This window comes from Nelumbo nucifera, chromosome 1 (assembly GCF_055504915.1).
Source record: "Nelumbo nucifera cultivar China Antique chromosome 1, China Antique-T2T, whole genome shotgun sequence".
Taxonomy (NCBI): Eukaryota; Viridiplantae; Streptophyta; class Magnoliopsida; order Proteales; family Nelumbonaceae; genus Nelumbo; species Nelumbo nucifera.
The window spans coordinates 206,869,251-206,941,339 of NC_142649.1; the positions used below are offsets into that span (position 1 = coordinate 206,869,251).

A 72,089-nucleotide genomic window follows, 5' to 3' on the forward strand; every position below is an offset into this window, starting at 1 on the left:
CTCTAAATTGGTTTAACACTTAATATCATTAATTATCAAAATAACATAGAAATTAAAATTTATAATGTTTTAAATATTTATATATATATATATAAGCATTCTCTATGATTATGATTACGATTTTCAGAGTAATCACTAGACCTCTCTTCTTTTAACCTTCAATTGGTCAAACATAACGTACCCTGTAAGCTATGTCATGTTATCTCTCTATTCATATATCATAAATGTGGTTGTTCTGGTATTGGATAAACTAGTGTAGACTTGACACCACGGTTGACCGTTGACCTCGTCAGATGTTATGACCTCTCGACCATCACCTATTCAACTCATTCACTGGTTTTACCAGCCTCATTCCAACATAAATGACTCGTGGGTCTCATCGTTTGAAGAAACTTTGGGTTGGGTAGTTGGATTCACATCTTCTGGATTGGATAATTTGGATTCCTTCAACCGTAATACACCTCCCCCTTCCTTCTCCTACTGCTGTGTTTGGTTTGAAAGAAAAGTTTTCCATACCTTTCGCTATCCTTTCTTTCAAACCAAACACAATTTAAATGTAAACTCCAAGAATCCAAATCCCGCAGTTTTAGTTGATCTGTTTCAAATGGATTAATATTTAATATGGGCTTAGCTTTAGGCCATGAGATCCAATACAAGAATCTGTTATTCAAAGCTAATCTACCTCTACCTATTAATTGCTCCTTGAAAATACCCTTGACCCTTCTCATTATCTGTATTTTTGGGGTACAACGTTGTGGACTGGACCCGGTCTTTAGACCCATCGTTAACGGCACGTAATGTGCACCACGTGTCATATAGATGGCCTTCCTAGTTTCTATATTTATTAATGTGTCCTTTTCTTCATTAATTATTTAAATCTAAACATATTTATTATATGGGAAAGGTTCTTTTCCTTTTTTTTATAAAAAAGAAATTGAAATGAGAAATGTGCGAAATATTTGAAAATTTAATCTTCTTGTTTTTTTTCGCTTCAAATTTAATCTTCTTCTTTGAAAAGCTAAAGAGTAAAGACATCGCTTCTTCCAGATTCCATGCAATCAAGGTATAAATGTATAATCCCTTGCCACTTGTGGGATTTATTCGTTTCCAGCCGTTGGATTGGTGCCAAATGGGGCAGATTCCATGTGATGTTGACAACGGCTTCCCTATTGGAATAAAAAGTAAGGATTATGTCAACTGATCGATCTCACGGGTAGCATTTCGTCAGTTTGATTTTTGTAACAAATAAGTATTAACGAGATGGGTATATACGACATGGCTTGTCTATAACCTGTTCAAAGAATGGGCCATGTTGTGCGGGCACATTGGTCGAGCCGGGATGTGTTTTCTACCTTTGGGTTAATATGGGGTCAGCCCGACATAGCCTATGGGCTATGGCCCGAGCTTGTGCGGGTCCATGTCGTGCCTGCTGGGTTTAGGCCTGGGCCGAATTGGGTTAGACTGTTTTTTTACATATATTTTGATTTTTTTTTTTATTTTTTGTTAAATAAAACTAAAATACTATATAAAATATAATTCTAATAAAGAAATGAAAAAATACTTAACAAAATATAAAATGGACAACAAATTAGAAAAAATAGGAATTTCATTTCACTTAAATTTGAAACTTGAACAATACAATGATAAAAAATACTTAATAAAATAGAATAAAATATAAAAAATATAATACAATTACAAATTAAAAATAGAAAATCACACTATTGAAAAAATAACAAATAATTTAAATAAAATTGAATAACAAAATTTACAATAATTTTAAAAAATGCTACAAAATTATCGAGTATACAAAAAAAAATAATGTCTTCATCAATTATTGAGTATACAGAAATAAAATTGAATCATCAATTATTTAGCCAATCTTTGAAGCAGATACACATATTCAGACTTTCATCGTTCATGCAACTTTTCTTGTCTTCCAGTACCCTATACCTACACTAAAACAAGACTCCGATGAAATTGTAGACACCAGAGGGGTTAGTAAATCATGTGACATGGCGGCAAAGGACTGGATAATTTTTGTCATGTGCACTCCACCAAGTTAAAATATCAAAATCATTCATTCCTTATGAGTTGAAGGAATCACTTAAAATTAAAAATATATATATATATTTGCTTGTAAATAAAAATTAAGTTCAGCAAATGGATTTGTTGATGAGGTGGCAGCATATTTATGTCTTGATGAAGGAAGATTTGGCCCGACCTCGCAAATCACGCCACGTGGCAAAAAACAAGTAGCTTGGCACATAAAACAGCGTACCGAGGGTACAAACACCAAAGGGAAGAGACCAGCGGTCCGTACTCCCTACAAGGTGCCCGAACTCCCTACTTAGAGTTCGAACTCCCTACAAGGTGCCTGAACTCCCTACTTAGAGCTCGAACTCCCTACGAGGAGCCCGAACTCCCTACAAGGTGCCCGAACTCCCTACTTAGAACTCGAACTCCCTACGAGGAGCCCGAACTCCCTACAAGGTGCCCGAACTCCCTACTTAGAGCTCGAACTCCCTACGAGGAGCCCGAACTCTCCCTTTGGCCCCGAGTCACACAAAGCAGAGACCCGAACTGGCCCGTCTTATGACAGTTCGGGACCCCCCCTTATCCGAACTCAAGACTTCGCCTCACGCACCGCTCCAGGCACTTCGCTTTCAGAGCATTGAACTGGACGAACCACACCGTACCTGTCACCGAAGGAGTCCGTATCCAGGGGCAGCGCACCTGACTGACTTGGGATGTGACGCTTGACGGCCGCACTTCAAACGGCCACCTGCCACCGTCACCTGTCACCGCTACCTCCAGTTACAGAGACGCCTCCAAAAAAAAGAGAAGTGACGGTTCTGCCCCAGCAGAGGCGATGACGCCCAAACTGGCAGAAGCACGGAAATACTCATTCCCGACTTGATATGAGTCTAGGAGTGAGTGCGTGAGGTGGTTATAAAAGGCTCTCCACTCCCCCAAAGAGGAGGTATGCAAACTTTGCGCTATCTGGTTTTATCTTGCCTTTGAACGATTCTAACTTAAGCTTCGGATCCTTTACACCGGGTTCTCCCCGGAGCTTCCTCATCCCCTCCGTTTCAGGTTCCCCACTACTCAGCTCAGAGGCAAGGTCATTGACAGCTAAGACCGGCCGGATTGCGCATCATCAATTGGCGCCGTCTGTGGGAAACGCTTCAAAAAGCCTCCCTCCAAACTCTCATAACCCCCTTTTCTTCTTCAAAAAACCCAACACTCATGGCCTCTTCCAGCAATGCCGGACGTGGCATGGAGACAAACACCACCGGGGAACAACTTCAAGTTCCCGTGGTGTGCGTTGGACAGTTCACCATCCCCCTTTCGATGGATGGAATCCCCAGCTTGAATGCGCCACAAGCAGTGGCGCCCGTAAACCTTCCTGCCACAAGCATCCCCTTTCCATCCCCTCCTATTGAGACAACCTTTACTGAACCGACTGCCGTCCCCCTAGCAGCCAGCCAAAACCGGTTGGACGACCTGATGCAGTGCATGCGGGCAATGCAAGCCCAAATGCAACAGTTCCAGCAGCACCAGCTTCACCAGCACCAAGTACTGCACAACATCTCCCAGTATCACTATCAACAGCAGTTCCCCCAACTGCCGCTGAATCAGCCCCTACTGCCACCTCGGCACCCTGCTCCGAGACCGGTTAAGGCCTCCTCGCAGGATGGATGCCCCCACCAAGGAAAGGCCTCCCAGCCCTAGAACCCCCCTAATAGCCAGGCCTCGTCTCCAGGCCGAAGAGAGAGAAAAATCATCCCCGCCTCGCAGCTCGCAGGCGGGTCGGGAACCTCACCCGCAAGATCGGCACCTCGGCGCTCCAAGCCTGAGTTCCCACTCACGGAAAACCGATTTGGCGCCCTGGCAGCAGCAGACTACCAACATTCCGGGCCCATCGAGCTCGGCAACAAGGAGGCCAGCAGCGTCAGTACAAGCCTCACTCAACAACGAAGGCGCCGGCGAAGTCGCCGAACCGCCACCCGTGTCCTGTCAGAGCTCAGAGGCAAAGAAGAGACGAGCTCGGACGAGGTAGGAGCTGCCCCGATTCTCTCAGTTCCTTCCCCCCTCGCATCAGAACTCCTGGCGGTCCCCTTGCCCAGAGATTTCAAGCTCCCACCTCTGGACAAGTATGACGGGTCCTTCGACCCCAACGACCACGTTGACGCTTTCTAGTCCCAAATGCACCTCGCCAGGGCCAGCGAATCGTGCATGTGCGTGGCCTTCACCACCACCTGGCCCCCGGGTCGATAAAGTGCTGGGCTCAGTTCGTGCAGGTCTTCACCGCACACTTTGTCACCAGCAAACGGTGCCCCAGAACAGAGGAAAGCATCTTCAGAGTAGTCCAAAGGGAAGGAGAATCCATCTGGGGCTACATCAAGCGATTCAAGAAAGCATGCTTGCAGATACCGCGGTTGGACCCCACGGTGCAGCTCGCAGCGGCCAAAAGAGGGGTAACACACAAAGAATTCAAATGGCACATGGTAGCTAACCAGCCCGCAACCGTGGCCGAATTCCTCAAGCTCGCGGACAAGTTCATGAGGACAGAGGAAGAAATCAACCAACGAACCGAAGGCGAGAACGAGAAAAGAAAGAGGGAAGGCGAGCCCTCCAACCCAGTCGACCGGAAAAACCCGGCCCGGGAGCCGAAGCCGAACCAGTCGTTCTGAGCTCCCCTAGCAGTTCGGACGGATTACACGCCATTAAACACAAGGCGGACCGAGATCTTAATGACGATCAAGGACGCCCCATACGTGAAGTGGCCACCTCGCCTAAAGGGAAATCCGAACGAGAGAAATAAGAATTTGTATTGTAGTTTCCATAGAGACCATGGTCATAGTACCGAGTAGTGTAAGATGCCCCCGAATCTAGCAGCAGACCTACCAAACCGTTGCAGCGACAGCCTCCGGAAGAGAGGCCAGTTCGGGGAACCATCCATGTAATTGTGGGAGGTTCGGTGGTAGCAGGGTGTACCTCAGCAGCAGCCTGGACTTCAGTTCGCGAAGCAGCCCTCGAGGAACGGAACTCCCCAAAAAGACCAAAGACCGAAGAACCAATCTTCTTCACGGAGGACGACGCACGAGGGGTTCACTACCCTCACGATGATGCGCTTGTCATTAAACTAAGGATCAGCGACTTCGAGGTCAGACACGTACTCGTAGATTCGGGCAGCTCTGCGGACATCCTCTTTAAATCAGCATTTGACCAGCTACAGCTACAGAGGAGCGAGCTGAAGCCCGCGAACACTCCCCTGGTGGGTTTCAGCGAAGAGGAAGTTAGGCCCCTCGGAAAAATAACAGTACCTGTGGAAGTCGGCACATGGCCTTGTGCGGTCAGACTCAACCATGATTTCCTGGTGGTTGCGACCCCCTCCCCATACAATGCCATAATAGGATGGCCAATCACGCATATCCTACGGGCGGTGGTCTCCACCTACTATTTGGCCATGAAGTTCCCTACGGACTTCGGTGTGGGGGTAGCGCGGGGCGACCAGCTCGAGTCCCGCAAGTGTTATGTTGCCGCCCTGAAGGGAAAAACCAAGGCGGCCGATGACCTCGAACTGGAGCGGCCTGCGAAGCAAGGCGAGGAACGAGCTTCGCCCACAGAGGAAACAGTCGCAGTCCCGACTTCGGCTACGGACCCAGCTCGTACACTTCAGATCGGTGCTTCCGTTGAGGAACCCCTACGAACCGAACTGGTGAGTTTTTTACTTCAAAATTTAGATATTTTTGCCTGGTCCGCGGCCAACATGTCCGGCATTAGCCCCGGCCTGATAACTCACAAACTTAATACCGACCTTGTAGTTAGACCCGTTAGATAGAAGAAATGCAACTTAGCCCCAGAACGCTGGAGGGCGGTTGACAAGAAGGACGAGAAGCTCCTCGCAACAGACTTAATAAGGGAAGTCCATTACCAGAGCTGGGTGGCCAACCCAGTGCTGGTAAAAAAGGCGAACGGCAAGTGGAGCATGTGCGGCGACTACACCGACCTGAACCGAGCTTGCCCGAAAGATTGCTTCCCTCTCCCCAGAATTGACCGCCTAGTGGACGCGACCTCAGGACATGAGTTGCTAAGCTTCCTGTACACCTACTCGGGCTACAACCAAATCCGGATGGACCAGTCCGATGAGGAAAAAACTAGCTTTATAACCGAGTTCGGCCTGTACTGCTACAAGGTCATGCCCTTCGGATTAAAAAATGCCCGGGTGACCTTCCAAAGACTTGTAAATAGGCTGTTTCAGCCCCTGATTGGCACAAAGATAGAGTGTTATGTAGACGACATGGTCGCCAAGACACAATTTTCACAAGAATTAATACAAGACTTAGATTATGTCTTCCAAATCCTGCGTCACTTTAGCATGAAATTGAACCCCAACAAATGTGTCTTCGGCGTCACCTCAGGCAAATTCTTAGGCTACATTGTCAATCAGCGCGGTATTGAGGCCAACCTGGACAAGATAAAAGCCATCCTAGATATGAGACCACCTCGGAAAGTAAAAGAAGTTCAGAGGCTAAACGGCCGCATAGCCGCTCTAAGCCGCTTCATGTCCAAATCAGCAGACCGCTGCCTACCTTTCTTCAAAGCAATCAAAGGCAAAGGGTTCGAGTGGACCCAAGACTGCCAGCTCACGTTTGATGATCTAAAAGGTTACCTCGCTAGTGTGCCAACCTTAGCCCGGCCCGAGGAGGGCGAGGTTTTAGAACTATACCTCTCGGCAAGCGACGAGGTGGTCAGTTCGGTACTAATAAAAGAAACAGACCGGGTCCAGCGACCCATCTATTATGTTAGTAAAATTTTACAGGGAGCAGAGACAAGGTACCCACAGATAGAAAAGCTAGCATACGCATTGGTGATAGCAGCTCGGAAACTTCGCCCGTACTTCTAGGCTCACACCGTCATCGTCCTAATTGACAAACCTCTGAGACAAGTTTTACTCAAACCCAAGGTTTCCGGTCGACTGACGAAATGGGCCATCGAACTCAGCGAGTACGACCTCCAGTACAAGCCAAGAACTGCTATTAAGGCCCAAGCCTTGGCAGATTTTATCGCCGAATGCACGTTTAGCCTCGAGGCCCCTAAGCCGGTCGAGCCCGAGATCCCTAGTTCGGGCGAGCTCGGAGCTCCCAAGCCAATAGTGTCTGAACCCCATGAAGTAGCAGCCAGTGTAGCATCTCTCCTGGTTAGACCAAACGCGAACTGGGATGAGGAGCCCTGGATCCTTCACGTAGATGGCTCCTCGAACCAGTAGGGCAGCGGGCTGGAATAGTGCTACGCGGCCCGAGCGGAACAAAGGTGGAATACGCACTACGCTTTGAGTTCGCAGCATCCAACAACGAGGCGGAGTACGAGGCACTGATAACCGGGCTGAACCTAGCGCACAAGGTCGGAGCAAAGCACGTAGTTATCTGCAGTGATTCCCAGCTCGTGGTCAACCAAATTACAAGCGAGTACGAAGCACGCGAGCTCCCTATGATTGCATACTTGGCAAAAGTAAAGGAGGCTCTGCTCAACTTCCAGTCACACTTCATCAAGCAAATCTCGAGGTTAGAGAACACTGAGGCCGATGCCCTGTCCTGACTAGCCAGCACGAGTCACAACGCCATGAGAACTGTGTACATAGAGGACTTACCTTGGCCTAGCATTCTCGGTGGGGCAGTTACAGCCCGAAACATACAGAACTTCTTTTGGAAGAACATAGTATGTCGCTTCGGGCTACCTCGGGTATTGATCTCCGACAACGACAAACAGTCCAAGGATATCAAGTTCCAAGAATGGTGCCAAAGTATGGGAATTAGTCAAAACTTCACGTCGGTTGCACACCCGTAGGCAAACGGCCAAATAGAAGTAATGAACCGAGCCATCCTCCGCGAACTGAAAGCACGACTAGACCGAGCTAAAGGGTTGTGGGCGGACGAGCTACCAAGTGTTCTATGGGCTCACCGAACCACGGAAAAAAACGCCACAGGAGAGACCCCCTTTAACCTCACCTACGGCACCGAAGCGGTAATCCCGGCGGAAATTGAAGTACCTACGCTGCGACTAGAAGCATACAATGAGCAGACAAATGAAGACGAGTTACGCACCAACCTCGACCTACTGGATGAGGTGAGAGACCTCGCGCACATCCGAACTGCGGCCTACCAGCAAAAGGTAGCTCAGTACTTTAACGCCAGAGTAAAGAAGAGGAACTTCCGCGTCGGCAACCTGGTTCACCGTAAGATCATGGTACCCGAACCCGGCGTAGGAAAACTCAGACCAAATTGGGAAGGACCCTACAGAGTAAAGAAATCACCACCAAAGCCTACGGACTAGGATGCCGAGCTAACGAAGGAACCTTGGCACAGGCAAGCAAAGAAAAGTCAGCCAAAGGCGAAACGGAGACAACGAACTAATAGGGACATCAACATCTTAGAGCACCAAAACAGGTCGCGCGAGTGCGGTAACCCGGGCAGAAAACAGACCGGACGTATAGTCAGTTCGGCAAATACGTTCAGTTCGGCAAATATGCTCAGTTCAGGAGAAAGAATAACCAGCACTTAAACAAAAGTCATTCCATTTCAAAAGTAAGGTAGTACGTGAAAAAAAAAAATTACAAGCCCGGAGCTATTTCTTCATCATCAGAAGGCACTTCAACAAAACCTGAAGGGCCCGCCTCGCCCTCGGAGTCTAGCTCGGCGTCAGCAGCATTAGCCATCTCCTGAGTTATGCGCGAAGTGGATATGGCGCTAACATCGAGCTCGGGGTACGTATTCCGGATCATCCACCGGCTTAGTTTAAAACCCCTCCTATATGAATCCACCATCAGATCATCAAAGCCCGGCGAAGCAATGTACTCATCGACGGCCTTCTTCTTGGCATCTTCGATACCTTGAGAGAAGATCTGCGTCCTCTCCCTGATGTCCTCCTGAAGATACTCGACCTGATGCTGCAGATCCAGCCTCAAGTCTGCCATGTGCTTCACCACCACTCCCATGGCCTCGGCATCTCTCTGAGACCTCGCCTGCCTGATCCGTGAAAAACAAGCAGTCTCTTCCGCAGCACGAGCAGCCTCCTCGGCTGCACGACGAGCCTCTTCGGCAGCTCGCGCCTGCCTCAAGCTCCTCTCCACCTGAGCCGCCAAGGCGTGAATAGAAGAATTCACCTACCAAAAGAGATCGAATGATTAAAAGAACCAACAAAACAAAAGCCAAAGAGCTCTAAAAAAGGAAGAACACTTACCACCATGGCATGGGTAACGGCACGACAGGCCACTTGATGCAGAGGGAGATCAGTCCACGTCGCGACCTCCTCAGGGAAGATAGTCTCTTTACTCTTTTGAAGAACATGGGTTGGCGTCAACACACTCCTGAAATCCCCCGGGGCCCTCGAGCCCTAGGGCCTAGCTCGCGTATGAGCAGACCCGGAGTAAGCAGGAGCACCGGAGTATGTAGGAGCCCCTGTGTATGTAGTCTCAGCATAAGGGTCCCCTGCCGGCTCCTGCATCGGAGGGACCATCTCGGGCTCCTTGGGCGGATCTTCTGGCTGATAGCCCGGCACCTCGGGCTCCGCATCTTGGGGCATCTCAGCGCAAGTTCGCTTGGCAACCCGCTTTCTCCTCTTCATACCTTGAAACAAATGCCCACCCCGGGTCCCTCGTGAATCCATCACACCTGCGAAAAGAAGTTCGCCATCAGTAAAAAGCAAGAAAGACAACAAGATAAGAGTCTAAGTGAAGAACCTACCCGAACTCAGGCCGACCGCAATGAGCTTGGCCTCTGTCAGATACTGTTGACACTTCAGCCCAAGCCACGCTCATTGCTGGAGGCCCTTCATCGTCTCTTTGTCAAGCGTGACCCCGGAGTCAGGAGCGGCCATCCCCCGCCCGGTCTGAAAAGGCCACCCCAGCACACTTCGCACCCCGAAATAGTCCCGCTTCCATGCTGGGACCTTGTTGGGGAGCTCGTGTAAAAGCTTAAAGCCCGGGCGAGGAGACAGGTAGTAAGCCCGCCTACGCCCGGGGAGGGGTCCCGCTTGCTTCTTAAGCATCAAGATTGAAGAAAAAATCTCCAAGTCCAACGGAAAGCTCTCGTCGCAGAATAAGGAGATTGTCCCCACTAAGTTTCGAATGGAATTCGGGTGAAGCTGGCCGACTGTCACGCCGAAGTGGTTCAAGACTTCGACAAAGAGGGAATGGAAAGGCAATCGCAGCCCCGCGGCGAGCTGCTCCCGAAATATCACGATCTCATCAGGACCGTGTTCCCAAGGAAAACTACCCGAAGGTATGAAATAAGCATACTCCCCGAGCAAGTTATAGTAAGTAATGAGGGATTGGAGCCCCTTGGGCGTCATGGTCGAAGGGCCGAACTTGTCTAACATCCGACCCCGATGAGAGGTGGACGCAAAACTACCCGAAGCGCCACGGCCTACGAGCTCGAACTCTTCCTCGATCTCTACCTCTGGCTCGCTAGGGCTATCGGGGGATGCAACTCGGTTCGTAGAACCTGCATCAAACCCGCTGAAAGGACTATCTGAGCCATCCGAGCTAGACATCGGGAGTGATGAGATCCAGGAAAGTACTCACCCAGACAAAAGCTGTACACCAGACGCGAGCTCGAGAGAAATACAGAAGTGACAAAAGCGGAAGACCTTGAGCGCGAACTGAAAAAACCTGGACGCGAATTGGATGCGAGCTGAAACTCAGACGCGAGCTAGAGAGAATACAGAAGTGACAACAACTGGGGTCCCCCCCCCCCCCCCCGCTATTTATACTCAAAGTGACCAAAAGGCAACGACTTAGATCAAAGCCAATCCGACGGCCTACAGCCGCACTGACCGCACGTCCCTCGAGACCGAGACGTGATTGGCGCACGTCTTTCTGAAACTGACAGCGCCGGCGCACATCTTTTCAAAACTGATAGAACGCCAGTGCACGTCTCCTCAGAAAAAACGGCAGCGGCACGCCTTTTTCAAATTTGAAAAGACCGCCCGCTATTGCGCCCCCCAAGTGGCGCGCTTTTTTGAAATTTTGAAATAACGCGCGTGCCGCCACATCTATCAGCGTTTAGACGGGCCGGCGCGCTTCCCGCCTAAATGGACGCTCGAAGAAGCCCAAGAAACCCTGACAACGCACCTCGCGTCAACAGAACCAGGATTCAAAGTGCAGGACAAATCTACTTGACACCTTGCGAACTCCCCGCGCTAGGGCAAGACCCTTAGCATGAGGAGTGGGGGGCAATTGATGAAGGAAGATTTGGCCTGACCTCGCAAATCACGCCACGTGGCAAAAAACAAGTAGCTCGGCACTTAAAACAGCGTATCGAGGGTACAAACACCAAAGGGAAGAGACCAGCGGTCCGAACTCCCTACAAGGTGCCCGAATTCCCTACTTAGAGTTCGAACTCCCTACAAGGTGCCTGAACTCCCTACTTAGAGCTCAAACTCCCTACGAGGAGCCCGAACTCCCTGCAAGGTGCCCGAACTCCCTACTTAGAGCTCGAACTCCCTACGAGGAGCCTGAATTCCCTACTTAGAGCTCGAACTCCCTACGAGGAGCCCGAACTCTCCCTTTGGCCCCGAGTCACACAAAGCAGAGACCCGAACTGGCCCGTCTTATGACAGTTCGGGACCCCCCCTTATCCAAACTCAAAACTTTGCCTCACGCACCGCTCCAGGCACTTCGCTTCTAGAGCATTGAACTGGACGAACCACACCGTACCTGACACCGAAGGAGTCCGTATCCAGGGGCGGTGCACCTGACTGACTTGGGATCTGACGCTTGACGGCCGCACTTCAAACGGCCACCTGCCACCGTCACCTGTCACCGCTACCTCCAGTTACAGAGACGACTCCGACAAAAAGAGCAGTGACGGTTCTGCCCCAGCAGAGGCGATGATGCCCGAACTGGTAGAAGCACGGAAATACTCATTCCCAACCTGACAGGAGTCTAGGAGTGAGTGCACGAGGTTGTTATAAAAGGCTCTCCACTCCCCCAAAGAGGAGGTATGCAAACTTTGCGCTATCTGGTTTTATCTTGCCTTTGAAGGATTCTAACTTAAGCTTCGGAGCCTTTACACCGGGTTCTCCCCGGAGCTTCCTCATCCCCTCCGTTTTAGGTTCCCCACTACTCAGCTCAGAGGTAAGGTTGTTGACAGCTAAGACCGGCCGGATTGCGCATCATCATGTCTCATACTTTGTAAAGACCAAACTCTATCTTTTAACTATTGGAACTAGTTGTTTTAGAAATGAAAATGCACTTGTACACGTCATAGATTTTTTATGCCCTACCATATGAGATTCATATAAGCTATATGATTCAAATAATAAAATATTAATTTATTCTTTTATTTTTCAATTTCAATATTCATATTTTCACAATATGATTCAAGTAAAATATCTACACCATCTTTCATATTCATAAGATCTAATATTGCAACTAAACAATAAAGAGGAGAAATGTTCTCCCAGTATTTTTTAAATTTATTTTTTTCGTTATTTCAACAATACTTTTAATTTGTGAAATTTTTCTATATTTTGCAAAACATTCACTAATCACGAATAATTGGTTAACTAAAAGACAACTGGTTGCTAATAAACACCTGGGAATTCCTTAATTGCATCATAAAAATTGTGTAAAAAATCTCTTATACAAATTTCCATTTCCCAATCTTCCTAAAAAATAATATATTGTGGCATTTTTGCATTATCAAAATCAGTAGAAATTGTTTGTAGGAAACCTAACTTTTTAACATAAAATAGGTAAAATTCCATCTATGTTGAACATCTAACATAAAATGTTTAGATTTTAAACCATAATTATGACATAAATATTTAAATTCTTGTTTTATTTCTCCAAAACTTTTAACATATATAATACAATTTTTTGGGCCTAGTGCCACTTTGGTCCCCGAACTTTAAAATGTAACAATTCAGTACCTAAACTTTTAAAACGTGACAATCCAGTACTTGTCATTAACTAGCTGTTAACCAACCGTTAAGAGACATTTGAAAAAGACATAAATGCCTTTCGAATGTCATCTTATTTTCTTTATCAACCACCCAAACATGGCGAAAAATTAATAGTCTCAAATCCTTGCCTTTTCTATTCAAGAAAGTTGGGGTCACATTTGAGTGGGCATTCTGGTGACCCCAACTTTCTTAAACAGAAGAGGCAAGGATTTGAAACTATTAATTTTTTGTCAATGTTTGGATGGTTGATAAAGAAAATTAGATGATACTTGAAGGACATTTATGTATTTTTCAAATGTCACTTAACAACTGGTTAACAGCTAGTTAACGACAGGTATTGGATTGTCACGTTTTAAAAGTTTGGGTACTATCAGATTTTAATGTTTGGGGACCAAAGTGGCACTAGGCCCAAAGTATAGGGTATTAATCGGCAATTTTCCCAAAAAAGTTTATTGCCAATTAATTCCATAAGCATGTAAAGTATTTAAAATATTTGCAGCAATAGCTGGGCTAGTATGTGGCCGTTCAAGCTTAGTAAAACTTAAAATTATTTTTTGTAAAAGCCAATTTTTACCAATAAAATGAACGGTAACACAAATATAACTTATATTAAATTTAGAGGTCCAAATATTAGAAATAATTGCAACTCTGGAATTAAGATTTGATAAAATATAAATTAAATTTTCTTTATATGAATAAAAAATTTTCAGAGCATATGCTCTAAGAACATTTCTAGAAGTTTTTTTTTTTTAATTGAGGATTTACAAAATTACGTAAAAATTTTTTAAGTTTATTATCCTCAACTAATAAAAACGTTTGTTCAGCATGTACAATATATTTTGCCAACTCTTGACTCACTTTTTCTTGCAAATATTTAAAAGTACCAAAACCCTTTCAATTTGTGTTTGAGAATTTTCTTTTCCATCTTCTTCTTATTTCTCATGGGTGAGCAAATGTCTGCCCAAGTGGCTAGTACCACCATTGATATAACTAAAGTCGCTCATACATTTTTGGCAAACAACTTTTTTTCCCTTCCCCTCAACCTCCTCTATTTTAAATAATTTTCAAATCGGGCTAGTCAATTTAGTTCCCTTCTTTTTCATAACCCCAGCAACAGTACCAGTACTTGGAATGGGAACTTTATCAATTTTAGTAGCATCCATATCAATGCTAACGTTATCATGTTACGACTAAATATCGTCAGCATTGAACATGCTGGGGAATTGGTTTTGGGAGGAGCCAACCTTTTTTTTTTAAATTCAAAAAATATAAAATTAATTTAATTACACTCACTCGAATTACTGATTCAGAATCTTAACTTGATTTCAATGGCTGAAGCCTCAAAGCCTCTCAAATTGCTAACTTGAGATACATGAGCAAGCCTTCTTGTTGAATTTTGAAAAAAAGTTAAGACTTGAGAATTGGAGAGTAGAGAGAGTAATGAGAGTATTAAAGTGTATGTGAGTCCAAGAGAGAGAGTATGAAAATAGAATTGTCAAATTGGTGTGATGAGAAATGTGGAGAATTGGGCTATTTATAAGAATTAAAAATAATTCAATTACCAAAATACCCTAAAAACTAGCAATTTTTTAATTGTTAGGAAGGGTATTTTGGTCATTATAAAGTCATCTATCACTTTATCCCCCCTAAACTAGCTATCCATCGTAAAGTCATTTATCACTTTATTTTGGTCATCGTACTCATTGTATTTTAGTCGTATAATCCTTCATTTATCACCTTCATCCCTTACGTGCACTTGACGTAGACACTAAAATCCATGTCCCCCCTTTCACTTGACCCTGGATTCAAATTCCCCGCCCCAAACCCCAATGAGGCTAAAAATCCTAACCCATTCTTATCCCCACGCCTGACTTTGCCCCATCCTAGTCATTTTTACTTGTATATTTATTAATTTATTTCTTTAAAACCTACCTACAATTATTTTATATAATAGTATAATATATATTAGCGTATATATATATATTATGTTATATACTATAGTGAGAGTGGGATTGAGGTTGGGGTGAACAAATACCGTTCCCGCCACATCCCAAACCCGAGTTTTGGGTTTTCCTCGAACCCGCCCAGAACCCCGATAAGTGGTCAAAAAACACACCCTGGTACGGGTCAAATTGCCAACTGACCTTCGTATATTACGAAAATACCCAACTTTAAGATTGCTTTCTTCTAATCACGGTAAAGGGTAAAAATGTTAAAACATGGAGAATTATATAGTCTTGGGCTTTCAAAAAGTAGGTCCAGAACTCGAAACTAGTATCTTAAAAGGGAGGGAATATTACGATGGTACAATGTAGACAATGTCCCATCCCATCCTCCACGTTGACCTAACTTCTTTCTTTATAAAAATAAAATATAAATCAGGGGGACATATTCGTCAAATTAAAAATTTCAGGGTCAAACGTTGAAAAACGACTTCAAGGGTCAAAATATTCAAGAAAAACCGAGGAGGGAAAAAGCGTAGATTCGATGACTTGGACAGACCACGTGTCGAGAAAATCCTAACTAGCCGATGACATGGACACCTTCTTACAAAATCTCAGCCTGAAAGTAACGCCAGATGTGACCGTCAAAGTAGACGAAGAGAAAAGGAGAAGACAAAAGAGTGTTTCTCTCTCTTCTCTCTTTCTCTTTCTCCCCCAAATGCAGTCTACTCTTGTACAGTAAGTCTTCTCTCTATACTCTATTTTCTTCACCGCACCTCCCCGAAGAAAAGAATTTATGATTAAAGAATTAAGCAAAAAACAGGCAAATCTCCCTCGCTCTCTGTTCTTATTTGTTTTCTTGCCGCGGAACCGGTCGGTGATCTCTGAAGGAACCTGCAAAACCAGGAATCCAGTCAAATGTGATGGGAGGCGGTTTCTCCCGGCTCTTCCCGTGCTTGAAACCGGCCAACCAAAACCACCAACCGGATTTGATATTCACGGCCACTGAGCCTTTGGATGAAACCCTAGGCCATTCCTTCTGCTACGTCCGTTCCTCCGCTCGCTTCATCTCCCCGTCCCACTCCGACCGCATCTCCCCCTCTCAGTCTCTCCGGTTCTCTCCTTCTCACGAACCCGCCCTGAAAACCAGGTCCAGTTTGCCCGAAACCGCTTTCAAGGCTATTTCCGGCGCTTCGGTCAGTGCTAATACTTCGACTCCCAGGACTGTCATCCAGCATGACGTTATTTACGATGATGCCACTGAATGCGCTGGTGTTCCTAAGTCGAGTGTCGTCAATGGCTTCGAGAGCACCTCGTCTTTCAGTGCTCTGCCGCTGCAGCCAATTCCACGCGCCGGCGATGCGCCGGGTCCGATTGAGCGGGGGTTCTTCATCTCGGGACCGATCGAGCGGGGTGCGCTATCCGGGCCGCTCGATGTGAATACCGCTTCTGATGGGGGAAGAGTTCCTTTTTCGGCCCCGCTTGGTGGTTTTTACGTAAAAAAGAAGAGGAAGAAAGGGATTTCTGGAATTCGGAAGGCGTTTTACCGAGGTTTCTCCGAGAAGAAGCGGCCCTGGGTTGTACCGGTTCTTAATTTCGTCGGCCGGAAAGAAGGTCCGACTGGATATGGAGGTGAAGCGGAAGCAAAAAATGAGAGCAACGTTCAGTGGGCCCATGGAAAAGCCGGGGAGGATCGGGTTCACGTCGTCGTGTCTGAAGAACACGGTTGGCTCTTCGTCGGCATTTATGATGGTTTCAATGGCCCAGATGCACCGGAATTCTTGATGAGTAATCTCTATCGTGCTGTTTATAATGAGCTCGAGGGATTGTTTTGGGATGCTGAGAAAGATTCTTCAGTAGTTATTGAGCAAGAAAGTGCGAATTGTAATTTAGGGAATGTAGTTGGTGCTGAAGGAAATGACTCGTTTCAGGAGAACTCTACCTTAGACTTAGAGCCAGCAAAGGATGAAGGAGTAGCTAACAAGAAATGTGCCAAAGGGACGGAAAAGGATGAGGAAATGTGTCCGAAGAACTGCGACGACGGGATGACGAAGGATGAAGAAGTGAGTCAGGAGAAATGTGGCCAAGCAGTACCCAGGGATGAGGAAGTGTTGGAGTCTGACAGAGATTTGAATAGTTCATCTTTGAATAGCGGGTCAGTGAAGAGAGTAACATTTCAATTAGAGCAGACTGTATTAAGAAGGAAGCCTCTTTGGGAGTTTCTTGCAGAAGCTGAGGCAGATGATGGACTCGATCTTTCAGGTTCAGATCGGTTTGCTTTCTCTGTTGATGATGCCCTTCGTGTTAGTAATGCTGGATCTTCAGTGAGGATACGATCACTGCTATTGTCAAAACTGAAATACGGATTTTCCAAGAACAAGGAGGGTCATAGCAAGAAGTTGTTCCCATGGAAATATGATTGGGAGGATAAAGAGAAAACTGAATCTGAAAACAAAGTCGAGGATAGATCCTCTCGGAGCTTTAGGAAACGTAGGGTGGGGCCAATAGATCATGAGTTGGTCTTAAGGGCTCTTTCCCGGGCTCTTGAAATTACTGAATTTGCATACTTGGAAATGACAGACAAGGTTCTTGATGGGAATCCAGAGCTAGCACTGATGGGCTCCTGTTTGTTGGTTGTGCTAATGAGAGATGAGGATGTGTATGTGATGAATGTGGGTGATAGTCGTGCTATTGTTGCTCAATATCAACCTCAAGAAATCAATTCTAGTATGGAGCCAAAGGCACACGGGAATGGGGTAGTAGAAATGGAGGGTATTGTTGAAGAGACCAGTGCCACTGGTAGCACGGGAAATAAGGTGGGCAATGAAACACCTGAGCCTCCTCCTCAAGAAATGAGGTTGATTGCGCTGCAGCTCTCCACTGATCACAGTACAAGCATTGAAGAAGTAAGATTTAAACTAAGTTTAATGTCCATTCTTATTTTTGTGCTTGGACATTATTCACCGACTGAATTATACACAAATCAACCATTTAACAACTAAGTTGACTCTGATATGCTCGCTTTTTGCAGAATCATGACTAACATCCTGCCTGATTTTAGTCCAGTCAGCCATCGAAGGCTGTCTAGGCAAGGAACTATTCCCTGGGAATATGTGATCAGTACCTACGCTAAATTAAACTACATATTTACTTAGTTTTTCTGGTTCATACCTAAGATGATCTTTTGTTTGGTAGAGACCTAATTTTTTCCATATAGAGATGATGATGTAGAAGTTTTAGGAGGGTTTCAAGACAATCTACATGGTCCAAATTTATCTTCCTTTTTTTTGTTAATATACAAATTTATCTTCCCTTTGGACTTAAGTGACTGGACACCATCATTTTTTTTTAATTAGTTAAATGGTGCATCACTGGTTCATGCTAGCATTGCAGTATGTGTTGACACACAACTTTTAGTCTCAATATTTTACACTACCTTGATAAAAAAATAATGTACTACAGTTAAGCCAAATTCTGCCGCGAATAATGTAATCATATGTTATCCCTTGCATAGGAACATTGAATTGCCTTCTCTGTACCTTGAAAATGCCCAAACTCTTGGAATATATATGCAATTTCTAGATTTTTATCGTACTTAATTTTCTTAACTGGCTTGTTTCTCCTTAGTTATATATCTGTGTTTATGCAGTACTCATGTTGAAGACTAAATCGGAAAGAGACCATTCCCTTTATTGTTGAACTTTCAAGAATTTCTTAGAATACTAGGTCCTCCCTTCTTAAAACATCTAGGGTTTAATTTTGAGTCAGAATATCATAACTTTTCCTACAGATCTTTCACTAGGTTTTCTTTGCTTTTTTTTTTTTTTAAGATTTGAATTGCAATCTGGTGCTATTCATCTGTAAGGGGACATTGCTTGGTGCATTGATAGTCTTGTGCTGAAAAGCATGAGAATGCAGGTTCCAGTCCGAGAGTGTCCACTTTGTGCTGAAAAACGCCAAAGCTTAGGTCTCTATCCAGTCCACCCCTCTGTACCTGTTTTAATTTACCAATAAAACGCTTCTTGTGTGATAGCAGGATTCTAATATTTGCCTATGCAAATCCACCAATTAAATTATAATGTTGCTGGAAAGCTTTGTTGACATTGTTAAAATGTATTGGAATTGGTATCTCTGTTATGCCAAGAATGGACACCGTCTTTTGTGGTTTTTCCTTTCCCTGGTTTTTTGTGGATGCACATCAACTGAGAGATCCAAAAGGTTTGTTTGTCATTGTTTGATTGATGTATGTTAACTTCTGCAGGAAGTCCTAAGAATCAAGGCAGAACACCCAGATGACAACCAATGTATTGTCAATGATAGAGTGAAGGGTCGTCTTAAGGTCACTCGAGCATTTGGGGCTGGATTTCTTAAACAGGTTCACTCATTTAGTATTATTATTGTTTAGTTGCTCAGTTTTTCTTCTTCATTTCAAGATTCAGGCAGAAAGATCAAAAGGGGAAATGGGAAAATTGATCCACCATCATAGTGGTGTTGTATTTCATGATCAAAATGATGCAACCTACATGGTGTTGTATTTCATGTTAATATAAAGGCATGTTCTGTCAATAACTTGCTTGATTTTACTGATGCCATTTTTATTCAGAGGAAATCTAATTTTTGAGCCAGATGGATAGGAAACATAGTCTGCTTACTGAGTCACTCTGAATATATGATGGCATGCAGAATCTTTGAGACAACCGATTCTATTTGGGCTGGGGTATCTAGATTGGTCAAAATTTGTCTGATTAAATGGTCCTAAATATCTATTTCTTTTCCTCCACACCATCCACCATGTTTTGCCAGAAATTTTGAATAATAGCCTAGATGTTTGGTTAGGGTTATATGATATCACCTCAACATGTCACATATGAGCCTGAAAAAGCCATGCATGGACTATCATTGCAGCATTGGATGGAGATCTTAATTGTTATCAAGTTATTCACAGTTTTTTTTTTTTTTTTGATTTTACCATTAGTTTTTCCTTTGATACTTTTATTATAACTATATGCTACTGCAGCCAAAATGGAATAATGCATTGCTGGAAGTGTTCCGGAATGAGTACATTGGTACTGCTCCATACATATCATGTTCGCCTTCTCTTCGTCACCATAAGCTTGGACCTAGTGATCAATTCTTAGTCCTCTCATCTGATGGTCTATACCAGTACTTAACCAATCGGGAAGTGGTTTCTCATGTTGAGAGTTTCATGGAGAAGTTTCCAGATGGGGATCCTGCACAACATTTAATTGAGGAGCTCCTATTCCGTGCAGCCAAGAAAGCTGGTAAGACAGATTCTTTTTTTTTTTTTTTGATCAGCAAGAAATTTTTTGATTAGTAACAGAGAAAATCAGTTACAATAGTTAAAGGTTGCAGAGAAGCATTAATCTAATCTGCAACCACTTGCAATCAGCTACAATTCTGCCCAGTACAATGAAGATCTATTTGCCCCTTGTTTTGCTAGGGTATCCGCCATCCCATTTGCATTCCGTTTGACCCAACCAAACTGAGAGTTGGTCCTCCTTACAAGTATGCCAATTTCTCTGAAGATAAATTTGAGCTTCCAAGGTACTGATGTGATGTTTTTAGCCCAAGAAATGACTTGTAGTGAGTCTCCTTCTATTTCTAAGTCTATTGTTCTCATCTTCTCAGCCATCTTTAGACCTTGAAGTAGGGCTAGAGATTCAGCCTGTATTGAGTCACCAATGCCTATTGGTCCTGAGAAGAGTGCTACCACCACACCCAGATGATTTCTAAACACACCCCCTATGCCTGCCCTTCCTGGGTTGCCAAAAGAACTCCCATCAAAGTTTAGTTTTAGTTTGTTCAGTGCTGGTGGCTTCCATTCCACACTCACAGTTACTTTGGGTGCATCTGTTTGTGCTACTTCAGCCCACCTTCTTAGAATCTCATTAATGGTGTAATTTTTGAATAGCTCCATGGTCTTCACCCAATGTACAGTTCTGATTTTTATGGCTTCAATTACTTCCTCCTTTGATTTACTTTTTCCAAAAAAAATTCTTAGGTTTCTTTCCTCCCATATAGTCCATACTGTAGCCGCTCTTGCTGCCTTCCATAAGCACTTTCCTCTTTTCTTCTGTTGTCTCAGGAAGGAGGGGCTGAAAAGACTTACTACGTCCTGTGGGGGAGCCCATTTGCATCCAAAGAGAGAACAAACAACATTCCAAATACCAGAAACAAAATAGCAGGATAAAAGTAAGTGGGTTAGGGTTTCACCACAATCCATACAAAGGACACACACGAGGAGAGAGGCAATTGTTTGGCCTCCTTTTCTGTAGCACATCACAAGTGTTTACCTTCCCTAGGAACACTTCCCAAGTCCCAACAGAAAGCTTGTACTTTTGGAGGGGTCGGTTTATACCAGATTTCTCTCACTGGGAAGTTCACCCTCATAGGATTAGTGTGAGTGAGCAAACCAAAGAAAGATGCACAGGAAAATAAACCATCAGGAGTTTGGAACCAAACTCTACTATCAGCTATAGATTGGTGACATTGGTCCAAGTAGACCCTCTCAAGTGTTGAGATCAAAAGTACTAGAGACTCACATTCATTTTCCCTCAACCCTCTTCTGAATCCAAAATTCCAAGAGATACCCAAATCTGAAAGCAAACCAAACCTAGCAACAAGTTTGTTTTATGGTTTGATAAGGAGTAGAGGTCCGGGAATTTACTCTTAATTGTTGCCCTTTTTTCTCTTTTGTTGTCATAAATCTATATTTCCTAACGTGTTAAATTTGAGGATGAAATTTGGATTTGATCAATTAATTTTTAATCCACAAAGCTTTTCTGTTATCATGCATATCAAATATCTGTTAACTGTTGATCCAAACATGATTTGGATTCTCAATATCAGATAGGATTACTTATGTTTGCAATGTGTTCTTGAAGATCCACTGTCTAATGGTTATTTAGTAGGCACCAATAGCAACTAGAAAACATTTGTCCACATGAAAATGTGTATTTTTTATAGGAATGCATGTTTTACCATACTGGGATGCCTTTTTTTTTTGATGAAACATATGAAGTAGAAAGAGCAATTGATCTGGAAACATGGTGAATACAGAGGTAGAGGTGAGCAAGATTTTGGGTTTGTCTTTCTTAGGAGGAGAGGATTTTGCAAGAAAAGCCTATAGGAAGTTGGAAGAGAAGTCTAAGAGGTAGCTGAGGGACAAAGGAAAGGATAAATTGTCTCCTAGAGCGTGTGGTGATTTGGTAGTCTGTGATGACAATCAAGAGGGGGTGGGATCCTATGGACTTCAAAGGTTTAGGTACAAAGAAAGGGTGGTAAGTCGGCAGTAGAAAGATTTTTTGACAAGAATGTAGTGCTGGGGTTTGTTGATAAACCAATGAGCCAAAGGTTCTTCAAAAGTTGGTTGCCTAATGCAGTAAGATGGTTCAGAACTCAAAAGAATAACAGGATGGTTCAGGTGTTGATGATTTTCACCAGGTTGGGGGGCTTATTTGGGGTTGGTCCCATCAAGAAGGTTAAGAAAATGAAGAAACTGAATAAGAAAAGTAAAGAAGTTCATTTGTAAGTAAAGGGGCCTTGGGACAATGAGTGCATAGAGCTGTAAAACAGGCCATGCTGGAACCCAGCACGACACGGCCTGCGTGCTGTTCTGGGCTGTGCCACCCCTCCCCTAGGATATTTTGGGGGTTGGCACGGCCAACGGCCTAAGCCCGCACGGGCCCGTGCCTTGCCACAGGCTAGGCTGGTTCGTGGATTGGGCCAAAGCTATTTATTTAAAAAAATTGAAAAAAATCTTAAAGTTTTTATTTTATATGAATTATGATGTATGCAATTGTTTATATATACAATAATTAATTAAAATAGTATCATAAAATTGAAAACAATTGTTTATTTTATTAATATATTATATACTATATATTATTATATAATTATAATTTATATATTATGTATAATATATATAACTATAGTAATAAAATATATATAAATATATATGGTGCCGCCGGCCCGCGGACTTGAAACCCCAAGCTTGGCACGACCTATACAATCGTGTCATGCCTGGCACGACCTAACCATTGTGCTAGGCTTGGGTCGGGCCGGCTCAAAATTGTGCCGAGCCGCGGGCGGCATGACCCGATTTACGGTGATTTGATTTTGATGAGTTCACATGGTCACAACACTTTCTTGTGACACTCCAATAAGTCACAAACATGCTAATAATTAAATTAAAACCAAATTACTTTGTGACCCTCCAATAAGTCACAAACATTTTTTTCGATCAATAATTGGAATTCATTAGATTAAAAGAATTTTAGTTAGAGCACTCTGGAGAGAGATAAACAAGCTTAACTCTCTCCAGGAAGATAATAAAAAAGAGAAAGTTACAGAACAGCCCAAAACATTTGATCCCTTACCCCCTACTTCGCCAAAGCATTAGCAAATGCATTTGCTATTCTCTTGACTCACTGAAACTTGATTTCCAGTCCTCTAGTTAGCCATTTAATCTCCCTCCTCTCGTTAGCAAATTTCCAAAGTCCACTACCTTCTTGTAAACTTAAGATCAGTTTTGATTCCCCTTCAATGGCTAACTTTTGTATATTCAGTTCCTTAGACTTCCTTATACCCTCCAGTACTGCATAGACCTTAGCTTTAAGAGAGTCTCCAACCCCAATGGGACCTGAATACAAAGCGAGCACCTTCCCATCCTCATCTCTGAAAACCCTCCTACACCTGATGGACCTGGATTTTCCCTCACTAAACATGCTAATAGTAAAATTTGAAACCAAATTGCTTTGTGAGTGCATGCCTAGGTGATTTAGCTTCAGTTAGTCCACATGGTCAGAACACTTTTTTGCAACCCTCCAATAAAACATAGATATTCTACCAATCAAATGAAAGACAAAATTACCCAGTAAGTGCATGCTTGTTGTTGCTACCCTAAGTGATATATGAATTACCCACTATCATATGATAAATGGAGACTACCTCTAGGATCGACTACCTTGGAATATCAAGAAATATGAAGGTAGTTGTGGAGCAATGAATTCACATAGTCATAACATTGTGGCCTCTAAGAAACCTAGAAATGCTTTAAGTCAAAGGATAAACCAAATCACCCAGTGAATGCATGCCTGGGTGATTTGGTTTTCATGAGTTCTCATAGTCTCAACAATTTCGTGCAACCATCCAATAAAACACAGACATGCTACTATCAATCAAATGAAAAACCAAATAACCTAGTGAAGGCACGTCTACTATTACTACACCAAATGATAAAAGAACAGCCCACTATCATATAAAATAGAGGCTATCTCTGGGATGTACTACCTAACTATGACAATCAAGTAATACCAAGGTAGCTTAACATGTAGAGTGATGCCTAGGTGATAAGGTACTCATGGAGAGTTGCCTCACTTATTCACTAAGATATTTTTTTGCACGGTGCTCTTGGATACTCAGTTTGAGTTAAAATACTAGTTTTTTATTGTTTTTCTTATTTGTTAGGGTTCAATCAAGTTGTATATTATCTTGAACCCTCAAAGACTTCAAAACCTGAGCTAATAAGCATGGAAGAACTCAAAATTTTGTCCAATCAATTAACACATACAGATTTTCTTCTTCATCATTTCTTTGCTTCTTTGCTTTTCTTTTCCTAGGACAAAAATAGAGGCTCCGTCCCTCTATGTTCTGAAGTTTTTCTTCTTTCTTCCATTTTGTTTTCATGAATATGTTGATTTTCTATATTTTAAATGAAATTTATACTTTTTTTTTATGAAGATTATAGACAATTAATTGTGAAAGATGGTTGCTGCTTTCTATGGAAGTATGGAACCTAGGAAATTACCCTAGGAGTCATGGTTTATATTCAAAACAATCCCATTGCCTTGGCAACGCCTAGGTGCCCACCTAGGTGACTAGGCAACAAGACACCCCCTTATTGCCCAGCCTCACCTTGGTGCCTTGAAAACTATGCTTATAGATAATCAAAAGCAGAAATTTTGTACACAACAAATATGGGTAAGTTCAACTCACAAAGGCGGAAGTGTACAGAAAGCTTGACAAGGTCAAGAGATAGGGATGGAAGTCAAGGCTAAAATGATTGAAAGAAGGCAACAAGAATACCGGGTATTTTGAGTTTCATACTGTAGGAAATGAATGAACTTCCTAGTCAAGATCATTCTGAGAGAGGAAGTTGTGGAGGATCCATAGCCCAGAGGTATCTTAAAGGACAATTGGGCCATATATCATCTCTATATTTGACTAGGAGAAAGTAATTCCAACGCTGAGTGATTTATTTATCAATTCCCTACAAGAGGAAGCTTGTCCAACAAAATAAAATAAAGGAAATAAACAATTGGATATATTACAAAGAGTGGTCCCTTGATTGACAAGAACAAACCCTGAGTCTGGATTTGACTTCATCAAGGATGATGATGGGGTTTCCTATGAATTCTAAAAAAAATGGGTTTATCAGTGAAAGTGTGAAACATGGATATTGTTGGTTGAGTTCACAAGAAAGGTTGTGCTTGTAAATTAAAAGGCCATCGTTTTATCAGTATTGTTACGGTAACAAATTATTGCCCAAGGATGTTGCTGTCACTTGCAATTAAGATGTTGAGTTGCTTGCTAATTCCTTTAGCTTATCATTCTAAGGGAAAGGTTTTGGTTTAGGTAGTGGAGATGGATCTATCTCCCCCTTAAAGGTTTCTTTTATGGGTAATGGGCAAGAGGATCTATCTCCCCCTTAATCTTACCTTGGTGGTGGCCTCTTCTTGGCTTTTGAAATTCATTAATTATTCCCATAGAGGGTAACATTTTATTTCTAGATCTCAAGGAGGAAATCAGAAACTTGAAGGATTTCTACATTGTTATAGATAAGTTTCTGTTCCAAGTATTAATACAATGAAAGGCAATTAAGTAGGCATTACTGTGTGAGGGGCATAATGAGGAAATACACTGATTTGCTGGGTGGTATGTCAGAGGAGCAGTCCCTAATAGTCCCTTGAGGGTGCAACCCAAAATAATTATCTTTTTGGTGCCATGTTGAGAAACTTTGCAAAGAATTGGCAACTTGTAAAAGAATTATATTTGTACTAGATGCCAAACCAGTGATTTAAAAGGCGCGCCTAGGCACAAAGGCGAGGTGCATTTAGGGTATGAGCCTCGCCTAGGTCCTAGGGGCAGCCCTTTCAAAAGGTGCACGCCTGGTGCGCCTAGGCGTGCGCTTGATACGCCTTGTGCTTCAGTCCTGGCATGCACCTTTTAAAAATTTCATGTTTTGTTTTCTTTTTTTGAACCTAGCGGCTGGGTCGGGGGCTCTGCTCCACCAAATCTCCGAGAACCCCATATTTGCTAATGTTGTTCATTCATTCGTCCTAATAAAATATCTTTTTAAAAAGCAATTAAATTTATAAAATGATTATTTTTTGTATGAGAACTAAGAATTTAAGACCCTAACATAGACTTGTTTGGGCTTGCCTTGAGGGGCATGGCACAAAGGCGGCTCGTAGAATTAGGAATGTAATATGTTTTACATCACATTAGGTACTTGAAGTATTGCAATTGAGGAAAAAAGAGATTGTGGGTTTTACATGCTTGACAATGTTTTATATGTTTGATTTTATTTTAAATTTTTTATTTCAATACTCTTTACATGTTATGTTTATGTATTTTAATTTAGATAATAGTTTTTTTTAAAACATTTATTTTAAAATTTAATTTTATATTTCTTTTATTAATATTATGTTTAATAAATTTTATTTTTTGCATTTTATAAATTTTTTGACATTTTTTTTTGTATTTTTGCACCTTTCAAAAAGGCGCACGCCTTGCCTTGCACCTTGGGCACAAATTGGCCCCTGCGCCTTGCACTTTTAAAACACTGTACCAGACGCTCTTTCTTAAATCAATCGAATTTGGTTATTCATGAATTTGTTTTTTTTTGATCAATAACTGTGGATTGAATTAATATTAAAAATATGAGAAAATTATAGGGCAAGGGGCTAAACAATCTTAGCTCCCAAGAACAACCATTAAACATCAAAAGAACAAAAATTACAAGACAACCCAAAAAATAGAATGTCTGTTCGCCCCTTGTCTAGCTAGGCCATCTGCCAAAGAGTTCGCACTTCTTTTTACCCATTTGTATTGGATTTCCATGTCCTTAGTCAGCCACTTGAATTTCCTCTTTTCATTACTGTAATTCCAAAGTCTAAGACTATCCTCTTTCAGCCAGTTTACCACCACTTCAGAATCTCCTTCTATGATCAGCTTGTTAATATGCATATCCTTGATTCTTTGTACCCCTTCAAGAGCTACAAGAATCTCAGCTCTCAAAGAATCTTCCACCCCAATTGGTCCATAATACATAGTTAACAGCTTCCCTTGTTCATCTCTTATTACTCCTCTTATTCCGGATGGCCTTGGATTGCCCAAGCTACTGCCATCAAAGTTTAGCTTAACAAAGTCATGGGGTGGGGGGATCCAACAAACATTTGAGGCCTTCCTCATTGGAACAAGTTCTGCTATCTCCTTCCACTTTCTTTGCAGACTGAGAATTCTGTGAACAGAGCCAAGGTTTTCAGCCAATGTATAACCCTAATGTGGATGACCTCCAGCATTGCTTCCAAACTTCTCTCCTTATCTGTAAATATTCGTGAGTTTCTCTCCTCCCAAATAGTCCAACAGACTGCAGCCCTCATACACCTCCACATAAACTTGGCCCTTTCTGTTGGCCGAAACAGCATAAATGTGAATAGGCTTTGCACATTCGAACGGGGGGTCCACTTGCACCCAAACAAGGTACACCACTCTCAAACGATGTTAGTGAACCGACAAGAGATTAGTAAGTGATATCCAGACTCACCATCAGCTTTACAGAGGACACACCAGTGAGGACAAAAACAACTATTGGGTCTTTTCTTTGAAGTAAATCTGTTGTGTTAACTCTTTCCAAAAAGGTTTCCCAACAGAAACTCCCAACCTTAGGAGGTATAGGATGACACCACACCTCTTTAACAAGGAAAGACAAGCCAGAAGAAGAAGAATGTGTGAGAGCACTAAAGAAAGAGGCACAAGTGAAAGACCCAGAGGGGGTGAGAGTCCAAATTCTACTATCTGCCTTTGTTGGATCTAGGAACACCCCTTAAAGAATGGATAACAGTGATGAGATACCATCAAGCTCTGTGTCCCTGATATCTCTTTGCAGGCCCAAGTTCCAGCCGACCCCAGAAATAGAATTAGAAGGAACAATGAATGAAGACACCGGTTCATTTTTAAAAGTGGAAAGGGCAAAAAGGCTTGGGAATTGGTCTTTTAGGGTGGAGTCCCCAATCCAAACATGTTCCCAAAAATTAATGAGATTGCTTGAGTGCAAGACATACCTGATCCATGGAGAAAACAAAGGTAGAATAGCTTGAATAGCTTTCCAAGGAGATGCTCTTGTACTCCTTGCCAGACTCCCAAAGTCCAATCCATTTGCTGCAACCCCATGAATACTTCCCACTATCTTTACCCAAAGTTTATTCTTCTCCAATGAGAACATCCAAAGCCATTTCCCCATAAGAGCCAAGTTCCTATTCCTTGTGTTCCCGATACCCAAACCTCCCTCCCTTTTCTCCTACAAACCATTTCCCACCCCACCCTATGGTCATTCTTCTCCTCCCTCGACTTCCAGAGAAAGTCTCGTTAGTTTTTCTAATCTACTAGCCACCTTTGTCGGAATCTTGAAGATTGACAAAAAGCAAACAGGAAGGTTATCTAAAGTAGACCTAATTAGAGTGGTTCTCCCTCCAAGAGACAAATAATTTTTCTTCCAAGTTGCTAATTTCTTTTCAAACCTCTCCACAACTGGAACCCAAAACTCACCTTTCTGAGGGTTATCACCCAATGACAAACCGAGGTAATTAAGGGGCCAATTTGCTATTGCACATTCTAAGATGTCTGCAGCCTCAGAGATCTCCCCCTCGCCCATATTTACCCCAACTATACAACTCTTCTCAAAATTCACCTTAAGGTTTGACATTTGCTCAAAAAGTCGTATAGTGAGCTTCAAATTTCTAATCCATTCTAAGATGTCTGCAGCCTCAGAGATCTCCCCCTCGCCCATATTTACCCAACTATACAACTCTTCTCAAAATTCACCTTAAGGTTTGACATTTGCTCAAAAAGTCGTATAGTGTGCTTCAAATTTCTAATCCTGTTAGGGTCCCCTGCTTCACAAAAGAGTATGGTGTCATCTGCAAATTGCAAATGTGTGAGTGGCACAAGCTCCCTCCCAACTCTCCAACCTCTGATTAAGCCCCTGGAATCTGCTCTATAAATTAGTCTCCCCAAAACTTCAGCTACCAAAGTAAATAAAAAGGCAGAGGGGGGGGGGGGGTCTCCTTGCCTAATCCCTCTCAAGGCTGGAAAGAAATCGACCACTGTCCCATTTACTAGTATGGAGTAATGGCAGTTCCTGATACAACCCAAGACCCATCTGCACCAATTATCCCCAAAACCAAAATTGGTCATCATCTCCATCAAGAAAGACCAATCCACCAAATCATAAGCCTTTTCCAAATCCAGTTTACAAATCACCCATTTTTCTTGGATCTCTTAAACTTCTCCAAGCTCTCATTTGCTATCAAAATCTGATCTGTTATCTGTCTCCCCTTCACAAAAGCTCCTTGATTATCTGCTATAATTGTTGGGAGCACTTTCCTTATTCTTGATGGACAACACCTTGGTGATAATCTTATAAAGGCTGTTGACTAGGCTGATCGGCCTGAAATCCTTTGGTGACATGAATTCCTCTTCTTAGGAACCAATGCAATAAAAGTGGAGTTGAGCCTTGGGTTGATCACCCCTCTAGGGTGGAATTCATCAAACACAGTCCACAGATCTTCCTTTAATATCTCTCAATAATCTTCATAAAAAGCCATCGTAAAACCATCTAGGCCTGGTGCCTTTGATCTATCCATAGAGAACACTGCCTCCCTTATCTCTTCCACTTCAAATTTCCTTTCCAACCAATCCCTATCCTCTATCTGCAAAGTTGGCCATTCCATACCCTCAATCCACACCCTACTATTTAGGGGTTTTCTAAAGATAGACCTAAAGTGATTTGCAAAAGTCCTTTCTATTTCTCTTTGGGTGAATATTGTAATCCCTTCAATCTCCAGACTTGATACAAAATTCCTTCTTCTTCTTCCACTTGCCACCACATGAAAAAATTTGGTATTCCTATCCCCCTCCTTCAGCCATTTACACCTTGATTTTTGTCTCCAACTTATTTCCTCCTGAAGAAGATAATCCTCTAACTGTTTACGCAATTTCCATCTTAGCTCCTTATCTTCTTTTGTAAGACAATCCCTTTCTTCCTTGCCATCTAGGTCCTCAATTTGTGCAATCACTATTTGCTTTCTTTCCTCTAATCTCCCAAACTCTAACATATTCCACTCCTTGATTTTGCCTTTCAGATACTGGAGCTTTTTATGAAACCTCATTCCACTCCATTTCACTGTTGGATTGCTTTCTCCCACCGACTTTTCAGCTTCCTTACTAAGCTGCCTCCTATGTTCAGTCTTACCCTCCACCTGTAGGCCCCTAGTAATCCAACCCTCCATGTCAGCATCGTCTTCTACCTTGGGTCTTTGTCCCCAAAGCTCTGCCTCCACCTCTGAAACTAACAATACTTTAAACCATGTACCTTCAGCAAGAACCTCTATTGTTCTTGGGAGCGATTCTGGTCTCACCCCGACCATCCTAACCACAGCGGCACGAAAATCTTGCAGTTGGACTTCCTCCATTTCTCCGCCCTGCAGCTTCACATTATTTCCCAGATTTGCTTCACTCCAGGGATGGAAGGGAAGACCTACCAATTTGAGCAGGAAACTTCCGCAGACATGTTCCATCTCATTACACAACGGTTTCCAGTTTTGAATCTGAATTAAACCTTCTTCACATTCAAAAGATGTAAATCCCCTGATTTTCTCATCGTCGATTCTCAACACTGCCTTCCTGTCTGAGAACGGTTTCAGAGCAACCTCGGACTCCAGCTTCAAGTTGTGCACCACTGAGTTTAGGACCTTGCTCCAATCTTGTATTGCCATGCTCGCTGAGATCACCATTCTCCGCTCCCAATCTTCTTTCTCACCCTCAAACCACAGCTTCACCCCTGTATTAGAGCTCGAAATAAGTTCACCATCACTGCATGAGCTCTTCTTCAACGGCTGCTCCAGGATTTTAATGGGTGCTGAACTTCGTTCTTGCTCCAACACCACATCGACAGAGACAAGAAACTGCTGCAACCCCTCCGCAAAGGTCATCCAACCTTGTTTCTTCTTCCTTTCCGGCAGGCAAAGCAATTGTCTTCTTGCGTCGTAATATTCTGTGACCACGATGAACCAGCCTTTACCATTGCATCTCAGTTCCACTTCGTACCTCTTCTTTCTCAGTTCGAAGACATTTTTCCATCCTATTGTCCTCACCGATTGTATAACACCATCAATAAAGCCCTTTAACCATGCCACTGCTTCCTCAAACAATAGTATCGTGGCCCTTCCTATCCTCCCTAATTTTTAACAGGTTCTTTCCTCTGGCCCTTCCGCTCTCAAATAAAAACTTCTTCACTTCAATAATCAGTTCAGACTTCCATCTACTCACCAAATGAAAAACTTCTCTGCTTCGGCTTCCCATGAGTTCATGAATTAGTTTTGGTAATCCAAAAAAGTCTCAGTTTATTGTTTTATCCAGTCATGTTAGAACCAGACCTTGCATAAAACTGGACAGCTTACTGGACTACAGTTTTACCAGCCTAAGTGGTTTTTGGATTGCTTTGCCCATTAAAACCATTAAAAAAAACTGGAACATGGAAAGCTCATTGGGTCACTGGTTCAACCATCCAGTCTGATCTGAATTTAACAACCCTGATTTCATCCATGTTCTCAATGATAACACAGTTTGAAGCTAGAAAAAATCAAGAGATTTTATTTTGGAAGGTTGCAGAATGGGTAAACGCCAGTTTGTAAACTTGAAGCTTATAGACTGCATCAACTCCCATGACAATCCTTCTTTCTCTAAATAAAAGAAGCCAAATTTGAAAGTGACCTCCTTTTCTACTTTTATTTAGTTCTAGATAATGAGCATAGGGCAAAGTTTCGGCATGAATTTGTAAATGAGGTTTCTGTGTCTCTATGAATTGTCTATGTCCATATAGTTTCATGAATTTGGTATTTTGTCCCTGTCCTATGGTTTAAGCTATTGGAACCGCAAATTCCATGTAATAATATTAGGGATAGTACAGTTATTGGTTTCATAGCCCTAATTAAACACATTACAACCATCTTCTTGAACAGTTTTAGGATGATAAAAGAGTTGTCTCTAGAATATGATGGTACTTTCTTCCCCAAGCACTTTCAAGGTGTTCTCATTGTACTTGGAGCATTTGTATAGCGACAAGCTTTCTCCTTTGTAACTTGTAGGGGTTGTCCCTCTGCTTTGTACATCTCCCCTTGTTCCCCCTCTTTTTCTTAATAAGTTCTGGTTAAATTTTCTCAAAAAGTTTATGGGAAGACTCAACACCATGAGATCCTTTAAAGGAGAAAAGTAGTTGTCAAGGTTGTGTTATGGGCCCGAGCGTAGGATCTCGTCACGGGTCGGTCCACGGGGAGAACCTCTAGTTTCCCCTTGCCCCTCCCTTTGCGTGTAGACCCTATCGTGGCGACCTAAGGGGTGATTTGTCCAAGAGATCACCTTAACTCTCCTTTACTCTTCTCTTTGATTGAAATTTTGGATGCTTTACTCTCTAATCGTAGCTCCTTAAATAGGAGATTACAAGAGGTGAGAGTGAAAGAATGGTAGGATCCATCTAATGGACGCCATAAAGGTTGCGGAATGGGTGGGGCGAATTTCAAAAATTTCCTACCTTCTCCCAACTGGGAATCATATTCCCTGAATTTAGAATACAATATTCAAGGATCTACTTGACCTAATCAAACCAGATCTGTACCAAAAGATAAATGGGAGGATTATACCTGATCCGGAGAAGCAGTATCTCCCAAAGTTGGTGTTCACGCCCAAAGAATGCTCCAAGATCTGTCCCTGCTGAAGATGACACAGCTGTGGATGGAACAGAACCAGCAGGGTGCGTCCTACACACTGGATCCTTCACAAGAATCCCCTGGATGTACTAAACACTGAATTCTTTCAGTCTTTCTTGCAAGACTGATGTCAAGAACTGGTTTCTTGACTTTCTTTTCTGCAAAGATCAAATCTTGCAACAATGCAGATGGCGGCGGCAGGAGGAGATTTCCAGAAACGAAAAGGCTGAACTGTTTTCTTTTCTGGAGAGAATGAGATCTAATCTCAATTCGCAGGAACCCTTCTTGCTTACCAAAACCTCTTGGATCGAAATCTGATTTCTCTCTCTTGGTTCATTCGAAAAAATCTCCTCCCTTTCTTCTTGATTAAGAAATCTCCTAATTAGGAGTTATCCCAATCCAAATCAGTATTTGGATAGGGGATAATCTTAATCCCTTTCCCAGATAGAGTTAGCTTACTCCTGATCTTATCAGGAGGTTACCAGATTCAAATCTGATTTGAATTTGGTCTCTAAGAGTGGATAAGGCTAAGAGCCCAATCCTTTTTGCTAACTTCAATCTCAAATTCGCCCCATTGATGGGTGATCATATCAGCCCACCTCGAAATGGGCTTTTGGCCCATTAAGTATTCAGTGTTTAATTAGTTTCCAATCTGCTGCCCAGTTGGGCTTCTTTGTATGGCGTGGGACCCAAGCATTGATCTACACACCAGCCACATGGGTTCGGTCCAGCCTTTAATACAAGGCCCAGCCGAATTCACTGAAAATCTCAATGAACCCCTTGAGTCCATCGTATGAACCCTATGGGCCCAACACTTACATTAAGTGGTCCCTGGGCCAAGCCATCTTATAAAAACCCAGGGACTGTGGGCAGGTGCAAGATTAGCCCATCAGGTATTATCCTAAATGGTCTTACACTTAACCTCTCAGCCCTTAATGATCAAGCACTGCCCGACAAGAGAGGACCTCTCCCTCGGCTGCAAGGAACAGTGCCGCACTCTCCTCTCACATGGATCCCGGGAATTAAAACCATTTGCAAACATTTTGAAACCGTACATATATATGTAAATATATTAATTTTGCAAAAACAAAATTCCAACGATTGAAATCAACTGCCGGCAGTTTGGTTTCCATCAGAGAGAGTGCATTCCCGATCATTACCCTTTGTCCGACAAAGTGGCTGATTCTATCACTATGACCACCCACTCAGATGAATTCTCAAACTGCCCCAACATACCCAGGTTTTGATCCCCACTAAGGATCTCACTGATTGGCATATCAAAGGCAGCCTGATCCAGCACCTAGTGAAGTGTCATAATCGAGTCTAGGGGTCAGGTGTAACTTTCCAGTTTTGCCCATCTATCTCCAAGGTCCAAGGCAAGACTGGAAATCTGGTCCGGTTCAAGGATTCAAGTAATCCCATGCTGTATGTGCCTCGGGTCTTACCCTGATGGATGAGACAGGCCATCCCAACACTTGGTGGCACACCAGTATCAGCCTTGGCAGGATAAATCTCCCCAGACTTATCCAACGGCTGTGAACATTTAAAACTAACATGAGTCTCTACAAATGTCCAGTTTTAGGGTTTTACACAGAATTAAACCAAACAACATGAATCAAACATGCACTTTATTTATTTCCACTAAATAACAAAAGTACATCAAAATGATTGAAGCTAAGGGCATACAAAACTGTCTAACAGAGAGTCCTCCTTGCAGGAAGACTCCTTGTTGAATTCGACTGCTTATAGATAAGACTCCTAACTTGGGAAGGATAAGGCTTCCCTAAGATAAATCAAACTCCTACTACTCTTCTAATAGATAAAGTAAGAAACAGATAAGAACAAATAAGAGAAACTGGTAAGGATAAGATAAGCTGATAAGATAAGCTGTTGCCCATGTGGGCCCCTCATCACTGCTGCTGTCGGCGGCGGTGGGGCCGAAATACCTTGTTCATTAGCGACTGAAATGTGGATGGAGCGTTGGTGAGACCGAATGGCATAACTAGAAATTCAAAGTGACCATTATGCGTTCAGAAAGCTGTTTTCTCCACATCCTCGGGGGCCATCTGGACCTGAAAATATCCCGATCTGAGATCTAGCTTCGAGAAGTACTGGGCTCCGTGGAGCTCATCCAACAGCTCATCTACCACGGGAATCGGGAATTTGTCCTTGACGATTCTGTTATTGAGTTCTCTGTAATCCACACAAAACCTCCAAGTACTGTCTTGCTTCGGTACCAATAAAACCGGCGAAGAGAAGGGGGAGCGACTAGGGTGGATGATCCCTTGTTTCATCTTGTCTGCACACTGCTTCTCTATCTCGTCCTTCTACAGATGTGGGTAGCGATATGACCGGACGACGACCGGTTCTGAACCTGTTATCAGAGGAATCCGATGGTCACACGATCGGGCAGGTGGAAGTTCCTTGGGTTCTTGAAATATATCTGAGATGTCGGTGAGGAGTCTTTCCATATCCGCTGTGTGCATAGTTTCGCCTTGGAGTGTATGCACTTGCAGTTTCTTTGCCTTTACTCTGGTTCCCTGCCAAGTAACTTGTTTTCCATTCAGGTGGAATGACATTGTTAGGGCGCTGAAATCCCATAGGATAGGGCCTAGAGTAATCAACCACTTAACCCCAAGTACTATATCAAACTCGTCCAAGGGTAGCACAAACAAATCAGCAGAGAAGGGTTCGGATCCGCCCTGTATTTGGATGTTCTTACAGATTCCAGGGCTGTGAACCCTCTCTCCATTTGCAATGGCTACCTGTAGTTGTGGTCTGCTTTCCACTGGTAGTTTCAGCTGAAGGGAAGCTTGCTCACTTACAAAGTTGTGCGTGCTTCCCGAGTCTACAAGGATACGTACTAGTTTCCCTGCCACCTGTGCCCGTAGCTGCATAGTTTGAGAGGTCTTTATCCCAGTGATGGCGTGGAGGGAGATCTCGGGTTCTAGTGCTGCGGGTTCGTCCTCGTCTTCCTCCAGTTCGTCTACCAGGAGGCAGAATAGCCTCTTGCATCTGTGCCCCGCTGAATACAGCTCATCGCAGTTGAAGCATTGCCCTCTTGCCCGACGATCTGCTATCTCGGCTCTGGATAAGTGTTTGATGGGAGGTGCCGTCATGCTGCTTCCTGTGCTAGGTGCCGGTCTGGGAATGATACCTGTGTGAAGCTTTTGTTCCTTGCTGGTTGCCGAAGAAGGGGCCATCCCGGTTGGCTTCGGGGGTGTCCATGGTGTCGCTGATCGTCCCATGCTGAAGCATCCTCGGCTGATTTGTAGCTTACGTTCGAAAGCGCGAGCTAGGTTCATGGCGGTGACCAGGTTGGGAGGATGCTGCATCTCCACATCTACCCTCAGGGGTTCAGCTAATCCAGCGGTGAACATATCCACTTGCTGATCTGGGCGTACCGAGGCTGCTCTGGCGAGAAGGGTCTGAAATTGGCGCTGGTATTCAGCCACGGTGCTTGTTTGCTTGAGGTTGATTAACTCACCTAGCGGGTTGCTCGTCAATGGGGGCCCGAACCTGAGGAGGGAGTAGAACTTGAATTGGTCCCAGCTGAGCCCTGGTTCCTCCTACTCCACTCGGTAGAACCAGAGTTGTGCTACCTCCGTTAGATGGAACGCGGCCAGACTGACCTTATCTCTTTCCTCCGTACGCTGATTGCAAAAGAATTGTTCACAACGGTATAGCCATCCAAGTGGATCTCCGTTGTCGCTGTATGAAGGGAACTCCAGCCTACTATACTTGGGCATGACTGCTGCTGCTGGGGCGACGATCTGTCGTTCGCCGGATGATTCCGCCAAATCTGGTCAGTGGTTGTTGGTGGTTGGCGTCCCTTCGGGGCTCCTCTCCCTGTTGGAGAAATATGACTCTAGCAAGCGACGAAGCTCCCGGACATCATCCTTGACTTCTCGTACTTCTGCGTGGTTTTCCACGAGCCGGGGCTCCAATTCGTGGACCCTGGATGACAGCTGCTCCAGATCGCCCATGACGTTCGGCTCTGATACCAAAATGTTATGGGCCCGGGCGTAGGATCTCGTCACGGGTCGGTCCACGGGGAGAACCTCTAGTTTCCCCTTGCCCCTCCCTTTGCGTGCAGACCCTATCGTGGCGACCTAAGGGGTGATTTGTCCAAGAGATCACCCTAACTCTCCTTTACTCTTCTCTTTGATTGAAATTTTGGATGCTTTACTCTCTAATCGCAGCTCCTTAAATACGAGATTACAAGAGGTGAGAGTCCTCCTTGCAGGAAGACTCCTTGTTGAATTCGACTGCTTATAGATAAGACTCCCAAGTTGGGAAGGATAAGGCTTCCCTAAGATAAATCAAACTCCTACTACTCTTCTAATAGATAAAGTAAGAAACAGATAAGAACAGATGAGAGAAACTGGTAAGGATAAGATAAGCTGCTGCTGGCTAAGGATAAGATAAGCTGATAAGATAAGCTGCTGCCCACGTGGGCCCCTCATCACTGCTGCTGCCGGCGGCGGTATGTCTTCCCCACGAACGCATCCACAACAGGTTGTCTTCTACATCTGCATTAGCAAACTGGATGCAGATAGAGTTTATCATATGTTGTTCTCTTTGATTATGGGGTTACATGGGCCATTTTGGTAAAACTTTTGTCTGCCTTCGACTTGGCTTTGTTCTTTGAGGCCTCATTGACAGGCTCATCTAATGGTATTTGGGCTCTTTCAGTAAATGGGTATAAATCATATGAAAATGCTCCCTTTTGCAAGCTTTCAGTATATTAAAGAAAAGGGTTGTTTGACAAACTGTCCCTCCTTTTCTTTTTGTTTTCCTTCTTTCTTGGACTATAAATGTAAAGGTGGCTTATATTCTTTTCTTTTCTTACTTAATAGTGAAAGTAGAAGAAATTTCTAGTAGTTTTTCAAAGCATCAACTAGGCCATGCATGACTAGTTGATTGGCAAGCCAGTTAAGGACATATCAACTGCATCATTCACTAGTCAGTTGATACCCATGGTGCGGTCAACTGAGACAATTAAGTGTTGACTAGGTTTACTAACAAACAACTAGTCAACTAGTTAATACATATAATCATGCACCTACTCATTATAAAGTTTTTCTTCTATGTCTATTTCTAAGCATTTAAGATAGTGCTCTTGTATGCCTTATAATTTACATGAACCTGGTTTGGTTTCATGCTTTGTGATGATAACACAGGACTTGACATCAATTTTCTTATCAAAAGATAATGACACAGGACTTGGCAGAGAATATTAAATAGGAATAAGACGTAAAGTAAGACAGAATAAAGTTCTTTTAGGTCTTTTATGTTAAATTTAGCATATGTTTTTTGTACAACTAGTTAGCACCTAACACCAACTAGTTGACACATTGCATAGGAGGGCCTATGAAAACTATTCATAATCTTGGCACATTGAAAACATTGATCCTAAATTCCCAATATGAATGTAAAATGCTGAAAGCTTGTCTCAACTCTAGTGTTTTGTAAGTGAGAAAGTGCAACTAAGGTGCAAGGTGGGCGGGCATGTGCATAAATGTGGCCATGAAATTATATTTGATAAAAGAATATGAAAATATGAAAATATAAATGCTGAAGTAATAAAGAATTTTAAAAAGCATATTGAATGAAGGATGAAATGCAAAATTAAGCTTTATGGACAAAATTAAAACAGTATATATGACATGTAAATTTAGTACTAATAGGAGTATAAATCAGGATACACTTAGGATTGGAGGCCAAGAGATATTTCAATGTGACCATTTTCGATGACCTTCGAAGGAGTTGGGCAGCAGTGGCCTACACCTCATCCAAGAAAAATAGAACACAAGCAAGTTGGTTACCTTCTGTGGAAGGAGTTGTAAAGTTGAACTTTGATGCGAGCAGTCAAGGCAATCCAGGACCTTCAGGTATAGGAGGGATCTTGAGGAATAAGGATGGCAACATTCTGTCCTTATTCTTAGGTCCAGTGGGTTATGGAGATTCTACGAGGGCTGAGATATTAGTTGTGGTACAAGGACTATAGATTTCCAACCAACATGGAGTGACTAATTTGATAGTTGAAGGAGACTCTAAGGTGATAGTGGGATGGATGTCGGACCCAGAAACTGTTGTTTGGGGATATTGGAACATCATTAAAAAAGTCAATTGGCTTATGAGAACCATGTCAGTTAGCTTTCAGTGGGTTAGTAGATCGGCAAATGCTTTGGCAGATTCTTTAGCTAAACAAGGGGCTTCAAGGGATTCTCTGTTTTTGGTTATTTTGTAACTGTAATTTGAAAAGATTTGGGTTTGGAACCACCTTTAAGGGGAGGTAACACCTCGTGCCTCTTAGGGTGCTTCATGCTTGTACTATTTCTATCTCTGTTTAATAAAATACCATTCACTCATAAAAAAAGTCATCCATAGGAACCTAGGAGTAGCCCCAATAGGTGATAAAATGAGAGAAAGTAGACTTAGATGGTTTGGTCACGTGCAAAGAAGACCATTGACAGCACCAGTTAGAAGATTTGTTACAAGTTGAAGGGGCTAGAAGGGATAGACCAAAAAGGACATGGGTAGAAGTAGTAAGAAACAATTTAAGAACAAATAACTTAAAAGTGGATATGAATTTAAATAAAACGGATTGACAAAGCAGGATCCATGTAGCCGACCCCATAATATTGGGATAAGGAATGGATGGTGATGATATTAACTGTAGGTTAGAGTATCATTATTTAACATGGGTAAGGTTAATTCATCAAAATATAGCAACAAGCCAGATATGTCGCACATCTCATAAGATTGTGTCAAGATTATTAATATTAGGCCAATTTTAGATCCATATAGAATGGAGAAGGATGCTCCATGTTCAATAATGTATGTATAGGTGGTAGTTTCTATTACAGCAGATTTTCCATGCCCTTGCCAGCAAGGGCATTTAATAAAAAATACAGAGTAATCTATACTTCTATAGGTATCATTTTACTTGTTATAAATCTTTCAGTAGATTATGAAGATGCTATATGGATTATATCTCCATTCTTTTAAGATCTAGTATACGCTGACCTATTTTTGAGACTGACATGCATTGGTTGCAGGCATGGATTTTCATGAGCTATTGGACATTCCACAAGGAGACCGCAGAAAGTATCATGATGATGTTACTGTTATGGTGATATCACTAGAAGGAAGAATTTGGAAGTCATCAGGAAAATACCTATGAAACATCTTCGCAAATGGCTACCCCTCTATTCATGACTTTTAATACAAATTACTTCAGCAACTCAATTGGTTTCTCTCTCAAGACCAATGTAATGTAAGCCTTACCAAGGGGAGTCTATCATTCAAGCTAGCAAGTTCTGTTTATTGACCCATTTTTCATGGTCCAAGAAGGATTTGTTTATCTGGTACTTGCTGGGCATGGTATAACCAACGAGCATGATCGGCACTGATGTTAGATTTTCATCGAGGCTGCTGCTTTCTCAAACAGATGCAAAATTGGGTTCAATATGAACCCACCGGAATTTGATATTGGATTGTCAGGAAGAGCTCTTTTGGGGAAAGGGTTGGTTTTTCTGTTGCGCATTGGTGGGGGCTCTGTGAATCATTTGTCCTTCATTTTTTTTTTTCTTTCCACATATTTTTCCTATGTATTCTTTTCCTCTTCCAGAGGAAAATGTTGGGGGGAAGGTTTTTGCCAATCTTTAACATTTCAAACAATGAGCATATGTAATCTCTTTGGTGGTGTTGCACCACACCGGTTTATAAAGAAAAAGAAAATCCAAGATTCTTCTACAATTGATCTTCTAATCCAAAAAATGAAAGGTTGAAATAGTCCATGTAGTTTAGGAACTATCTTTTATCAGGAGCCTTATGTGGAAATGCTTCTGAATGATAAAACATGAGGGTGAAACAGGCAAACACTGATGCAGCACACAACCATGGGATCATTGTTCTTCATGCATTCAACATCGACACAGAGATATTAGCGATAATAGATAAGATCGTTTAAAAGGTAGAATTAAATAATTCAACAAATACAAGAGTAAACAGATGATAGGATTCATGGTTGAACCCCAAAACTGCAAACACAAATAGCGGAAAAGTTTACAGGTAGTCACAACAGTATAAGCTTCAGTTGAAGATGGTGCTCCTGTTCCTGTGTATATTATTATGCACCAACAGCTGGAGGCGGAACCCTGGATTGCACCCATGATACCAAATCATCTCGAGTAGCCACAAAACATCCAGCTTTCTCTTCACTTTGCGTAAATGGAGCAGCTAATTTCTCCAAATGGGAAGCGAAAGTGCTAGCAAGTCCCTGAGAGAACTTGTGAGTCCCTGAACCAGTATAAGCAGAGAACACTTCTGGCAGTGCCTCTTGACGCTCCATGATTTTAGAAAGACTCCCCATCCACTCTTCAAAAGCAGTGTAGGCTGCACCCACGGATAGTGACCTAAGGTTCAATGACCACTCATCTTCAGTCTTGTTATGCAAACCAGGGTACAACCCATAAAGAGTGCCCAAGTATAGCAGCTCATGGGCCCTCTCATGGAGATTCCGGTTCCGGCATATATCAATCAGGCAATTACAGAAAGGTCTACGGGCTTCGACCACAGCTTCATTGAGTATCATACGTAGATCTTGTTTGATTTTATCAAAGTTAGCTTCCTCATCTCTAAGCAGTTTAACAAATGCAACCAACTTGGCATTAGCCTTCTCTAAGCAAGAAAGAACCTTGTCCACATCCTCATCTTCCTCACAGAAAGACACAACAGACAGCAAGCACCCACAAAGACGGTCATCAGGCTTAATCCCTCTACCAATTGAGATCCCAAACACCCTCACAACATCATCGATTCTCTTGGCTCTCCCGAGGCACTGTATTAAACAAGTACATCCCATCACATTGAGCTTCACACTTGACTCCGACATTTCCTCAAACAATTCGATCGCCTTATCAACCTTACCCGCACTGCCATATATATTAAGCATCGCTGTGTAGCTCCAGCTATCCGGACTACATTGCTCTGATTGTTTCATATCCTCAAACAGCCTCTCAGCTTCCTCCTCTAATCCAAGATCAGCACACATGCTCAACAATGTGTTGTAAAGAATGAAATCCATCGGCCACTTGTTCGATCTCATCCGCTCCCAGAGCTGCAGAGCATCCCGACCCCATCTCGCCTTCCCATAAATCTTAACCAGAGCAGTAAGTGTTTTCTCATCTGGGGTCAAACCTGCCGCAACCATCTCCTCAAACAGGGCTCTGGCCAGACCCGGCTTTCCAGCCTTGCCCATTGCTTCCAACAGCGTATTGTAAACGACCAAATTGGGCGCAACCCCCAGAGTCTTCATCTCCTGCAAGACATACCTGATGCCATCATAGTCCCCAGCCTCCCCAAACATCTTCCCCAGAACAGAGAAAGCAATCGGGTCAGGCTTCCACCCGCTTGCCCTTCCCCTCTCATACAAGCTCAAAACCTCCTCCACCTTCCCCAATTCGGCATAAACATCTAAAACAGCAGAGTAAGTAACCTCATCAGGCATCAAACCAGTCTTGTACATCCTCTCAAACCACTCCACAGCCTTGTCAAAAAGGTTGCACCTCTTGGCACAAGTTATGATGGTAGAGTAAGTAATGTTGTCAAGCTCAACTTCATTGTTGATCATCTCTTGGGCAAGCTCCTCAATGAGCTCAAACTGCCTCCCGAATCGCAGGGACTTCATAGCAACGTTGTAGAAGATTGTTTCAATGGGGAAAAGGTTCTGGGTCTTGAGCCAATTGAAGAAAAGCATGGTTTTCTGCCATGGTTTCAAGCTGTTGAGGATTAACAGGGCATTTTCTCTAGTGGGTGGGTGTGGAATTTCTTCTAGAGCAACAGAGAAGGCGGCTTCGGTAGGTTCACAGCCATTGAGCTTCTTGGCGAAGAGCCTGAGGTCTCTGAGTTGAGGGTTGTAAGAGTGAGAGGAACGTTTCTGGCGTTGAAGAGAGAGGACAGAGCGCTTGGGCTTGGAGGGGTTAACCCAAGTAGATTTCGGCTTTGAGAGGAGGGTGGGCTGCGGTTGCTGGTCCTTGGTGTCAGAGAGGAGAGTGAGAGAGAGGGGTTTCAATTGGTCAGAGAGAGATGGGTTTTGGCGAGGCTCTGCTATCTCGGAAGGAGATTTGCAGAAAACCGTAAACCTCTTTGTAGAGAGTCTGAGAGGTGAGGAGAGGAAACTGGGTTTCTTTGAGTCTGATGGAAGAGATATGGTAAAACGAAGATCCAAAGCTGTTGAGACCGTAGAAGTCATGGGTGGTTCAGACTATCAGAGCAAAAGAGAGAGAGAGTAGGACTGGCCGACTGGCGACTGGGAGGGAACTCTAGCTCTGGTGTTCGATTCTGAGGAACTAACCAACCATATCCACTCGTAGATATTTAATATTTTTGCCGCCTAAGGATCAAAATATACAAAATAACGGTAAAAAATAAAAAAAAATTGGGTAAGATCCGCCGAAGCGGGTAGCCTTAACCGTATGTGTGGTAACAGGTAAGCCCGAAGGCTGTTCCCGTCCCTGTCAGGGGAGATGCCAACCGTCTCTCCTTTCAACGAACACAACCAAATTCTCTCAATTTTCCTTTATAAAGCTTTCTATATTCCTCTAACTAACCGATGTGGGATGAGAGTAATGAGACCGAAGCTTTGCTCTTTTATATTTATAGGTCTTTTTTATTCTTTTTTTTTTTTTAATTTTTTGAAATGTATAGACCATGTTATAAGCTATTTCATTAGAGGTTCAGAACTACATTATAGTCAATAAATCAAAAAGCTATAAGCTATAGAAAAGGAGATGGTCTTCCCACAAGCCAGATGCTTGATTTAGATCCTCAACAAGAGCTTTAGCATCAGACTGTAGCCTTAAGCCTTAGTTTCTAGTGCGAATCTCTATGCGGGATTCCCACACACCAGCCAGAATCGTAGTGCGAGTGATGTAAGAAACACAAGAATCATAGCTTCCAATCAATGAACTTAGGAACCCAAGTTTGTTAGGCTCAAAATGTGAAGGAACGCAAGAACAAACCAAAGGAACAATAGAGAAAAGGAGAGTATAACAAGGAAACAAATGCACAAAGATTTATGTGATTCCAGATTACATACACAAACAAAAAGAAACAGCCCTATCTGCCTATGGAGTAAGGTTACAATGGAGTGTGACTTTTAAAATTTCTATCACTACGGGGCAAGACGATGTGCAGTCGTTGAAAGATGGCCTGAAATTCCCTACAATTAATTTGTTAGGCCTGTTGTTGAGTTTCTTCTGGATTAAACATCTTCCCGGGCTCCGGCTAGTAAACAGCTGAAAGACCACCAAGGATGGGCCTATGGGTCTCATGTTAAGCCCATCTCGTTACCATTCCTAAATTTTGCCATATTAATATTTTAAATTAATAAAAAACTAAATATATAATAGTAATAAAAGAATCTTATATCTTATATATATATATATATATATATATTAATACGATTAGGGTGGATAGTAATCCAAACGTGCGAATAGGGGCTCCGTTCCCTTCACTCTTGAAATCTACTGGTTATGATTTTCATGACCATGTTTGATCCGTCGCTTGAACAGTGTACAAGAATCTGTAGGCCAACAGGATCCATACAACTCAGCTTTGAGACCTTTGAGCTTGAACGGCGGCCTCTGTTCTTACTACTCTCAACACTCTTCTTCTCACCTAAATTCATGCCAAATCTGTTGCTGTTGCTGCAGTGCTGCTTCTCTCTGGGAGCAGTCGAGAGATGACCAAAACACAACTTCAAGAGACCAAAGGTTGAACCATCTCACCATTTTTTCACTTACCCTCCCACTCTTAGACGTCTAGCAATCACATTCTCCTAGTCTCAGACCGAAAACAACTTCAAGAGACCAAAGGTTGAACCATCTCAACCACTCTCTTTTATTGAGACTTTCTTTCCTTCCATTCTTCTGAGTTTTTTATGCAAGTTTTCTTCCAAGCAAAAGTTTTAGTCGTTACAAACGTTGTAGGAGTTTCAGACGTTTTACCTCTCACTTCTGAGTTTTTTACGCAGGTTTTCTTCAAACGTTCCCAAACAATAGGTAGGAGGTCAAACCTCTATTTTATTGAGAAACGACGCATAAATAACTGAAAAAATGAAGATTTAACAAAAAATAGTTAAAAAAAAAAAACTAACAAACAGGTATAACTAAACGGGTCGATACATGACCTGTATAACATTTCGGGCGAAGAAGACGACGAAAACGGGTCTACGATGGCCCATTTTCAAAAACCCGAATACGAATAGTCGGGTCCATCTGATCCAGACTCGTACTCATTACGGTTCATTTGGACCTGTACACAGTACGGGTCAGTTGGAAATGTGCAGAATATATTTTAAATAATAAAAATACTAATAATAATGATTTCAGTATTTTAATACAATTAATTAACAGTACTAATTAACTATATTTTCAATAATTATAGTATGTATTTATTAACAGTTAACAGTATTTTAATAATTATCTGTACACAATATATTTTAAATAATAAAAATTTCCGTATTTTAGTACTATTAATTAACAGTACTAATTAACCATATTTTCAATAATTATAGTATTTTCATAAATACAGTATTTATTAACAGTTAACAACATTTTAATAATTATCTGTATTTTAATAAATACTGTTAACTGTTAATAATTACAGTATTTTAATAATTAACAGTTAAAAACATTGTTAATGATTACAGTATTTTTAATAATTTCAGTATTTTAATACTGTTGATTAACAATACTAATTACCCATATTTTCAATAATTATAGTATTTCACATGGGCTTGGGCCGTGCCTAGCGATCCCCCAAAAGTAAACTGAAATTCTCTATATTTTATTAACAATTAATAAAATATAATGCCGATATAAGAAATTAATCAAAACAAAATATTTCTAAGATAACCAGGAAAACTAAAATAAGTATTAATAAGTAATGCTAAAACAAGTTATCAACTATTAGTAAGTAGATATGTATAATATTCCATGAAATGTTTTAAGTTAGCTAATTAATTAATTTCCTGTTTTTTTTTTTTGAATTTTTTATTTTTTTAATCCACCTAATTATCACCTACCTCCCATAGTTGATTTCTAAAACAGACTCCATTCTCTCTTCCCATACTGCTCTCGTAGCTTCATTGAACTCTCTTGCTCTCTCTTGCGGTATTGCTCTCATAGCCTCATTGAACTCTCTTGCTCTCTCTTCCGGTATTGCTCTCATTGGGGAATTTGGTCTCTCTTCCCGTAATGCAATTGCCCTGAAATAGGTATGTATTATTATTATTATTATTATTTTTTTCTTTTTTTGTGATTAAAACGTATTGGTGATTCTGAAATACTACTGCTCTCTCTTCCCGTAGTGCTCTCATAGGTTCATTGAACTCCCTTGATCTCTCTTCCGATACTGCGGTTCATCTGGGCGGTCTTCCCGTTCTTCTGCAACAACGTCTTCTTCCCATACTACACCCACCTTGAAATAGGTATGTATTAGTTTTTTCTTTAATTTTTTATTTTTGTGATTAAAACGTATTGCTGAAGGATAACACTGAGAACCCTTACGAAAAAAGTGTATTAAAAAAGAATAAAACTGAAAAAAAGGAAAAAAAATTGCATTCGGGTAGACGCAGGACCCGTTTTAACGATTGGGCGAAGAAGACAAACAAATTTAGCAAAATTGATCCAAAAGGCGGATTTAATTATTTGGGATGAAGCTCCTATGACAAATAGGAATGAATTTGAAGCGGTTGACAGAACTTTTAGTGATATAATGACAGGAATGTCAGCAATTGCAGGAAATGCAATTTTTGGAGGGAAATTGATTATTCTTGGAAGTGATTTTCGTCAAATCTTGCTAGTTATTAAGAAAGGTGGAAGAGAATAAATTGTTGTATATGCGATTCAAAGATCACACCTATGGGATCACTGTCAAGTTCTTACGCTTAAAACCAATATGCGTCTATCAAGTTCTTACGCTTAAAACCAATATGCGTCTGTCAAGTTCTTACGCTTAAAACCAATATGCGTATTCTGTCTTCGAACATTACAGAAGAAGAGCGTTTACAATTACAAGAACTTGCAGATTGAGTTTTACAGATTGGACATGGTAAGATGCTGGCTATATCTTTTGTTCAAGGTAAAGAGCCAAATTGGATACAATTTCCAAGAAAGTTTCTTATTGACAACAGTAATGGAGGAATTGAACTTCTTCTTGATATGATATATCCATGCTTTGAGGAGAGATATACTGATTGGTCATATTTACAACAGCATGGTATTTTGGCCCCAAGGAATGTTGATGTTGATGAAATAAACTCAATGATGCTCACAAAACTGCTAGAAAATGTGCAAATATACTAAAGTGCTGACAATTTAGTTTCAATAAATGGTGATGATAGCGAACAAAATATGAATCCTTCGGAGTTGTTACACTTTCTCAATTTTCTTGGACTTCCAAATCACAATTTGGAGCCCTTGTTACGTTTTTACGAAATCTGAATCCGTCAATTGGTCTATGTAACGAAACCCGATTAATTATTCAAAAGATGGGGAATTGGGTCATTGAAGCCAAAGTAATTACTGGGACTCATGCAGGGAATACCGTATTTATTCAAAAGATTACTCTTTCACCTACTAATAAAGAGTGACTATTTGTGATAAAATGGAGACAATTTCCTTTACGGTTGACATTTGCTATGAGCATTAATAAAAGTCAAGGGAAAACAATGCAACATGTAGGTGTCTATTTGTCAAAACCCGTATTCTCTTATGGGCAATTATATGTTGTTATATCCCGTGCAACTTCTCCATGTAGATTGAAAATCTTAATGAAAAATAAAAGTGGTGAACCTGATGATTTCACACAAAATATTGTTTATAAGGAAGTCTTCCAAGATATATTGCTACATCAGGTGTTATACATATGTTTAGAATGAAACCTCCTCTACCTAATTATAACTTAGTGCATTATTTCACACAAATCTTAGTGCATTATTTCTTTGTTGATTATTAATTATAACTTTTTCTTTTAATTTTAGAATGAAACCTCCTCTACCTAATGTTTATCGAAAATTCAACCATTGATTGGTGATTAGAAGACTAAGGAGTGACTTTAATGAAGAAATGTTGGTTGAAGGCACGCCAATGAAAAATCATTGTTTCAAGAAAATCCAACTTGCATCAAAATAAAGGGGCTATGATTTTAAAATACCTCCCCAAGCTATAATTAATGCCATTATCAGAACTCTTAGACTATAATGGAATGGTGCAATTGATAATATATATTCGCACAATAGTCTAGATGATCCATTGGCGTTAACAAATTTATTGATGGAAGAAGAGCGCAATGTCAATGGGTTATGGATTGAGTTTGAACAAAGGTCGAAAGAAGAAGGGGCATATTTCTTAGATCATTGTATTACCAAACAAAACCTGTTTGATCTGTTGCAAAGAAAAAGTTTTTAATGACATTAGACATTTTTTACCATGCATTTCTATCCACATTATCACCACCGTTATCAGAAGTGGACTTGCAATACATTGCAGGGCAGATACCATATGATTTTTAGGATTTATTAGATTTTTGATGAATTTTGAGGATGAGGCCATGATGATCGCTACGACTGAAAAATTGAACGCAACTTAAGTCTTTTTAACCATTAAGATACTTAGCAAATATCACATCATTTTGTTTTTCTAATAGACAATGCATTAGTGAAGAATATTGTTTTGTTACATTAATTACAATTTTTTGAATGTATTACAAATTATAGATTTTCTTATGAATATTTTTGTCTTAACGGATACTGGTTTATAACTTTATTCTCTCACTCATGTAAATTCAATTTGTTACATTATTTTATTTTACATTATATATTTAAACTTTTCTTATTTATTTAGTTATTTTAATAGAATGAATTTCATCCAACTTTAATTTTTAAGATGAAATTTTCAAAGAAATATTGTGACGTAAAAGGTCGTCTTATCAGAAAGTTTGATATTTATTCATTTGGAGAGGACAATAATAATAAAAAAGTATGCAAATTGATATTTGTTGATTCTCAGGTAAATTTTCTACACAGATAAATGTTAGTGTTTTATTTTATTTACGTGCATAGTATAAATGATAAATCATATTGCAATTTGCGGGGGGATGACATTGAAGTCAAAATGTTTGGTGTTGAAATTGAAAGGTTTTGGGATAAATTAAATGAGAGAATACTATATTGCATTTCAAATTTGGCAATTAATTGTGCTAATACTAATTATACTCTAAGTCGAACTGATATAAAAATGAATTTCACTCAGTAGACAAAGATTATATGTAATTTGAAGAATTGCCTAGAAATTCCTTTATATAAATATAACTTTGTTACATTTGATCATATTGCGGAATATTGGCAAAAATGTTTTTATAGGTATGTTTTATTTTGCTATTATCTTAAACATTTGGTTATATTACAATGCATGTTTTGCCTTTATCATAACCTTTTCATTTATTATAGATGTTGTTGGAGCAATTATTTATTTGGGCAACACTTCCTTCGTATATCAAAACTCAGAAAATAACTAAATTCTTTTATTAGACCAACAGTAAGTTGATGTAATACTTTTGTACATATTGATAAGTGATGGAGGGTGATTTGGCCCGACCTCGTAGCACGGGTACACATGGGCGTGCCCTTGCTCAAGCGATGACTCAGCGTGACAGCATAGCAGGCGCAGCCGCAACTCGGAGGGAAGGTCCCAACGAGTTCAGCCTGACAACTCGGCGGGATAGGCTACTCGCCAGGAGCCACCAGGCCTGCACCTCCTCTCCGAGGCTAAGGCACCCCGAGCTGCCTCCGAGCTTGGGGCCCCCTGACCTTTCCTAATACCCGAGCTCCTCCTAGTGAATCTCGGGCCATTCCCAGACAGGAACACCCCGATCTGCCTCTAGTTACCCCGAGGTGAGGACACCTCGGGCCAGACAACTCGACATAGCTTGCCACCGGCAGCTTGCCGCTTGCGGGATAGCCCGGCACAAGGTAACTCGTGAAAGGGCAGTTCGGCATATCGCAGGAAGATCTCTTGCTCGACTACCGTACCCAACAAATTTGGGGACAACAACCACGTCCCTCGTCAGACAGTGTCGTGCCTGCCACCTTTAGAGGGTGCCTTACACCTGACATGCACGTACCCTGCAGTGATGGCCCTGCATGTGCCAACTCAGCCCAGCCTGTAACGGCTGCGGCAGGCTGACAGTGGCTGTTATACCTGCCCTATCAGAGGCCAGTGGGCCTGATGCAACAGAATTCTGTTATAAGGAGCCTATTCTCAAAGAATAGGGGTATCTTCTACTACTTGTGCTATCTGCACTCTTAGCCTTCATCCTCTCCTTGCTTCTTCCACAGAATACTAACTTAAGCATCGGAGTGTTCCCGCCGGGCAAGCCCCCGGGGATTCTTCATCTTCTCAATCTCAGGTACCTTTCAGAAGCCATGCCAGTGCCAGCTAGGAGTGACCGGATTGCACACCATCATTTGGCGCCGTCTGTGGGAACCGCTTCTAAAAGCCTTCCTCCAAACTTTCACAGTTCTTTCTTCTCAAAAAACTCAACACTCATGGCTTCCTCAAGCAATGTCGGACGTAGCACGGAGATTGATAACGCCAGGGAACAACCCTAGGTTCCCACGGTTTGCATTGGGCAGTTCACCATTCCCCTCTCGGTGGACGGAGTCCCCAGCCTGAACGTGCCGCGAGTAGCGGCGCATGTGGGTGTTCCCCTTCCCTCCTCTGTTGAAACGACCTTTGCTGAACCGACTGTCATCCCTCTGGCGACCAGCCAGAACCAGCTCGATGATCTGATGTAGTGTATGCGGGCCTTGCAAGCCCAAGTGCAGCAGCTCCAGCAACACCAGCTTTACCAGCAACAAGTGCTGCACCACGTCTTCCAGTACCACTACCAGCAACAATTCCCTCAGCTGCCTCAACCTCAGCTTCAGCCACAACTCCCTCCTCGGCACCTAGCCTCACAACGAGCTAGGTCTCGCTGCCAGGATGAATGCCCTTCTCACCAAGGAGAAGCCTCCTAAAACCCCCCTAAGATTGGTCACCCCGGTCTCACCGCGAGCGGTCAGGTCGGGAGGACCCTAGCTCGCCAGGTCTACATCACCTCAGCAGTCAAAGTTCGAAACCCCGCTATTGGAGAACCGGTTCGAGATCCTGGTTGTAGACTCCAAGTAGGATCCCTCTGTCCGCAGCCATCACTAGCGGCTTGAGCTACTTCCTGCACAAACCATTCATGACAGCATGAAGGTGAGCAGCACAAATGCGGAGCCCGCCAAGAAGCAGAGATGCCGCCGCCGAGCTCGCCGATCTGCCACCCACAACCTGCCCGAGCTCGGAGGCAGAGAAGAGGTAAGCTTGGGCGAAGTTAAGGCTCCCCTCCTTTCAGTTCCATCTCCCCTGTCTCCCGACCTCCTGGCTGTTCCAATGCCTAAGGACTTCAAGCTCCCCCCTCTCGACAAGTATGACGGGTCGTTTGACCCAAATGATCATGTAGACGCCTTCCAGTCGTAGATGCACCTGGCGAGATCCAATGAGTCATGCATGTGCGTGGCCTTCTCCACCACTTTCAGAGGAGTGGCCCTGGTACCGGAACCTGGAACCCGGATCAATAAGAAGTTGGGCGCAGTTCGCGCAAGCCTTCACGTCCCACTTCGTTACCAGCAAGCGGTGCCCGCGGACTGAAGAAAGCCTCCTCAATATAGTGCAGAGAGAGGGAGAGTCCATCTAGGGCTATATCAAGCGGTTCAATGATGCATGCATGTAGATACCGTGCCTGGACCCCGCCGTGTGCCTTGCAGCAGCCAAGAAAGGCGTGACACATAAAGAGTTCAAATGACACATGGTCGTCAACCAACCAGCGACCATAACCGAATTCCTTAAGCTTGCGGACAGATTTATAGCCATGAAGGAAGAGATCAACCAGAAGGGCGAAGGTGCGCCCGAGAAGAGGAAAAGAGAAGGAGAGCCTTCCAGCCAAGGGGACAACCGAAAGAAAAAGGATGCAGCTCGGGGGGCAAAGCCGGGTTGGTTGTTTCGAGTCCCTTGATGAGAATAAAATTTGTCATATTTTTATCCCTCAATATTCAGTATTTTATACTTAATTGGTACCTAATTGGACTCATTACTCTTGTATTTCGATTCAGGGCAAGCAAGAAGGCGATGGGAAGAAAACAAGGCTAATCGGATGATTTTACACAGTTTTGGCACCGATCAGGGATCTGGGCATAACTCTCAATTCCAGACTCCGATTTGGACAATTCAAGAAGCACTAGAAAGATAAGAAAAAGGCCCACAACTTTTATGTTTTGGGTTTTGGCAGAAGCAGTCCGCATCGAAGACGAATTCAGCCCAAAATTGGAGAAATTTCGCAGCAAGGCCCATTTCACAAGTTGAAGCCCATTTCGCAGAAGAGTCTTGAAGCGAGCCCAAATTGTTAAAGAAGCCCAGTTCGAATTCAAGATCCAAGAGTCCCATTAGAATAGAAGTTGAATGTAATCTCAATAAAAGAGTTTTATCATATTTAAATTCTCAAATTATAATCCTAAAAAGATAAGAGATAAGAGTTAGGTAGGATAAGTTCAAATTAGACTAGGACTTTCTAGTTTGAGGATAATCTCCTTAAGGGAGTTGGAGAGCAGCCCTCTCCCCAAATCTATATAAAGGGGGGGCGGACCAGCACCCAAGGATCAATTCCTCGAAGAGATCTTCAGTCTTCAGAGAGAGAAATCAACAACCAAGGAGGAAGAAGCATGAGTTCGCCCCCCTTTCTCATCTGGAAGCTACAATTTCATCATGAAGTGTCTGTAAGTTTTTATTTCTGGTTGAAGGGTTAGGGAAGCCTTGATTCTGTAAGCATTGTGAGATCTAATTGATTTTTATTTCAGTTCATTGTTTATGGGTATTCATATGCTTTCTGCGAATTAACTGTGAGGATTATTTTTGTTGATTAAGAAAGAAAGGCCCCTTGCTCATTCAATGAAAATAATCCATGGCCGATTGAACCTCCAGTTTCGTATATGATTGGTAGGTTCGATCATGGTGGCAACTAACATAAATTGATTGCAAAAAAGTTTTCGATCTATGTTAAGAAAATGTATGATCTGGTTTAAACGGTCCGAGCTTGTGAGATCGCTGACCAGAATTGGGTCTCTCCCCTCTTAATGCTATTAATAGGTTAAATCCTAAGAGCTTGTTTAGGATTGTCTATTAATAAGGGAAACAATCAAAGAGCTTGTTTTGGTTGTCGAATAATAAGAGTAGAGGTTGGCTGTTAGAGTTTGTTAATAGCTATAACCAATTTATTCATAAACATATGAATCTATCTTTGCATCAAGGATCAATGCGACGAATCAAAGCTGAACTTGTCCCTTCAACCGGAAGCCATCTCCCATTGATTTAATATTTGTTTTCTGATATTTTCTGCTATTTTCTTATTTTCCTTAGCTTTACAACCCCCCTTAATCCATCTACTTGGAAATAAATCCACCCAATCCCTGTGGAGAACGACCTTGCTCATCACTATCTACAAATTATTAACCCAGAGCAAGACTATTTATCTTTCGTTGGGTTCGGCACCCACCATTCCTGTAGCGCACCCACCATTCCGTATGTGAAGTGGCCACCCCGTCTGAGGGGGAATCCCAATGAGAGAAATAAGAATCTGTATTGTAGTTTTCACAGAGATCACGGTCATAGTACCGAAAATTGTAAAAAGCTCCGCGACAAGATAGAGGAGTTCATCCGTCGCGGATATTTAAGGAACTTTGTACAAAATAATAATAATAATAATAATAAGGTAGGTCGGCAAGGGGAGCACGGTAAGGATGCTCCCGAGTCCAGCAGCAGGCTGGCCGAACAGTCACCGAGGTAGCCTCCGGAAGAGAGGATGGTTTGGGGCACCATCCACGTGATAGTGGGAGGCTCGATCGTCGCAGGTTGTTCTTCAGAAACAGCTCGGACGTTAGTTCATGAAGCTACCCGGGAAGAGCAAAATCCTCCAAAGCGGCCGAAGACAGAAGAACCAATTTTCTTCATGGAGGACGATGCGTGAGGGGTCCACTACCCCCACGACGATGCGCTTGTCATAAAGCTAAGGATCAACAACTTTGAGGTCAGGCACACCCTCGTTGACTCAGGCAGCTCGATAGATATTCTCTTCAAAGCCGCGTTTAACCAGCTTCAGTTGCAGGGAAGTGACTTGAGGCCCGCGAATACTCCTTTGGTGGGCTTCAGCGGAGAAGAAGTCAGGCCCCTTGGGAAAGTGGCAGTACCTGTGGAAGTTGGCACATGGCCTTGTGTAGTCAGACTCAACCATGACTTCCTGGTGGTTGCGACCCCCTCCCCATACAACGCCATAATAGGTCACCTGATCACCCATATCCTATGGGCGGTGGTTTCCACTTATCATTTGGCAATGAAGTTCCCTACTGACTTCGGTGTGGGGGTAGCGCGGGGCGACCAGCTCGAGTCCCGCAAGTGCAATGTTGCTGCCCTAAAGGGAAAGACCAAAGTGGCCGACGATTTCGAACTAGAGCGGCCTACAGAGCAAGGCGAGGAACGAGCTGCACCCATGGAAGAAACAATCGCTGTTCTGACCTCAGCAACAGACCCAACTCGGACGCTTCAGATCGGTGCTTCCGTCCAGGAACCTCTACGATCCGAACTGGTAAGTTTCTTGCTTCAAAACTTAGATATTTTTGCATGGTCCGCGGCAGAGATGCCCGGTATAGACCCTAACCTTATAACTCACAAGCTCAATACTGGTCTTGTAGTTAGGCCCGTTAGACAGAAGAAACGCAACCTAGCCCCGGAGCGGTAAAAAGCGGTCGACGAGGAGGTTGCGAAGCTCCTCGCAGTTGACTTCATAAGAGAAGTCCATAATCCGAGCTGGGTAGCCAACCCCGTTCTTGTAAAGAAGGCTAACGACAAGTGGCGCATGTGCGTCGATTACACTGACCTAAACTGATCCTGCCCAAAAGAATGCTTCCCGCTCCCCAAAATCGACCGCTTGGTGGACACGACCTCAGGGCACGAGTTGCTGAGTTTCTTAGATGCCTATTTGGGCTATAACCAAATCAAGATGGACTCGACAGACAAAGAAAAGACTGCCTTCATCACAGAGTTCGGTCTATACTGTTACAGGGTTATGCCCTTCGGGTTGAAAAATGCAGGGGCAACCTTTCAAAGGCTTGTAAATAAATTGTTTGAGCCATTAATTGGCAGAAAAGTAGAATGTTATGTAGACGACATTGTCGTCAAGACTCAATTCTTACACGAATTAATACAAGACTTACATTCAGTTTTTCAAATTCTGAAACGATTTAACATGAAATTGAATCCAAACAAGTGTGTCTTCGGTGTTACCTCAGGTAAATTCCTAGGATACATCGTTAACCGGCGTGGCATTGAGGCCAACCCGGATAAGATTAAGGCCATCTTAGATATGAGATCACCTCGGAAGTTGAAGGAGGTTCAGAGGTTGAATGGCCGCGTAGTCGCCCTGAGCCGCTTCATGTCCAAGTCGGCAGACCACTGTCTGCCATTCTTTAAGGCAATTAAGAGCAAAGGTTTCGAATTGACCCAAGACTGCCAGCTCGCGTTCGACGAGCTCAGGAAATACCTCGCTAGTATGCCGATCTTAACCCGACCCGGGGAGGGTGATGTTTTATAACTGTACCTCTCGGCAAGCGACGAAGTGGTCAGTTCGGTACTGATAAAGGAAGTAGATTGGGTCCAACGACCCATCTATTATGTTAGTAAAGTATTGCAGGGAGCAGAGACGACTCGCGTTCGACGAGCTCAAGAAATACCTCGCTAGTATGCCGATCTTAACCCGACCTGAGGAGGGCGATGTTTTATAACTGTACCTCTCGGCAAGCGACGAAGTGGTCAGTGCGGTACTGATAAAGGAAGTAGATCGGGTCCAACGACCCATCTATTATGTTAGTAAAGTATTGTAGGGAGTAGAGACGAGATATCCGGAGATAGAAAAGGTAGTATACGCACTGGTAATTGCAGCTCAGAAGCTCCGCCCGTACTTCCAGGCTCATACTGTTATTGTCCTCACCGACAAAACTTTGAGGCAGGTCTTACTTAAGCCCGAGGTCTCTGGTCGGTTGACGAAGTGGGCCGTTGAGCTCAGCGAGTACGACCTCCAGTACAAGCCGCGAACTGCTATTAAGGCCCAAGCCTTAGCTGATTTCATCGCCGAGTGCACATTCAGCTTCGAAGTTCCCAGGCCGATTGAGCATGAGGTCCCCAGTTCGGGTGAGCCCGTAGCTCCCAGGCCGATTGAGTCCGAGCCCCGTGAGGTAGTAACCAGTGTGGCATCTCTCCTAGTTAGGCCAAGCGCAAACTGGGATGAGGAGTTCTACACGGCCCAAGTGGCACGCAATTGGAGTACACGCTACGCTTCGAGTTCGCGACATCTAACAATGAAGCGGAATACGAGGCATTGATAGCTGGACTAGCTTTAGCTAGAGAAGTAAAAGCCAAGCACATCGTTATCTGCAGCGAATCCCTGCTCGTGGTCAACCAGGTCACTGACAAATATGAAGCTCGCGAGCCAACTATGGACACCTACTTAGCCAAAGTCAGAGAGACCTTGCTCAACTTCCAGTCACACTTCATCAGGAAAATCCCGAGGTCGGAGAACGCTGAGGCTGACGCCCTGTCCAGGTTAGCCAGCACCAGTGACATCACCATGAGAACCGTGTACATAGATGACCTGCCTCGGCCTTGCATTTTCGGGGGGGCAGAGGTGGTCACTCCCGTCGTTCAAGTAGAGCCGAGCTGGATTAACCCGCTCGTGAGGTTCTTGCTACACGGGACCCTCCCTGCAGATCGCAATGCAGCCAGAAGGGTGCAGCGCCAGGCAGCCAAATACGTCATGATAGATGAACGGCTATACCAGAGATCCTACACGCTCTCCTACCTGCGTTACTTGCAACCTACCAAAGCCGAGCTCGTACTCCGCGACACTCATGAGGGTCTGTGCGGCAGACACTTGGGGGGCAGGGCCCTCACCCAAAAGGCACTTCGACAGGGGTATTATTGGCCAACAATGAAGGCAGATGCCATTGAGCTCGTTAGAAAATATGACAAATGCCAGAAGCACGCCAATATTCACCACCAACCTGTTGCTGACCTCAAGTATCTCACCAGCCCGTGGCCTTTCGCACAATGGGCCATCGACATACTTGGACCGTTTCCGCTAGCAGCAGGCCAGAGGAAATTCTTAGTAATAGTAGTGGATTACTTCATCAAGTGGGTAGAAGTTGAACCCCTTGTAACGATCACAACCTGGAACGTCCAAAACTTCTTTTGGAAGAACATTGTGTGGCGCTTCGGGTTACTTCGGGTACTGATTTCTAACAACGACAAGCAGTTTAAGGAAAACAAATTCCAGAACTGGTGCCAAGATATGGGAATCCAACAGAATTTTACTTCAGTCGCACACCCTCAAGCGAACGGTCAGGCAGAAGTCACAAAGAAAGCCATCCTCCGCGGACTGAAGGCACGGTTGGACCGAGCTAAAGGGTTGTGGGCAGACGAGCTACCCAGTGTTCTGTGGGCTTACCGAACCACAGAAAAGACCGCCACGGGAGAAACTCCCTTCAACCTCACCTACGGCACCGATGCAGTTATCCCCGCAGAGATCGAAGTACCTACGCTGTGACTAGAAGCATACAGTGACTAGACGAACGAAGATGAGCCGCGTACCAACCTCGATCTACTTGATGAAGGGACCTTGCGTACATCAGGACCGCAGCTTACCAGGAAAGAGTAGCTCGGTTCTATAACGCCAGGGTCAAGAAGTGGAACCTCTGCGTCGGCGATCTGGTCCTTCGTAAAGTTATGGTACCTGAGCCCGGTGCGGGCAAGCTCGAGTCCAACTGGGAAGGACCTTACCGAGTGAAACGAGTGCTCGGAGAAGGAACGTACGAGCTCGAGACCCTCGAAGGGAAACATGTAGGTCGGGCATGGAATATTGTCAACTTAAGACAATACTATTTGTAACAACTGAGTAGGCTACGAGCCACTCCCCGAGCCTAAGGGCCAAAATGCCGAGCTAACATGGTCTGGGCACTATAAGACCCTGTCGCCTCTTCGGCACAGGTGAACTCTAGGAGAACGGACTATAAGTCGCTCCCCCAGCCTAAGGGCTAAAACGCCGAGCTAATGAAAGACCTCGGCACCATATAAGGCCTAGTCGCCTCATCGGCATAGGTTTGTAATGCCTAAGGCGCAGGCAGTTCGGGTACGAACCTTGTGACGTATAGCCCGCCCCGACATGCAACAAGTTGAACCTGTTAAGATCAACTGATACCAACCTAACCCTGGTGCAGACAGGTCGGGCATGTACCCTACTATGTTACTCACCTCGGTATATGTAAGGCTACCCCTACTATGTATTGGAATACAGTTTGGGGTCACGACAGTTGAGGAACCCTCACCTCGGGTAATTAGTTTGATAGCCTAACAGTTCAGGATAAAATAATCACTTCAGCAAGTAAAGAAAAATTGCACAAGTGTTTGGCGAAGTGAATCTTTTATTATGAAAATTTAGTTACAAATGGTTTTGTTACAAGAAAAAGAAAAAGAGAAGATTAAGCTTGCAAATACAAGGAACGAGCTATTTTGGAGGCTCGTTGTCTTTGCCAGGGACCTCTTCGGGGGCAGTAACTGGGCCAGCAGCTTCTGCTTCATCGTTGACGCCTTTGTCCTCAAGGTTCGGATCATCCCCCGACTGACGCACTATGTCATCGGTGATCCGGGAAGTAGTGATGGCGCCTGTGTCTAGACCGGGGTAGAGGTGCCTAATCAGCCACCGACTGAGCTTGAAGCCCTTGCGGTAGGCCTCGGTCATCACGTCATCAAACTTCGACGACTGGACATAATCAATAACAGCTTGCACCTTGGTCTCCTGGAGGGCATCCTCGAAGATTTCTGTATTCTCCTTGATGTTAGCTCGGAGGAACTCCACCTCGTGCTCTAGCTTTCCTTTGGCCTCCCTAAGGCCCTGCACCTCAAGCTTCAGGGTGTCCCAGTCTGCCTTGAGCCTATCCCGATCTGCCCTGAGGCTGTCCCGATCTGCCTTGGGACTGTCTACCTCGAGCCTCAAAGCTTCCTGGCCGACCTTGAACCCATTCACTTCGGCCCTCAGTTTGTCCTTGTCTCGGGCTAGCTCGTTCTTCGCCAACAACACCTCAATAAAGCTCTTATGAGCTGAGGCATCGTTCTGTAGGCGGTGGATTTGACCACGAGCTGCCCTCATTTCAGTGTGGGCTGCACGGGATGACTTCTCGGCTTCCAGAGCCTGTCTCAGGTGCCGGTCGAACTGGAAGGTCAAGGCACGCACGGCGGAGTTCACCTGCAAAAAGGCAAGACCAGTCAGTTAAAAAAAAAGAAGAAAGAGGAGAAAAGGGAAGAAGGGGGATGTTATGGACACACCACCCGACAGCGCAGTCATAGGCAGCAACACACACAGCGGGCCGCCCAGCAGCACGCACCGCCCGACAGCGCACCGCAAGCACTGCCTGGCAGTGCGCAACACGCACCGCTTGGCATCACGTAGCATGCACCGCCCGGCAGCGCGCAACTCGTACCGCCCGACAGCGTGCAACACACACTGCACAGTAGCAGCACGCACCGCACGGCAACAGCACTGCGAGATACGCACACCGCCCGACAGCAGCAGTAGGGCAGGGCCCACATGACAGCTCATCAGGGTGGGCCCACGCTTATCTTACCACATCAGCTCTGCCCGCCAACTCGCCGCCAGCTACACCATTCCTCATCCCTTATCCACATCCCTTATCCTTATCTTTATCTTATCTTAAGTAAGAGTTGTGTTACCATTAGGAGTAGGTAATTAGGAGTTTGAGTTCAAGTTGGAGTTTGAGTTTAATTAGAAATTTCCTTAAGTAATCTCCTATTTAAGGAGCCACGAATTGAAATAAAGGGATTCAGTTTTCCCAGTCAAGAGAAGAGTAAGGAGAGTTCGGGTGGTCTCTTGGACAAATCACCCATTCGGTTTTCCACAATAGGTTCTGCACGCAAGGGAGCACGCAAGGGAAAGCAGGGCTTCCTCCCCGTGGACCAACCCGTGACGAGATCCTACGCGCGGGCCCATAACATTCTGGTATCAGAGCCTACCGTCATGGGGGAACAGGAGCCACTGTCTTCCAAGGTCCACGAGCTAGAGCATAGGCTCGCCGAAACCTGCTAGGAAGTTCATGAGGTCAAGGATGATGTTCGGGAGCTACGACGCCTGCTGGAAGCGTTCCTCTCCAACAAAGAAAGAAGCTCTGAGGGAACCACCACCACCAACAGCCGCCGTCCGGATGGGGTGGAGACGTCCAGCGAACAGCAGATCGCTGTTATTCCCAAGTATAGCCGACTGGAATTTCCATCCTACAACGGCGCTAGAGACCCACTGGGATGGTTGCACCGCTGCGAACAGTTCTTCCGCAACCAGCGCACCGATGACAGGGATAAGTTCAGCTTGGCCGCGTTCCACCTGACCGAAGAAGCGCAACTCTGGTTCTACCGAGTGGAGTAGGAGGAACCGGGTCTTAGTTGGGGGCAGTTCAAGTCGTACTGCCTCCTTCGGTTCGGACCCCCACTAACAAACAACCCCTTGGGGGAACTCATTAATTTCAAGCAGACCGGTTTCGTAACAGAGTATCAGCGGAAGTTCCAGACCCTTCTCGCCAGGGCCTCTTTAGTACGCCCGGACCAGCAGGTGGATATGTTCACAGCTGGTCTAGCCGAACCCTTGAGAGTTGATGTAGAGATGCAGAGCCCGCCTAACCTGGTCACGGCAATGAATTTGGTCCGAGCCTTTGAGCGCAAACTGTAGATTAGCCGAGGGCCGTTCAGCATGGGATGCCCAGCAGCGGCTTGGACAAACCCGAAGCCTACTGGAGGAGGGTCTTCGCTGGCAGCCAATAGGGAACCACTCGGAATGGCTCCATATCCAGCAACCAGCTCAGAACGGAAGCCACTGACGAGCACCAATTCCAGATCAGCATCCAGTGTGAGGAGCAGCGGCGGTACACCCCCTATTAAGCACTTGTCTAGGGCTGAGATGGTAGAACGCAGGGCGAGGGGGCAATGTTTTAATTGCGATGAACTCTACTCAGCAGGGCACAGGTGCAAGAGACTTTTCTGCCTCCTGGTGAAACAAGAGGATGATGAGGATGAACCCCCTCCATGGGAACCCGATCCAGGAGAGCAAAGCCACACAGGATTCCTTTGAGGGTGTTTTCGACACCCAATTCGAGCTTGAGGACAAGCTCGTAGTCCGGGAGGGGTGTGATGTTATGGACACACCACCCGACAGCGCAGTCATAGGCAGCAACACACATAGCGGGCCGCCCAGCAGCACGCACCGCCCGACAGCGCTGCACAGCAGCCCGGCAGCGCACCGCCGGTCAGCACGCAACACGCACCACCCGGCAGCGCGCAACACGTACCGCCCGGCAGCGCGTAGCACGCACCCGGCAGCGTGCAGCATGCACCACACGGCAACAGCACGCACCGCACGGTAGCAACATGCTCCTTACAGCAGCAGCACTGCGAGACGCGCACACTGCCCGACAGCAGTAGTAGGGCGGGGCCCACATGACAACTCATCAGGGTGGGCCCACACTTATCTTACCACATGAGCTCTGCCCGCCAACTCGGCACCAGCTACACCATTCCTCATCCCTTATCCTTATCTTTATCTTATCTTAAGTAAGAGTTGTGTTACTATTAGGAGTAGGTAATTAGGAGTTTGAGTTCAAGTTGGAGTTTGAGTTTAATTAGGAATTTCCTTCTGTAATCTTCTATTTAAGGAGCCACGAATTGAAATAAAGGCATTCATTTTTCCCAGTCAAGAGAAGAGTAAGGAGAGTTCGGGTGGTCTCTTGGACAAATCACCCATTAGGAGAGTTCGGGTGGTCTCTTGGACAAATCACCCATTCGGTTTTCCCCAATAGGTTCTGCACGCAAGGGAAAGCAGGCCTTCCTCCCCGTGGACCAACCCGTGACGAGATCCTACGCGCGGGCCCATAACAGGGGAGAAGAGAACCCTTCACGAGGAATTCACCACCATGGTATGCATGGCAGCTCGGGCACCGAGCTGACCGGGAGTGAGATCAGCCCATTCGGTGACCTCCTCCGGATAAGCAGCTTCCTTACTCTTTTGAAGACTGCACTAGGGGTTCAGAATACTTTCACCCCCTAGCTCTCCGAGCTAGACACGGTCACCTCCGCCGCATGGGCGGACTCCTTGGAAGCCTCAACAGCGATATCAGCAGGGCAGGCCCTGACTGTAGCCTCTGCAGGGCGTGCCCCAGGGGTGGCTCCTGTATCACCCCTGACAACAGTCTCGACAGGCTCTGTGGTGGGCTATGCCGCTATCTCAGGACCCTAAGGCACCGCGTCCCCCTCTAGGTTGATGACGGGTTGAGGATAGGGGAGCTCGAGCTCTGGAGCCGGAGCCTGTGGAGGCTGAGCCTTGGCGGAGACCTACGGAAACTCAACGCGTGCCTTCTTGGCTACGTGCTTCTTTCTCTTCATTTGGCGGAAGAGCCTTTGACCATCAATCTTCTCTACCTCCATGGGATCTGTAGTGAAGCTCGACGTTAGTAATCCCGAAGTAAATATATGGACAAAAAATCCGAAGTGAAGATAAACCTACCCGGGCTCAAGCCGGCCTGGATGAGCTTCTCCTCAGATGTGAAGTCCTTGTAATTTAACCCTTGCTGAGCCCACGACTGGAGTGCCTTCTTGGTCTTCCCATCAAGGATGACAACGGGATCTTGAACGGCCACCCTCCAGTCAGTAGGGAAGGGCCACCCCGTGCTGCTCCGAACTACGAAGTAGTCCCACTTCCAGGCCATGACTTTACTCGGGAGCTTATGCATTAGCTTAAAACCCGGGCGGGGAGACAGGTAATAAGCCCGTCTGTGCCTAGGGAGAGTGCCCGAAGCACTCTTCTTTATGGCCAAGATAGTGTTGAGGACGTCTAGGTCAATGGAGAGAGAACGATCAAAGCAAAGAGAAATGGTCCCAACCACATTCCGTATGGAATTCAGGTGAAGTTGGTCCAAAGTGATGTTAAAGTGCACCAGCACCTCAACAATCAGGGGGTGAAGAGGAAGTCGGAGTCCGGCTACCAATTGCTCCCTGAAGACCACGATCTCATCAAGACCGTGCTCCCATGGGAAGTTGCCAGTAGGAAGATTGTATGAATATTCCCAGGGAGGTTGAACCTCTGTATGAGGTCCTGGAGCCTCTCTGGAGTCATGGTGGAAGGGTCGAACTGATCTGGCACCTGACCTCGGTGGGAGGTGGATGCCAGATGACCCGAAGTCGCCTGTACATTAGACGACTGGGCGGCAGAGAAGCCACCCTGAGCTGAGGTACCCACCTCAGGCTCATCGATGGGGCTATCTACGCTAGACGACATTGCAAGACAAAAGGGAAAGAGTACTCGGAAAAGAAAGAGAAGCTCGAGGACTCACCACAGGAAACGCGAACTGACTAGGGGAACAAACCGAGCTAGAAGACCCGAGCTGGGAACCTCTGACGCGATCTCAACACTGACGCTGGAGACTTTGTGGCGAAGAAATGGCCAAGGGTCCCCCACTATTTATAGCCGCTGCACCCGAGCATTAACGGTCAAGATGGAGACGATCCAACGACTCAAAAAAACCGGCTACGGGTTCCTCGAGGTGAAATCAATTTAGCGCATTTTTTGGCGTCCGCAAAGTCCAAACCGCGTGACATCCGCGCTTAAATTGAACGCGACCCGGGAAATCTCCTGCCCGACCACCGTACCCGACAAATCTGGGGACAGCAACCACGTCCCTCATCAGACAGTGTCGTGCCTGCCACCTTTAGAGGGTGCCTTACACCTGACAAGCATGTACCCTGTAGTGACGGCCCCGCACGTGCCACCTCAGCCCTGCCTGTAACGGCTGCAGCAGGCTGACAGTGGCGGTTATACTTGCCCTGTCAGAAGCCAGTGGGCCTGATGCAACGAAATTCTGCTATAAGGAGCCTATTCTCAAAGAACAGGGGTATCTTCTATCACTCACGCTATCTGCACTCTTAGCCTTCATCCTCTCCTTGCTTCTTCCACAGAATACTAACTTAAGCATCGGAGTGTTCTCGTTGGGCAAGCTCCCGAGGATTTTTCATCTTCTTCCATCTCAGGTACCTTTCAGGAGCCACACCAGTGCCAGCTAGGAATGACCGGATTGTGCACCATCAATAAGTATTATTTAATTAATTAACATCATTTTAAATATGATTATTTGTTTTTTTATAGATTGGTCCAATGAGGTTCACTTTATGGGATATATTTGTTGATGTTATTGAATCACGTGTTCGAGAAATAAAAGAAGAATTTACAATTATTATTGGAAATTGTGTAAAAGCGGTGCATTATAAAGGTAATTTTATATTTTGATAGACTTAAAAATAAAAATAATATAATTTTCTCTTACATTAAAGAATTTGACTACATGTCAAATTATAACAATTGTAAAGAATACGAGATTGTCTTTACAATTGGTCTAGTTACTTAGATCATGGTAAATGACATTTAATAATAATTGGTCTAGTTGAACTATTCCTATGAATTAATTTAATATTTATTTGTTTACATTACATGGTTGATGATAATGAAGAAGCAGTCAAGATAGTTCAACACTATTATAAAATGTGGAGAGTTTAAAGTAGTTTTTTTTGCATAGAAATTACATTAATTAAATCTATTTTTTTACATTAATTACACTAATACATTAGTGACGTCTATTTTTTTTGTTACATTTTTTTTTTCAATTTAAACGCATTTTTACAAGTTGCAACAAAGAACATGTTTTCCGTAGCTTTGTTTAAAGAAACAAATTTGTTTTGTAACGAGATGGTTTGAATTGATTTTTGTATTCATATTCTTGAGTCAAAATCACGGTGGGTGGGGTCAAGTGGTGGTGATTTGGCCACGTGGATATTTGCCTCCAATAAATAAAAACTGGTCAATTAATCACAGGTGGGCCATTTGTCCATTTATGCACTTGAGCAATTTGCACATGGTGATGGACGGTCTGGATCATCGACACCGGTCAATAGTCAAAAAGGATCCTAACTGTCTCCATGTTTCATCACCACGATAAATCATGACAGATACATAGAATTTGAAACTTCCTTAGTCCCCACACATCTCGCTCTCTCCCGTGATGGCGTGATTCTGTTTCACGTTTCTACAAATGCACACATCCCTCAACACCAGTGGGGGTTTTCTACAAATGTACAACCCAAACCACTCGTTTCTTCCTTCCTTTCTCACTCATCTCTTAAACAATCTTTCTTCCCAAATTTCCCATCTCATCGTCTACTCATTCGTTTTGTTAAATATAAAACCCAGAGAATCTTCAAAGAGGAAGAAGCGAACGGAATTCAGTTGAAGATTTTCTCTGGGTGGAAGTTGGAAGAGCAGGACTTAGATACGGAGGTGAGGAACCAACCAACATGGTAATAATAGCGTAGCTGCTTAGGGCACAGGTATTTTATTCTTGGCCTGGTTTATGAGATTGGGGTTTGCCAGTTTTCTGCCATTTGCAGTTGCACTACATCTTGAAAGTCTTTTCATCATTATTATTTTTTTTCTCCACCCCTAGTTATTGCAAATTCAAATATAATAATGGTTTCAGGCTTTTCAGCCATTCCCTATTTGCTAGTGCTACCGATTTGGACCATTATCTGACCATCCACACAATTCTACTTGTGACTCAGAATGATGAGACACGGACAACATTGACATATAGGAGGAATTTGCTTTGTGCCTTTGTCAGAAGTTTCATCATTCTTCAAGGATCCTACCTTCCACCTTGAACTTACAGGTTACATCCTATCGTGGTCTCTCGATGCTATCTCTGTTTCCTTCTAATTCTTATTAAAATAACACATCTACCCAAAATTCCTCAGAATCTGATGCTTACAGCCTTTTTAATTGGAAACCCAGAATTTGTTATGGTTTGTTTTTATTGGTTCTTTAGTTTATTTATAGTTTAAGCAAAAGTCAATTGTTTACTGCGCGTGCATTTAATCGGTTCATTTGTTTTATCTCAATTGTTTAGGTAAAAACCAAAGGATTGGTGTGGTGTGCCTACTGCTTAGTCTTCTTCTATTCTATAGCGGGTAGGTTTAGGCGGCTGTCGTAATTTAAAGTGCCTGCTTCTACACGTATGAATTCCATTCAACATCCCCACAATCTGAGCTTTACATTATTCTACAAATAAGAGAGAAGTAATCCAAATCAAAATAAAACAGCCATTCGACTCCCATGTTCTCTGTCTCAGCCTGTCTCACTTAATTTCAGGCTTCATATAAGGGCTCTCACTCCCCCCTTTGCGATAGCTTTCCTTCAATGCTCTCTAAGTAGTGTTTCCTTGCAGCAGCAATGAAGAAACAAGTTCTTGATTATTTTCTTGTCCCGTCGGGTCTTCTGCTAATGGTAGCTTACCACATCTGGCTCCTCTATCGGATCTTAAAGCATCCTACAAAGACAGTCATAGGCATCAATGCCATCAACAGGCGCATTTGGGTTCGAACCATGATGGAAGTAAGTACTTTTGTTTGTAAATTTTGCATTTAAAACATAACATGGTGAAATAGTATAGCATTTTTTTTTCTGCATTTAGAGTTTCAAATCCGCAAGCATAAGGTGCAATATTCACAAAATCAGAGCCAAAATGCTAACTTGGTTTTTTGCATGGATGTCAGGATATGTCCAAGAATGGCGTTCTTGCTGTACAGACGCTAAGAAACAACATAATGGCATCAACTCTGTTGGCATCGACAGCAATCATGCTAAGCTCCCTCATTGCAGTGTTAATGAGCAACAGTAATGCTCAGCCATCTGGGTTTGTCTATGGTGACAAGAGCCAGCTTGGATTCTCAATCAAGTTCTTCTCAATCTTGGTCTGCTTCCTAGTGGCTTTCCTCTTGAATGTGCAGTCCATTCGGTACTACAGTCACGCAAGCATCCTTATCAATGTGCCCATCAAGAAGATCCCTTCTACATCAGCCCATCTGATGACAGAGTATGTAGGGAGGGCCATGAACAGGGGCAGCTACTTCTGGTCTCTTGGCTTGCGTGCCTTCTACTTCTCTTTTCCTCTATTTCTGTGGATCTTTGGGCCTATACCCATGTTCTTGTGTTGCCTTTCCCTGGTTTTCTTGCTCTATTTTCTTGACATCACCCTTGAATTTGGTTTGGCAAAGGGAAGTGTTGATGATGACAAGGACGAGGAAGAAGGGAGGGAGCTCAGGTGACAGTTACTTTTGTCAATTTTTAGTGCTTAGCCCACTAAGGAGAACACCATTTCACACTCAACCCAAGTTGAGTTGATTATGTTAGTCAACAGAAAGTTTAATATATTAAAGCCTATAGTTTTAGCATGTGAGGGTGCAACCATTCCTTGAAATTGTTTATTTTCTTGTATTAGCACTTGTTAATAATTTCTCTTTATGCCTTCATTCTGTAGTAAATTCCAAAGAAACTCAAATCTTCATTTACACTTGAAATTAGATAAAATGGTCTATGGTTTTTCTATCAAAAAACAAATGGGCCCATATCATAAAAATTATCTTCACCTATCAGTGCTCCACTTTCATCCTTGTAAAGAAATATGCTCTGGACCTCTGTTGTGCTAATAAACCAGCAGAACTGATAAAATTGGAAGAGAATGAACTTAAATCGATCCTGTGGATGACTTGGACAAGAAATTAGATCATTAATAAAACACTACTGCAGAGGAAGCAACAGAGTTTTTCTAAACCCTTGTGAATGAGGGAGCTGCTCACTTTTTAAACTTGGTTCCATGGTCTCTAGGCTAACCAGTAACTTTATTTCTATTCATGAATAAGGGCCTGTTCAACAAGCTAATTTCCCTTTTGGGTTCTTTTTCTCTATGTTGGGTGATGTTACACTCGAACTCTCATAACTAAGAAGAACAGATTTATATCTCAAGTATTTCACAAGGTTAGACAAAAAAAAAGTTGGGGCATTTGAATTGTATGAATTGAAATAAGACAAACATAGGCTGTCTTCTAGGAAATGTTGCTTACATGTTTCAGCAACCAAACAAAATTGTTAATAGAACTTTCTCCCACCCACTAAATGAAATAAAGACAAAAAGTAAAATAATAATAATAAAGAAGATGATAACAGAAGGGCCTGGTAATTATAGGATATAATTGCTGAATTGGCAGGCAATTCAAGGCCACATAAAGGGCTCAAGTTTCTCCTTTCTAACCGTTGCGTGATGCACCCTTTTTTGTAGTAATTAAAGGAAACAAGGCATATTCAAAAACCTCATCTCTCCTAACAAGTCTTTAACATAAAGCATATAGGATTTTGTTGGGATTTCTATTTGCTTTGTATTTCAACTTTCAAGGCAAGTCACTAAACCTCTTGAATTTTCTTAGGAAACAAGGCATTGGTTTCTTTTTTTGTTTGTAAGTATATGATTTAGGATTGTATTGTTTTTTCAAGTAAAAGACTCCAATCCTTACAAGGGAGTTTCTTATAGGATTTTCCTAGTTACAGGTTTTTGGGTTCTACGCAGTTAAATCTGAGGATCTTCTTCTGAAATGTGAAACAGAAGTTTTAATTCTTGTGGGAAGAGAGCTTCTCGTTGGTTCTTTTGGGTTTGATTTCCATTATGGTATTATAAATCCTCATATAACCCATTTCCCCAAGATTTCTCTACTTAAAACAAATAGGTGAAGATTTTAAATTTATTACTTGAAATCAAATAATCTCTTCTACTAACAACAGGTAAAGATGCTAGTTTCTTAAATAATCTCAAAAATCTATTTTGTTCATATATTACTGTAATGACATTTCATTATACAGAAGCCACAAATACTTCTTTTTCAGATTCCTTATGTGAAGCCAAACATTCACTTCACCTAGCAGATGAGAGCCCTATACCGAATTGGACAACGAACTGGTTAGGGGTCTGGTTCCTGGATTGAACAGTCCGATGATCGTTTAAATTAAATGGACGATCCATTCTGACAAAAAAAAAAAAAAGGCCAAACTGTTGGACGTTTTAACCGCCCGGATTAGTGGTTTTTTGACCAAATGAATGGTTTTTGACAATATAATGGTTATGGAGTAAAACGGAATCGATCACCTGACAGATTCCCAGTTTTTCTGGTCCGGACCGGTTTTGAAAACCATGCCCTACTAGTACTAACAAGAGGAACTGATTTTTGATGTTTCTATCAAACAATTAACATGAAAGGGGCTAATGGATTGGGGTCAAACTCATTGATGGACCCAACTTTAGACAGTCCAACTTATCACAAGTATGGTGTGCTAAAATCAGCACAAATTCTTATTAATACACATTTACCTTATCATCCCCAAACTCCCTATTAGAACTTTTCACCATCTTACGTTACACAGATGCAAATGCATAACTGTTATATTTAAACCTGATTTTCGGCCTTTTATATTAGAAAAAATAAACATACATTATGGCCCATTTAGTCCATTTTGTGGTCAGTCCTAAACTTTTAGATGTCTAATAGGCGACAAATTTTTGGGGGAATAGATTACTATAGAACTATAAAATCATATTTTTATAAGTGAACAAAAAATTAAAACTAAATATTGATATATTAAGATATAAAATGATATATTTAAATGCTATTTATTACAAATTTTGCTATGTAATATTATTTGTTAATTATGACCCTATTTGGTAGTAGTTTTGAAAGTACTTTAGTTTTCATACTTTCAAAAAGTATGAAAGTATGAAAAGTATCGCAACGTGTTTGTTTGGAGTATTTTTACTTTTAAAAAATATAAAATTAAATTACAAAAAGCATGAAATATTTTATAAAATGTGTGCATCAACCACAGGTGTGATATTTGTACACCCATCATGTGGTAGCATATATGAATGCCACATGTAAGTATATATACATTAATATAATTAGTGACATGTGGATGTCATGACATACCGTATCATTGACTTACCTTCAGGTGCCCTGTGGCATCCACATGTCATTGATCCAATATTCAAATGCTATGTGACATCCACATGTCATTGATCTAGCATTCAAATGTCATGGTACATTCATATATGCTGCCATGTAGTACATATGAATGTCACATGTCATGTGAACATGATTCGTGACAATTTCATGCCATGTAACATTGCTCTATGTTGCCATGTGACATGTAATATCACTGACTAAGTTCAAATGCCATGTGGCATGCACATATTATTGACCTATATTTAAATGCCACATGACATCCACATACTATTGATTTACATCTAAACACCACATGACATCCATATATGATGCCACATGACATGCATGTGTATAAAAGATTTTATTGGTTTAAAGCATCATCATTTTTTTTTACTTTGAAAAACATATTTTCGAAAATTTTTCATCTGAATGGTTTTTGAAGTAAAAGTACAGAACAAAAAATATATCATGTACTTTTGTACTTTGATGCTATTGAAAGTATAAAGCAAAAAATGACACCAAATATGGCCTATTATTAAAGCTTAAAGAAAATAAGGTAATTACAGTATATATTATACTTGGTAGAACTAGTTCTGAATTGATTATTAATTAGGATAAGTAGGGTCCAAACCTCACAAATTCATTTATACTAAAAACTATATTTTTTTATTTAAACAATAACTTAAAATTTAAATTATGATAATATAACCTTAATAAAAATGATAGAAAAATACTAAATTATTTATATGTTAATAAATTAAATATTTATAACTAATATTATCTTACTTATTATCTATCAAATTTATCATTTCAAACATAAAATATGATAACAATGTAAAAAATATAAAAAATAATATATATTTAATAAAATAATTGGTCCTGAGTTTGAATTAATTGGGAACAAGCAAGAACTAGAGCTGGCCCACTTATTAATTGGGACAAAATTATGGAACCAGGACCATTATGATTGGCATGATTAGTAGGGGTTCGTTTCCCACATTGAATGCCCTATTTAAGTATACGACTCTAAATCACCTGCCCAAACAAACTCTGCCCATGTCTACCCACAAACACACTATCCCTGTGAATTGGGAACATCTCCCCCTACATAATACTATGTAGGAGGATGAGATCTCCATGTGTGACTGCGATGTTATGTGGGTAGACATGGGCAGAGTTTGTGTGGTCAGGAGATCCAGACTCTATGTATATAGACAATATGGTCATTCATGATATGCCATGTCAGCATGATGTGTAAGACCTATAAGTATAAAGTTATAAACTAATCGTGGTGTATTGTGATCGGTATTGGTCCATTATTGCGAGTATAAAACAGTGGATTCGAACTCAAGAGTTCAAAGCTCAATTTTGCTAACATGTCCATATTTCCCTAGGAGTGTTCCCTTTTCTTCATGGTTTTTGAATCGCTGTTGACCTGGATGGTCGGACCATTCAACCCGGGAATCGTTCAGGCAACCGATTCTGTTTTACCCCAAGTTTGATCCTTGGTCAAAACCATTGAATCGGTCAATAACCCATTAACGAGGGCGGTAGAACCATCGACCTGTCGATCCGTTCAACGATTTTGATCATTTTTTTTTTAATTTTTTGTTATCAGAATGGGCCATCCCTTTGAATTGGACGGTCGAACCGTAAACCCAAAAACGGTGGTCAGAACGGTTCCATTTCTGGATCGTTTTTAAAACCATGCTTTCCTCATACAGACCGATGGGGTGATCCCACATCAATTAATGTGTGGTCCGCATCAGATTAATATGCATTAACCATTTAACCCATCAACAAAAAACACAGTCATATCCTCGTCAAATTTAAAATTTGAAAAATTAGATTTGAGTCCAAATTTGATGAGAGGACAAGTAGACCACCCTTAATTTGATGTGGGATCACCCAAGTGGTGTGTATGAGGAAACGCTCAGATACGAAGGACCCAAATTAAGCAAACTCGTCATGTCTAACTCTAACCTTCAAAC

At 43.0% G+C, this 72,089-nt stretch overlaps 3 protein-coding genes and 1 non-coding gene across 17 annotated transcripts; 2 read left to right on the plus strand and 2 right to left on the minus strand.

Moving 5' to 3' along the window:
- The first annotated feature begins 15,568 nt into the window (after positions 1–15,568).
- On the plus strand, positions 15,569–40,744 carry LOC104610393 (protein phosphatase 2C 29-like). Its single transcript, XM_010276980.3, has 4 exons — positions 15,569–17,818; positions 19,174–19,287; positions 19,930–20,194; positions 40,045–40,744. Exons 1-4 carry the CDS (start codon positions 15,836–15,838, stop codon positions 40,167–40,169), a joined length of 2,487 nt encoding a protein of 828 aa, XP_010275282.1. The 5' UTR covers positions 15,569–15,835; the 3' UTR covers positions 40,170–40,744.
- A 187-nt stretch (positions 40,745–40,931) lies between these two features.
- Positions 40,932–43,435, minus strand: LOC104610392 (pentatricopeptide (PPR) repeat-containing protein). The gene has a single exon (XM_010276979.3). It carries the CDS (start codon positions 43,239–43,241, stop codon positions 41,118–41,120), a length of 2,124 nt encoding a protein of 707 aa, XP_010275281.1. The 5' UTR covers positions 43,242–43,435; the 3' UTR covers positions 40,932–41,117.
- LOC148804414 (U6atac minor spliceosomal RNA) lies at positions 43,421–43,545 on the minus strand. The gene has a single exon (XR_016081775.1). It is a non-coding gene; the product is annotated as a U6atac minor spliceosomal RNA (small nuclear RNA).
- Positions 43,546–65,258: 21,713 nt separating this feature from the next.
- Positions 65,259–67,596, plus strand: LOC104610391 (uncharacterized). Of its 14 annotated transcripts, none has more exons than XM_088895966.1 (5): positions 65,259–65,607; positions 65,839–65,945; positions 66,183–66,288; positions 66,425–66,667; positions 66,829–67,596. In XM_088895966.1, exons 4-5 carry the CDS (start codon positions 66,506–66,508, stop codon positions 67,378–67,380), a joined length of 714 nt encoding a protein of 237 aa, XP_088752092.1. In that variant the 5' UTR covers positions 65,259–65,607; positions 65,839–65,945; positions 66,183–66,288; positions 66,425–66,505; the 3' UTR covers positions 67,381–67,596. The 14 variants fall into 14 exon arrangements, with proteins under 14 accessions (XP_088752092.1, XP_088752094.1, XP_010275273.1 ...); XM_088895968.1 differs by having other exon boundaries at positions 66,504–66,667; XM_010276971.3 differs by having other exon boundaries at positions 66,183–66,243.
- The last annotated feature ends 4,493 nt before the right edge of the window (positions 67,597–72,089 follow it).

Excerpts from the sequence above, each read along its gene's own strand:
- LOC104610392 (XM_010276979.3), bottom strand. The coding sequence starts at position 43,241 with ATGACTTCTACGGTCTCAACAGCTTTGGATCTTCGTTTTACCATATCT.
- LOC104610393 (XM_010276980.3), top strand. The coding sequence starts at position 15,836 with ATGGGAGGCGGTTTCTCCCGGCTCTTCCCGTGCTTGAAACCGGCCAAC. Across the intron at positions 17,819-19,173 it reads ACAGTACAAGCATTGAAGAA|GAAGTCCTAAGAATCAAGGC; the intron begins GTAAGATTTAAA and ends TAACTTCTGCAG. Across the intron at positions 20,195-40,044 it reads CCGTGCAGCCAAGAAAGCTG|GCATGGATTTTCATGAGCTA; the intron begins GTAAGACAGATT and ends CATTGGTTGCAG.
- LOC104610391 (XM_088895966.1), top strand. The coding sequence starts at position 66,506 with ATGAAGAAACAAGTTCTTGATTATTTTCTTGTCCCGTCGGGTCTTCTG. Across the intron at positions 66,668-66,828 it reads GGGTTCGAACCATGATGGAA|GATATGTCCAAGAATGGCGT; the intron begins GTAAGTACTTTT and ends CATGGATGTCAG.